The sequence below is a fragment of the Paroedura picta genome, chromosome 3, assembly GCF_049243985.1.
Source record: "Paroedura picta isolate Pp20150507F chromosome 3, Ppicta_v3.0, whole genome shotgun sequence".
Classification (NCBI taxonomy): Eukaryota; Metazoa; Chordata; class Lepidosauria; order Squamata; family Gekkonidae; genus Paroedura; species Paroedura picta.
In genome coordinates this window covers 159176730-159248818 of record NC_135371.1, presented here as the reverse complement: position 1 = coordinate 159248818, position 72089 = coordinate 159176730, and the positions used below count along the sequence as shown (strand labels likewise).

At 45.4% G+C, this 72089-nt stretch overlaps 1 protein-coding gene across 3 annotated transcripts; it reads left to right on the top strand.

Moving 5' to 3' along the window:
- Positions 1–22423: 22423 nt before the first annotated feature.
- On the top strand, positions 22424–68340 carry SP7 (Sp7 transcription factor). Of its 3 annotated transcripts, XM_077328988.1 has the most exons (3): positions 22436–22713; positions 24844–24915; positions 64497–68340. In XM_077328988.1, exons 2-3 carry the CDS (start codon positions 24898–24900, stop codon positions 65772–65774), a joined length of 1296 nt encoding a protein of 431 aa, XP_077185103.1. In that variant the 5' UTR covers positions 22436–22713; positions 24844–24897; the 3' UTR covers positions 65775–68340. The 3 variants fall into 3 exon arrangements, with proteins under 3 accessions (XP_077185102.1, XP_077185103.1, XP_077185104.1); XM_077328987.1 differs by lacking the exon at positions 24844–24915 and having other exon boundaries at positions 22424–22580; XM_077328989.1 differs by lacking the exon at positions 24844–24915 and having other exon boundaries at positions 22441–22713.
- The last annotated feature ends 3749 nt before the right edge of the window (positions 68341–72089 follow it).

The window sequence follows — 72089 nt, the reverse complement described above, 5'->3', positions numbered from 1 at the left end:
AAACCCCAGGGTTTCACGATATCCTGGTTGAGAAAGCCTGCCATAGACCAAATGTGTTTTGACCTTAAAGTGTCTTTATCAGTGGTCAAATAAATTAATATATATGCATGCATAAAATATTATAATAAGACCTGGTTGGTGGCATAAGAATCATAAAAATGTGAAATCCCCAATAACGATTCCAGATGTGGAGTTCACAATAAAGAATCAAAATTGTCAAAATCTACCACTCTGTGCAAGGCCAAAATTCAATCCTGTGCGAACCAAAGTAAAAGTGAACATCTCCTTGACATCTATCTTTACTTCTGAAAAACTTACTGCCCCCATCCATGAATTTCTATTTCACTGCAGGGAATTTCTATTTCACTGCAAATAAATAAATACATTTAAAAAATAAAATTTGATATTTCCCCCCCTGCGTCTCCACCAGCGCCAGACTGGAGCGTCTTTTCTTCCTCATGCACTTTAGGTACTATATGATGCAAGAGCATCACATACACAATCACACAAAGTGGGGAGAAGATTGGGTAAACAGGGACATCATGTATACACCTGAAATGTAACCCCTTCATGTCATATCCAGTATTGGATTGGCCAAGCAACATCAACATTTGCCACACTCAAATGGTGCCTCTGGAAGAAGATGGACATCTCCCTCAGGGCCCAAGTTCATCTATTCCAGACACTAATCCATATGGATCAAAAACACGGACTTTACTAAAACCTGATGTAAACAAACTTGAGACCTTCCAAATGCGATACCTGGGGCAGATTCTATGTGATCATAATCGAAATGAGACAATTTGGACAGAATGTGACAACCAGCCACAAATTAAAGTACAAATCCAAAAGTGCAGAGTGCAACAGTTTGGCCATGTCTGCAGAACGAACACCAGCAGGCTGCCTCATAAACTCCCCTGGCGAGAACGTCCAACTGAATGGAAGATCCAACAACTGGCACCAAAGAAAACTTGGCTTCAACGGATCAAGGAAGTCCTTAGAAATCAGCGATGGACTATCTACATGGCCAAAACTGCTGCCACCAATCGCCAAGAGTGGAAACATATTATAAAGAAGGCAAAAAATCCAGTGGCACCTACAGCAGCGTGTTGGCTGAGAGGACAACCTGCTCCACCAATCGCCAGCTAAAAGATAAAAAGAAGAGGTTTGCCAACTGTGGGTTAGGAAATTCCTGCAGGTCCAGCGGCAAGGCTTCGAAAGGATGGAGTTTGTGGAGAGCAGGGAGCTGAATAGGGACACAGGGCAATAGAATCTGCCCTCCAAAGCAGCCATTTCCCCCAGGGAGACTGATCTCTATGGAGATCAGTGGTATATCCAGGCCCCACCAGGAAGCTGGCAACCCTAGAGTTGGGACATGCAAACTCTATCATGTGAAGGAAATGGTCACTCTACAGCAGGGGTAGTCAACCTGTGGTCCTCCAGATGTTCATAGACTACAATTCCCATGAGCCCCTGCCAGCAAATGCTCGCAGGGGCTCATGGGAATTGTAGTCCATGGACATCTGGAGGACCACAGGTTGACTACCCCTGCTCTACAGTATGTAAAACTGAACATGTAAGACTGATCCCACTGAAAAACATTGTGTGATATGTTGATATTTTTTTAAGCAATAGGGAGTCATTTTGCCGTGATATTTTTTGCTTTTGGTATTTATCTTTGATGGCTGCTTCCCACGTGCAAGTCACCATTTGTTGCTGCAGTTACCAATGAGGAATATGAATGAACCAGCCCACTAACAATGCAGGTAGGGATCCTGACTCCCTCTGAGAGAATGCTTTAATAGGATAAGGATACATACTTTTTCTGCTCCTCTTGAATCAAAGCTATTGTGCCAGGGTAGTCAAACTGTCCCCCTTCAAGGATCGCTGCCTTGTTGTGGCAAGGGGGCTTGCGTAGTTCAGTGAAGCTATGAGCTATGCCGTGCAGGGCCACCCAAGACGGACAGGTCATAGCTGAGAGCTCTGACAAAAGGTGATCCACTGGAGAAGGAAATGGCAAACCACTCCAGTATCTTTGCCATGAAAACTCTATGGACAGCAAATTTCTCTATGCCAGCAAATCTGGAAAACTCAACAATGGCCACAGGATTGGAAAAGGTCAGTTTACATTCCAATCCCAAAGAAGGGCAATGCCAAAGAATGTTCAAACTACCGTACCATTGCACTAATTTCTCATGCTAGCAAAGTTATGCTCAAAATCCTACAAGCTAGGCTCCAGCAATATGTGGACCGAGAACTTCCAGAAGTACAGGCAGGATTTCGAAGAGGCAGAGGAACTAGAGATCAAATTGCCAACATACGCTGGATCATGGAGAAAGCTAGGGAGTACCAGAAGAACGTCTACTTCGGCTTCATTGACTATGCTAAAGCCTTTGATTGTGTGGAACACAACAAATTGTGGCAAGTTCTTAAAGAGATGGGAATACCAGAGCATCTTATTTGTCTCTTGAGAAATTTATATGCAGGTCAAGAAGCAACAGTGAGAACTGAACATGGAATCACTGACTGGTTCAAAATTGAGAAAGGAGTTCGGCAAGGCTGTATACTGTCGCCTTGCCTATTTAACTTGTATGCAGAGCACATCATGAGAAATGCGGGATTAGAGGAGTCACAAATTGGGATCAAGATTGCAGGGAGAAATATCAACAACCTCAGATATGCAGATGATACCACTCTAATGGCAGAAAGTGAAGAGGAACTAAAGAGCCTGTTGATGCGGGTGAAGGAGGAGAGTGCAAAAGTTGGCTTGAAACTCAACATCAAGAAAACAAAGATCATGGCATCCGGCCCTCTCAATTCCTGGCAAATAGAAGGGGAAGAAATGGAGATAGTGACAGATTTTATTTTCCTGGGCTCCAAGATCACTGCAGATGGGGACTGCAGCAAAGAAATTAAAAGACGCTTGCTCCTGGGGAGGAAAGCTATGGCAAATCTAGACAGCATCCTAAAAAGCAGAGACATCACCCTGCCAACAAAAGTGCGTTTAGTCAAGGCTATGGTCTTCCCAGTTGCAATGTATGGCTGTGAAAGTTGGACCATAAGGAAGGCCGAGCGTCAAAGAATTGAGGCTTTTGAACTCTGGTGCTGGAGAAGACGCTTGCGAGTCCCTTGGACTGCAAGGCGAACAAACCGGTCAGTCCTAGAGGAGATCAGCCCTGACTGCTCTTTAGAAGGCCAGATCCTGAAGATGAAACTCAAATATTTTGGCCACCTCATGAGAAGGAAGGACTCCCTGGAGAAGAGCCTAATGCTGGGAGCGATCGAGGGCAAAAGAAGAAGGGGACGACAGAGAATGAGGTGGCTGGATGGAGTCACTGAAGCAGTAGATGCAAACTTAAATGGACTCCAGGGAATGGTAGAGGATAGGAAGGCCTGGAGGATCATTGTCCACGGGGTCGCGATTGGTCGGACACGACTTCGCACATAACAACAACAAGTCAAACTGTGGCCCTCCAGATGTCCATAGACTACAATTCCCACGAGCCCCTGCCAGCGAATGCTGGCAGGGGCTCGTGGGAATTGTAGTCCATGGACATCTGGAGGGCCACAGTTTGACTACCCCTGTGGGTCCATCAGGATAGCTGAAGGGTAATAAGCAGTAACTGACCAAGCTGCCTTGTTTAAAATCTTCAGCACTCTCTGTTTCCTTGTTGAAAATCATTTACCTAAAGGTGGCAATCGTAAACATCCTTCCTTGAACTCAGATCTAGATAAAGGAATGGCTAGATCTCCAATGCCCCCTGCACCTTTCTCAAAAGAAAAGAAAGTGTGGTATAGTGATCAGAGCAGGCTTTCTCAACCAGGGTTTCTTGAAAACCGGGGGTATTTTCACGGCTCTACTAGGATTTCCTGAATGGATGTGAGTTAATTCATTTTTATACATTTAAAAAAAATTGTTAAACCTTTATTGGGTGATATGACCATATATGGTCATGTCGACCTGCCTCCCCTACCAAAATGGCCAGTGATGGGCCTGGAGGGGGTGGGAAAGGGAGGGGCCCCAAGTGGGCATGTTCACAGCTATGCTTCCCAATAATATTCTGCACGATTGTGCCTGTTCAGGGGACGCCCAATGATGAAAAAAAGTTAATAAAGTGTGGATTACAGTGTTGGACAGCCTTTCTCAATATTTTTATCATTGAGAAACCCCGGAAACATTCTTCAGGCTTCGAGAAACCCCAGAAGTGGCGCCATCATGCAGAATATGGTTGGGAAGCAGAGCTGTATACATGCCCACCTGAGGACCCTCCCCTTCGCACCCCTTCCAGGCCCATCACTGGCCATTTCGGGATGGGAGGCGGTTCATATCACCTGATAAATGTTTAAAGAATAAAAATATATATATTACAAATGAACTAACTCCCACCCATTCGGAGAACCCTTCCAGGTCTGTCAAGAAACCTTAAGGTTTCATGAAATCCTGGTGGAGAAAGTCTGGACTAGAATCTGGTAGCTGTAGATACCCACTGTTCCCTGGAGGTTTGCTGGGTGGGTGACCTTGGCCCATCATATACTCTCCTCTTAACCTGCCTCACAACATTGTTGCAAGGATAGGTTGGAGGAGCAGAAAGTGCTGTGGCTCAGTGATAGAACATCTGCTTGGCACAAGGCCACAGGTTCAGTAGAAGAAGAAGAAGAAGAGTGGGTTCTTATATGCTGCTTTTCCCTACCCGAAGGAGGCTCAAAGCGGCTTACAGTCGCCTTCCCATTCCTCATCCCACAACAGACACCCTATGGGGTAGGTGAGGCTGAGAGAGCCCTGATATCACTGCCTGGTCAGAACAGTTTTATCAGTGCCGTGGCGAGCCCAAGGTCACCCAGCTGGTTGCATGTGGGGGAGTGCAGAATCGAACCCGGCATGCCAGATTAGAAGTCCGCATTCCTAATCAATACACCAAACTGGCTCTCAGTGCCCACAATCTTCAGCTAAAAAGATCCAGGAGTAGGTGACGTGAAAGTCCTCTGCAGCTCCATGGCCAGTCTGAGCGGCCAGAATTGACTTTGATGAATCAATGCTCTGATTCAATATAATGAAGAATCAAAAATAGGATGGTCTTATGTTTGCAATAAAGGAGAAAGAAGAGAGAGCTATCCCAATGATGTAAAGTGTCGATAAATAGATGTTCAAAAAACAATGTCCTTTCTTTCCTTGGTTTTTATTTGTTTCACCAGGACTTCTGCCAGAGGGGTTTCCAGATATCACCCGTTTTCAATTGCCAGCATTTCTCCTATCTCCTCATCATTTCTGACTTAGATCCCCATACAAATCGGAGCCAGCTGGCCATGATATATTTTGACTTGGATTAAAGTTTTGAAAGCTTGAAGCTGCAAAAAATTAATGAAAAATAGAGGACTTGCCACTGAAGAAATATTAGCAATTGAAAACGGGTGATATCTGGAAACTGTTCTGACAGAAGTCCTGGTGAAACAAATAAAAACCAAGGAAAGAAAGGTCATTGTTTGTTTGAGCATCTGCTTATCGACATTTTACGCCAGGGGTAGTCAAACTGCGGCCCTCCAGATGTCCATGGACTACAATTCCCAGAAGCATTAGCTGGCAGGGGCTTCTGGGAATTGTAGTCCATGGACATCTGGAGGGCCGCAGTTTGACTACCCCTGTTTTACGCCATTGGGATATGTCTCTCTTCTTTTTCCTGATTCAATGTAAGGCAGCTTCTTATGTTTTTCTGGGTACTCACTGGGGAGTAAGTTGTGGTAGCAGTGCCAGCCTCAAGGTAGGACCTGGCGATCCCTGGAATTACAACTAATCTCCAGACTACAGAGATAAGTTCCCTTAGTCTTCCCCAGGCTCCATTCTCAAATCTCCAAGATTTTCTCAACCTGTATCTGGCAACCCCCCACCTCCCATCCTCTACTGATGGCCAGGGAAAACCTCGCAACCCTAGGTATACATGAATTAATGGATGAATGAATAAAATGCCTTTTGGCAACCCCCCCCCCCTTTTTTTTATTTCTTTGTCAGCCTATGATATGTCCTTTTGTTAAGCAGGAATGTGTGCTTTTCTCTCACCTTCGCTCCTGGCTGATCACACCTCCAGAGCCTTTGTCTCTTACCTTAAACAGCAGTAACCAGGGCCCAGGATTTTGCTTGCCCAGGGCCTTGTTGTCATGGCATTGACACAATGAAATAGCCACAGGGGGATACAAGAAGGGAAGGGCTGGAGCGGATGTCTCAGAACAAACAATCTCACTCTGAAGTAAATGAGGATCATAGCAGGGGATGCAGCCAGAGGTATGGAGCAGCCCACCTGGGCCTCTCTGCCCTCAGGCCATAAGCACCGCAAATGCATTTCATTACTTCAGGTCTTTTGCCTGGATTTGTCATTATTCGTGATCAATCAATCTTAAATAAAGAACACCTCTTTCAAGTACCTTTGGGCTAGTATTCGTTCCTCTCTCTTTTAAGTGTTTAAATTGACAAAATGGCTACAAAATAAAATGAAAAGGCCCTCAGGTCTCAGAGGAGAAAACACATTTGAGGATGTTGAGTCCTACAGGATCAGATGATACATTTAAGAAAGAGGTGGAAATGTTGCATGTTCCTGGTCCTGTCTCCAAAGAAGCCGAGTGGTGGTTGTTAAGATGGCTGCCGGGGTTGTTGCAGTCATTGTTTTTGTCATCTGTACTCTGCTTTTCTCAGAGGGACTAGGCCTAAATTGTATTTGATGTACATTTCTACCGAAATTGCCTTTATAACAGGTGGAAGTTCTGTAAATGAGTGCCAGGCATTTTCCCACCTCGAGGACTATGATGGGAGGGAGGGAGGGTTTCTCCATTGTATAATCTTCCTCACATGCCAGCCTCACAGAACTTCCGGTTGCCCCACTGAGGAAAACATACAGGGGGTTATACAGACCCTAATCAGGACATAGATTAAATCAAATCTGATATAATCTGAACTCTCCCTGGAAGTTAAATTTACTAAAATGAGGGAATTGTGAAAATATGATTTACCGGAAAGGACAATAATGCTAGGAAAAGTCGAAGCCAGCCGGAAAAAAGGAAGGCCCAACATGAGGTGAATTGAAGAACTGTTTTTTATGCTCCATTTTTCACTACTTGAAGGAGTCTCAAAGTTCCTTCCCTTTCCTCTCCCCACAACAGACACCCTGTGAGGTAGGTGGGGCTAAGAGAGCCCTGATATTACTGCTCGGTTAGAAGAGCACTATCAGGGCTGCAATGAGCCCAAGGTCACCCAGCTGGCTGCTTGTGGAGGACCAAACCCAGCTCACCAGATTAGAAGCCATCACTCATAACCACTACACCAGGCTTTCTCAACCAGGGTTTCATGAAGCCTTGGGGTCTCTTGATGGCCCTGGAAAGCTTTCCTGAATGGGTGGGAGTTTATTCATTTAAATATATATTTTTTTAAATGTTAAACATTTATCGGATGATATGATATCATCATGTCTACCCGCCCCTCCCAAAATGGCCAGTGATGGGGCCTGGGAACGGGAGGGACCCCAGGTGGGCATGTAAACAGCCATGCTCCCCAACCATATTCTACATGGGTTTCTTGAAGCCTGGAGAACGTTTCAGGGGTTTCTCAATGGTACAAAAGTTGAGAAAGGCTGTGCTACACCAAGCACCAAGAAGCCACAGCCCTCAGTGGGCAAGATTTGAGCATGGCTGTTAACTCTACGGTGTTATGGAGATCATTAATTCATACAGTTGCCATAAGTTGGAAGCAACTTGATGGTACTTAACACACAAACAATCAGGACCTGTATGGCTGCAGCCATTACAAGCTTGTCAATAGACAGCCATAGATTGAGACTCAGCTGGGCCCTGCCTCCTGCGTTGCAACACAGTGTACCTACTACCCCTTCTGGCATGCAACACAGTGTCCCTACTACCCCTTCTGGCATGCTTGGGGCCTGAATGTGACACACAGTTAATATGCTGCCCCTAGTTTGGCCTTGAATTCAATTCCAATCAAAGTTATGAATGCCCAAGGAAGAATTATAATTACTGATCTTATATGAAGCCTTTTCATATATTATATAATGGGAATTGTCTTGATTTATGCTGGTCTTTATAGATTCTTATAAAAGAAGACCAGGGTTTCTCACAGTCTTGGGTACATTATCCGCCTTATTTGTACATTTCCTGTGAGTCCTGACTCCTGTCATTTCAGAAATAAACCAGCCCTGTGCTTATCTCCCAAGATTTGACAAGATCTACCCTCCCAAGATCCCTCCTACCGTACTGGTGCACTCAATTTGATCTCCTTGATAATCTGCTCCTTTATTTTGCTGCATGTATAGATTCAGATGCTTACATGATGGGTTTTCCACCACAATAGCTCGTCAAAGCCAAGGCCAGAACAAGCCAGAACATGTAAGACACCACTGTGTGAAGCTACTGACCTGTGTGAACATGTGGGTTAGATCTGTGCAGGATGCCTATACCTTTCTTAAATAAACAAATAAAAATTTTAGCCAACTGTCCACCCAGTTTTGTATGAAACTATAGCACACCTCAGCCTGCAGTACAGAAGTCACTGTCTGTAGAAGCCACAACCAAAATTACAAGCCCCATGTTAAAATCATGTTGCAGGATCTAATGAAAATTTGGTTGGTAGCTCACCAATGAAGAGTGTGCATAAAGAAAGCCAGAGAGATGCTACTGATATCTTAGATACTGGGGATAGAAGGGGCACAATGATAGACCAGCTGTGTTCAGCGTTTACCCACCTTTTCCCCTTTGCTCTGACCTCAGGATGATTGGCAGATAAGCCCCTGGTAGAACCTGTTTACTAGTAATCATTCCAGCAACAGATGAGGAAGAAGATGAGAGAGGAGAAAGGAGGTCCCTTTTTTTCTTGCTCTGCAACTCTTCTGTGTTCTGGCCTCCAAAGTAAGCTTTGCCTTCTGAACTGACTCAATCCATTGCCTTCAAATAAAACAGGGGCATTTTAGAAGCCAACAAACTTCATTCCAGCAGAAGGTGTCATGAGTCAGAGCTCGCTTGATCAGATGTAGTGAAGTGTTCATTTATTAGGGCAGAACTTATATTCACAACACAAAACTGCTTGAGTAGGGGAGGGGGAGAGGCTTCTGTTGTGAATATAAAAGCATCAACCCGATGAATGCAAATCCCAATGCATCTGATGAAGTGAATTCTGACTCACAAAAACACATGCAGGAATCAATGTTGTGTTCGTCTCTAAAATGCCACTAGACTAAGGTGACCAGATTGTCCCACTTTTGGAGGGACATCTGAGGGTAGCTGGCAAATTGTAATGTTGCAATTAAAATATATATATTACAATATTATTTTTGCATTCTATGCGTTCTATGAAACTTTTTGTTGCTCCATATAGACCAAATTTTTAATCAAGAACCCCCCCCCCATCAATGGTGTCCCACTTTACCAATGTTAAAATCTGGACCCCTTACACCAGACTCCTGTCTTATTTTCCTGCTAGAGATTAATATTCCATTTAGAATTATCAATTGCCTTGTGTCTTGTCAAGGAGTTTCATTGGTGTGTTTCCCCAGTCAGATTTGGCTCTGTAAATTTAGGCTCCATTCCTGATTTTAACCCGCCCCGCTAACTCATGCTGACAATAAAGCCAATGAGGCAACCACGTTTTCAGTTGCTTTCCTATTATTTGTCATGCCCTCCAACTACATCAATTTCTCTCATCTAGGAAGTATTGTATGTGGAGCTGCTGCCTAGAGCAGGCTTCCTCATCCAGAAGGGTTTTTTGAATGGGTGGGAGTTAATTATTTATATATATTTACATATATTAAATTTGTTAAACATGTATCGGGTGATATGACCATACATGGTCATGTCAACTCGCCTTCCATCCCAAAATGGCCACTGATGGGCCTGGAGAGGGTAGGAAAGGAAGAGGCCCCAGGTGGGCATGTGCACAGCTATGCTTCCCAACTATATTCTGTATGATCACACCACTTCTTGGGATTCTCTTAGCCTGAAGAATGTTTCAGGGGATTCTCAATGGTAAAAATGTTGAGAAAGGCTGGCCTAGAGCCAATGGCTGATGTGGTGCAATGTAGGGCAGCCCTTGAAGACTATCCAGAAATGTAGCTGCCACTCACCCAGGTTGCAGATTACAGCCATACAGGAACGTCATGCTGTAAATAGACACAGTACAGCTTTATGTGGCTTGCAGAATGTGATCTGCCGTTTTCCAGGTCCCCACACTGGCCCTTAACTTAACACCATTTTGCATAAGGGCCATGTGGTTGATGTGAGTGTTGGGTGACTTACAACACTTGTCCTTATTCAAGTGCTGAGGCTGAGCTTTGTTTACCCTGGCCTGTGCCATATGTGCAATCTCCCGGGAGCTTTTCTTGTTTTTTTTCTTTCACTCCTTCGTCATACCACCCAGCCTGCCTTGTTTATCAGGTTAGGACCTGTGAGTTTTTCCATAAGCACTGGACTAGTGGTCTTGATTTTTCTGTTTCGAAGGTACAGCTGTATTAGACATTATGGCACAATCTTGCAGCAAGGCTGTTGATGATGAGGGGAAGAAGGTTGCAGGTAAGGCCCCAAAGTCGGGCTCTAAGGCTGGTGTGGGTGGTAGCTCTGTGGTCGGCTCTCAGGCTCAGGTTGTGGAATTGTGCCAGCATGGCACATGGGGTACCATGCAGCACACTTCAGAGTTGGTATAGTCCCTTGAGGTCTCTCCCTTTTCCCCTGACAGGGCATCTATAGACTCGCACCCCTCTGATGTGGAAGCTCTCCAGGGCTCGGCCCGTGCCATCTTTGTTGTTAGTTCACAGCCCCCCTCCATGGCAGTTTCTTCTCTGCCACCCTCCATGGCTGTTGCTTTGGAGCCCTTTCTCTCAGGATCTCTGGGGTGGCCCATCCTTATATTGGCAGCAATTCCCAATGTATCTGGGGGATTTGCCCTTTCAGCCATTTGGGCTGCAAATGGTGTGTGGGGGGGGGGTAACATAGCAGGGCCTCGTTCTTACCCACACCCAGCCCTCACGGGGCAATCGCTTGTGGGGCAAATCGCTTGTGGGGCAACTCTTCAGGACAAGGCATGAGCCCTAACCCAGGCCAACAGATGCCAGTGCCTCCTGTAACTGGGCTGGTGGCTCCTGCTCCCCATTTTACCCATTATGGCACTGTGGAGGAGGGTCCTATCATGCCTGGGGCCTTGAGTTTCAGCAGGCCTCTCCTTCATATCTTTTTGTTCGTGGAGGCCATCTTGGACTGGCCTTCCCACAGGGTTTTGACCCTACTAGGCAGTGACAAAGTGTTCCTCTGTTTATTGTCCCTAATACAGGTGGGAGCAGTGGGTGAGAGGCAGATCAGGTGGATCACCAGAGCACGCAGCAACAGGTTGCTGGCAACGTTGAGTCTGCAGCTTCATTGCAGGGTACAAGCGATGTTGGTGCACCCTGGGGGACAGGGAAGGAAGTAGCGAAGGAAGCACGGTGGCAAGTGAGCTCTTAAGCGGCAGGTGGAGCTCGATTCTGGTGAATCTTCCTCCTTGGAGGACAACACTGATATGGACCAGAGGGATGGGACTTATTGGCTAAAAGGAACGTTTGTTCCAGGCCTTCTGTCCTGACTCTTTTTGGCATAGGACTGATGCAAAAGTTTATTGTAGGGAGGCAGAGTGAAGCCATCAAAAGGTCATAGTGACAATAATGACCCTCACAGCAAACATTTATTGCGTAAGCTGTGAGAGCATGCGTTAGATGGTTATTGTGTGAATGTTTTTCCCTTTGTCAAACCCGAGGAGGAACTAGCTAGAACAGGCCCGATCTCAGATAGGAAGGGTAAGGGGGCGGTGGCTGGTGACTATTCATTCACTGTGTGGTTGAGGGGTTACAGAGAATACATGTGCTTGGTTTCAGCTGCCTTTCCTGAGAAGGGTTGGCAGTTAGCTTGCCATCTTTCTAATGTTTTGGAAGCCAGAACGGACCGCAGCTATTGCCTATGACCAGTCATTCTGTGGGAGGGCTTCTAGCAGTGTTTTGATGGGATGTTAATAGGGATGTGTGGGATCATACATGCGTCACAAGGGGGAGCAAGAAAAGCACATGGCTGTGTGTTGGGAGTTTAATCAGACAGGCTGTAAGCAGCATAGATGCCATAATAATAATTGTTGCGAGGCCTTCAGTGGCAGCCACATCACGGCTGAGTGTGTTAAGTCAGAGGGGTCCAGCAGCCCTTTTGTGGGGGCTGGCCTGCCACTAAAATGAAGGGCAGATCCAGCTCAGCTAATGCTAGCAGAAGGAGCATGTCTTCATAGGGTAGTCGCTCCAAGGCTTGCTTTTTTTGGGGATCCCACCTCGATTAGGTTGTCCTGTCTGCTCCCTGTTGTGCGATTACCCTGTTAAAATGGTGGCATGTTATTTGTTGGAGGGCTTCTCCTAGGGTTTCTGTATTCCCTTCCATGGACCTAGAGTCCCCATGGTATGCAGCAATCTAAAATCTGCAACTGAACTCCAGGAGGTGGTAGCTAATAAGCTCACCAAGGAGTCTGAATTAGGGAGGATAGCTCAACTGCCTTTTAACCTACTTTTTCCTAATCTGGGGGTCTCACCTCTGGGGGATGTTCTTAATAAGTCCCCAAGCCAGTATCCTTTATCATATCCCAAGGGTTAATCACTAAACGATCCTATTGTTCCAGAACTGTGTTCCATTAAATACGCATCACTAGACCACACAGTGGCCATCATCAGGGCACGTGGGCCTGGGGCTTTGATGGCAAAATGTGACATTAAGTCGACCTTTCATTTGCTGCCAGTTCACCCTGAGGATTTTTACCTATTCAATTTTAAATTTCAAGGCTGCTGGTATGTGGATATAGCAATGCTGATGGGGTATTCCATCGCGTGCCCAGCTTTTGAAGCTTTCGACATGTTTTTTGAATGGGTAGATAAGAATAGGTTTAATTCTCCACACATCACTCATTTCCTTGATGATTGTTCTGTTTCTTGGCCCGTCCAGGTTTTCTGTGTGCACAGAGATGCTTGTGTGCTTTCAGGAACTGGCTAGTGAATTGGGGATACCTTCGGCTCAGGAGAAGACTGAGGGTCTTTCTTCCAGGCTCACTTATTTGGGAATCTTTTTGGATTCAAAGGCGGGGCTCTCTCAGCTGCCACCTGACAAGCTAGCAGTGCTTTGGCGGTTACTTGGCGGTATTTTGGAAAAGAGGAAATGTATCCTTAGGGGGATGCAGGTGCTTTGGGGGCATTTAAACTTTGCCTGCAAAGCAGTCACTCCTCACAGGGCTTTTTGCATTCGGTTAGTCAGGTCTCCATCTGGGGTCTCTGCTCCTCTTCCTCTTGTCTGGTTGACTCTAGTGATTTGGTCAGATTCTTGGGGCAGTTTTAATGGTACAGCCATTTGGCAGACCTCACTCTCACCTGGTTACTCTTAACAGGTATATTCCAATGCCATGAGCAGCTTGGGGCTCAGTGTGTTTTTGACAGTCGTTGGTGTGCACACACATGGCCTAGCATCTGGGAGGGTACTAAGGTTGGTCAGGGACTTAATGTACCTTGAGGTTTTTCCCTATATGTCATGGTCATTATTTGGAAGGATTTGTTCCAGAACCACAGGGTTCTTTTTTGGTGTGAAAGTCCGGCTGTGGTCCACATTGTAAATAGATAGTCGTCATGCTCAGAGTGGGTCATGTGTTTTGTTCACAGATTTGTTCTCACCTGCTTGGAAGATAACATCTCTTTTACCATTAGGTACATTGCAGGTCTGAGTAATGAAATAGTGGACGCACTGTCTCAATTCCAAGAGGAGTGATTTCGGTTTCTGGCCCTGTCAGGAACTATGGAGCCTTGGAGGAAGTTTGTTGAGCAGCATGATGATAAAGTTTTGGCCAATTCTTTGCCAAAGAGCTAAGACTAGTGTTGTGTCTTTATTCCACCCCAGCTTATGTCCCCTTGCCACACAAGCCACAATTGTTACAGAATGCTACCAGAACACATTGACTGAAGTGGGCTGGGTCATAAGGACCATATAACTCCAGTTTTGTTCCATCTGTGCTGGTTCCCAGTATGCTGCTGGGCTCTTCAAGTTGCTGGTATGGATTGCTACAGCCCTGCATGGCTCAGAGCCAGCATATCTTGAAGACCACCTTCTCCCAGATGACCCCACCAGTCATCTTTGGAAGTCCTGTCTGAGGCTAGACTTTTGAGGCTAGACAATGGCAGCCAAGGAAGGGACTTTTCAGCCATGACACCAAAACTTTAGAATTCCTTTCCCATGGAGATTCATCTTCCTCTATTGTTATCTTCCACTAGTGGTGGAAGATTTTTTTCTTTGACATACCCCCTGATAATTTACTGGTCATCCTGCCTGGCTATGTCATTATGAGTTCTTCTGGGGGCATATATTTTTAATTAAATTATTTCACTACTTTAGATATATTCTATTTCTGACACTTTACATGTCATAAATACTATAATGTTGTAATGTTTTGATGTTCATGGGGAGACAGTATTTGAGTGGAAAGGGGGCAGAGAGATATGTTTAAATAAATAAAGTGGCAGTGTTTCTCTGGCGTTCTACTGTTACAACTCCCATGGTCAGCGAGGCAAGCAAGTTCAATGACTGAATGGTAGCTATGGAGTGCCCAATGCACTCATTCCTGCTTCCCTCTTGAGGATGCGGATTTGGAGTCCTCTCTCCCTGGCTTTCCAGAGTTGTCTTCTCCTAGATCCAAAAAGGATCTGTGTCTCTCAATGGCAGAAGCACAAACCCTTCTTTGCTTTTTTTGAGTCAATATCTTGCATAGCAGTCAAACTCCTTCACTCTCCACACACCACAAAGCTTCTTTGGAAAGTGTCGAGTGGGCAAGGGCCTTGAGGTCTGATCCCCAGTGGCAAAAGCAGTGTACGACCAAAATGAATATTTTCCCCTCTGAGTTGGCCCAGTCTGTCAACGTGTTCCCTGCAATGGGAAGTCCCCATCTCTGCCTTCCTGGCTATGTTCTTTCTTCTTTTTTTTAAGGTCTTTAATGTCATGCTGGAAAATCAATTTGAGGTCAGGAGCGCATGCCACTGTGATCTTTGATTTCTTTTTTTCCCCCTTCTTCCACCAATCACTGTTCTCTCTCCCCCCATCCCCCCTCCAACTTCAGATGCACAAAAAACTAAACACTTCCAAATGTTAGTAAAGCGCAGACTCCAAATGACCACAAGAGCTGCCGTATCTTTAATTAGTGGCTTTTTCTTTTCCTAACTAAGGAGAAAATACAAGCAGAGGGAAGGCTCTTTGGCTCCACTGCAAGGTCTCCTGTGTCAAGCAGAAGGGATGGAGGGTGATCAGAAAGAATGAAGGGGGAGTGGTTACCAACTCATTCTGCTGATATGCCATGACTCTTCTAGGCACGTTCAATCGCTTCCAATTTCTATGGGACACAATCCGGCAGGATGTTCACCAACTCCGTCTTGAAATACCCCAGGGATTTCAGTGCTACCTCCATGGATCTATTCCACCTAAGGGGCTCAGAACTCTATAAACTCCATGAAGTAGGCAGTGTGAAGTTAAAAGTTAAAATCCCAAGTCCATTCCTAGTGCAATCCTAAGCATTTCTGATACACACACCAAAAAAGTCAATGGCTTCAGAAATAGTATCTCAACAGCGGTTCACAGTGTAACCTCCAAAAACCATAGACCTAGGCCTCCACGTGTTGGCTGGAAATCTCCTGGGGTTACAATTGATTTCCTTGCAACAAATATCTGTGTACCTGGAGGAAATGACTGCTTGGGAAAGTGTTCCATTGAACTCTGCCCTCCACAGGCTCCACCCCCAAGGCTTCTCAACCTGGAGCTAACAACTGTACTCTGAAAGCTGTCACTCTGTCGAGGATTTGACTACTACTATTGAACTAAGCACCAAACTAGGTGGGATGACATATGTGAGGGCCCTATCCTGATGGGGTATGGTTGCCAACTCTGGGTTAGGAAATACCTGGTGACTTTGAAGGTGGAGTTGGGAGTGGGTAGCATCTGGGGCAGGGAGGGACCTCAGTGGAGTATAATGCTATTGAGTCTATAAGATCCGTGGGCTTGAAGGAAGTCAGAACACGTTGAAGACATGTACACATTTTGATTGTGATAGTAGTAGGCTTCCGTTATATTGGAAAAACAGAACTATCTGTATTTTAATACATGTATGAAAAATGGACTAATCAGATCTCAGGTACATCGATCACATAGAATATCAGTATGAACATAAAGGAATGAACATAAGGTCAGTACCATCTTGAAACTCATTGCATCGGAACAGAATTGATTCTTAGATTACAGATTAAATAAATTAAGTGCCACTGATGAAGATAACGAAAACGTGACGATACCTAGGAGTCTGTTTTGACTTTACTTTTGAAGTATTGAGGACATGATTGTAATATTTCGGAATATATATTATTGATGCCATTGCCACCTTGAGATATTTGTTCTGCTTCTTTATCATACAAGGGTCAAAACTGAACTGACCTAACCACCCCCCGAAAACCTCAACTTATATACATGCACAGACAAAAGTAAGGTGACCAGAGTTGAAGGGAGGTAAGATGGCCTCCCTTGTTCCAACTAGGCTCACTGTTGCCTCCCGAGCACCTCTCCTGCGAGCCCGTCTTGTGCGCCTGAGCGGCCTCCGTCGGCGCAGGTCAAGTGGGGGCCGAGGGTGGGCCTCTGCCTGGCGTGCCTGTGCAGGCCAGCCACAGGGCCCAGGGTAGAGCGCCGCTGATGGCCATCCTGCTGGCCATGTGGCAGGGAGGGAGGGAGGCAGGGAGGGGGCTCCGGCTGAGCCATGGCCCATGGCACCGCAAGAGGAGGCGGAAGTGGGACTTTAAAGGACCCGGACGGGATACGGGACAATGTCCTAGAAGGTGTGAGTGTCCCGTGGAAGTCAGGACAGATGGGCAGCATAGACAAAAGGATCTTCCCACCAGCACCCACTATTGGTCAGTTTTACTTTAAACTGACTGGATCCAGCAGTTGAGATCTTGCAGTGCATTGGCTAAAGAAGTGCAGACTTATGATCCTGTCTCGGACCTCAAGCACAACATTGTCTACCCTCCAAAGCAGCCATTTTCTCCAGGAGAACTGATCTCTTTAAGCTTTAGTGCTATGGGCTGAGGCACTCTTATTCCCCCTTTCTTGTCAAGTGCCAAAATGGCCACACGCACCCAACACACACACCCCTTCGGAGCTAGAAAATGTGTGTGTGTGGGGGGGAGAGAGTGTTGTGTTGCAGGCTCGATCAGAAGTGGGCCTTCATGGTGTTTTTAAATGACTTCAGTGTTTTTGTGGTTGCCCCAGAGATGCTATCAGATCTAGTTTGGTTCTGAGAGGAGGAGGTTCAATTGGGATTTGAACCCAGGCTTCTATGGCCCAACCACAACATATATTCCACGGAAACCTCTACAGCCTCCCTGTGGAGAAAAGTGACGTTTAATCTGAAATTGATCTCCTGCTAGTTCTGAACCTATTTCTTCTTTCAGTTAAATTTTTTCTCATCTGCAATAAAAAATAAGCTGTGTTTCTTTATCATTTTGAGTATGTCTCTAGACCAGGGGTAGTCAACCTGTGGTCCTCCAGATGTTCATGGACTACAATTCCCATGAGCCCCTGCCAGCATTTGCTAGCAGGAGCTCATGGGAATTCTAGTCCATGAACATCTGGAGGGCCACAGGTTGACTACCCCTGCTCTAGACCATTCATCTTCCCGGAAGCTCTCTTTTGAATCGTTGTCAGCATCTTTCTGGAATTTTGCTCAGAGCTCATCCCCCCCCCCCCAGGTGAGCAGGGCTGCCAACTTTTTAATCGGATCTGTTTTCAATAGCAGGCTGATACATACGATCTAAAAGTTTTGCCTCATATTTCCTAGCCCAAGGATCGGGACCAAATGGCAACTCTGCAGATGATGTTTTGTGTGGGGTTTATATAACGGTGCCATTATGTCCCAAATCTTCAAAGCAATGCTCCTCTTAATAAAACTTGAAAGTAGCTATAGTTTTCTGGCATGACACCGTCTGTTTTGCTGTGCAGGTTCTCTTAGTCCTAAAAGCTATGGAACAGAATAACCATTAATAAAGCAGAGGGGTAACCATCCTTTTCCAGGGCTACCATCAGAGCAGAATCCAGAGGTCAAAAACGGGAAACAAAGGGAAGATGGAATTGTGAAATATTCATCTTAAAAATAATTTATTTTCAGATCCAGTGTTGTTAGAAATTTCCCAGGTGAAGTTTTTAAGATGTTGGAGTAGGATCTGGGAGATCCAGGTTCACATTCCCACTCTGCCATGAACTAGTCACTCTTAGCCTCACAGGGTTGTTGTGTGGAGAGAATAATGTACTCTGTCCTGGGCTCCTTGGAAAAAGGATTGCCCTACTGTAAGGATTACTGAATTACTGTCTGAAACAATCTTAAGCATTGTGCAATCTCCCTCCTCCCATATGATGGGGGTGGGAGGAGACTGATGTTTCAGCATTAGTTGTTAATGATGGCTTGAATATTTCTCATTGCTATTTCATGTCATTCAATGCTCATTGGCAATTTTAAAAACCCACCAATATAAAATGAAATTATAAAATTAACATGAATATATCATCCAAAAGAGCTTTGTATTATCCACAAAAGCAAGTTATACTTTCACAGTGTTGCTTACGTCAGAGGAACAATAATAGATATTTGTGAGAACTGCATCCAAGATCTTCTAGATCAGTGGTCCCCAACCTGCGGGCTGCGGCCCGGTGCCGGGCTGCGAAGGCCTTGGTGCCGGGCCGCAGCTCCATCTTCCCTCCCCCCCGAAACGAGAAGCTCGCCAGGCCGCAAGCAAATCAGCTGCCAAAGCGGCCGATTAGCTCGCGGCCCGGCGAGCTTCTCGCTTCGGGAGGGGAGGGAAGAGAAGCTTGCCGAGCCGCAAGCTAATCGGCCGCTTTGGCGACCGATTTGCTCGCGGCCCGGAGGGGCCGGGAGGTAGAGCCACGGCCACCGGCATGGCGGCGGCACAAACGCGCCTGCGCGGACTGCCACACATGCGCGTTTGTGCCCCTGCCAGGCGCAAACGCACATGCGCGGCAATCCGCGCGCGCGCATTTGCGCTGGGGCTGCCGTGCGTGCGCAGGCCCCCGGGCCGCCCTCTCCCCGGACTCCGGAGCAGCGGTCTGCCGCGAGCGTAAGCTTGCGGACCGCTGTTCTAGATGTTGTTTTTTAATCCCCAGGTTGTCCCCCAAGTTTCACTGCCTAGCCAGTGATTCTTCATCCTATTCCTGTGCAGTGCAGAATACCTATCTATAGCCATTGTTAAAATCTCTTATTAATTTCTATCTGTCAGAGTCACTGGCAATTCCAGGATGAAACCACAATAAAACTATTTCAAATAATTCAAATTGCTCAGCTATATATGCGAATGTCAAGATAAAAAAAAGTCCCAAACAAATGAATAAAATTAGTAATCTCTCTTCTGTGATATTCAATTTACAATATTGCCCTACCTTACAGGGCTACTATTACTAAATTATTGTCTGAAACACTGCACAAGTATTAAGCACTGTTTTTATTTATTTATGTATTCTATTTATTATTCAATTTATAGACCGCTGCTCCCCAAATGGCCTTGTGGCAGATTACATCATAAAACATTTTAAAAAACCCTGCCCCCCTTCGATATCCCACCATTATGCTCTGGACCTGTTCGTATTGTTGCACTGTTGTATTGTTTATATTGTTTATACTGTTATATTGTTATATGGTTACAACTATTAGTTATTATTATTGTAAGGTTATTCACATGTTTATAGACTGTTTTATGAATTGTTCTTTGTTCTTATGTAAACCGCCCTGAGCCTCTGGGGAGGGCGGCATATAAATAAATAAACAAACAAACAAACAAACAAATAAATCCCCAGGAGAAGGGAGAGGGAGGCGGGAGCGAGGGTGGGACATTGGAGGTGGGATAGTGCTTCTTCGCCTCCATACATTTCTTTGGTGTGTAGTGTGTTGGTTGTCTGCTGGGGGAAAGTGCTTTTTAGGTTGGTGAATTTTTGGGGATTCACCAACATGCACTTTAACATTGCAGATTTAGCATGAAGTTTGCTGGCCGGACGCGGGAGGTTGGTGGCGTCATGCGGAGCACCCAGAATATAACATCTTTGTAGGGTAAGTATCACACTAACTTTATGGTGTGCGGAATGGCCCTGGGATTTCCCAGCACATGTCAACTGTACAGTAGTTTGCATGTATCACTGGAGATTCCTGGGTGCCTCCTTACTCACTCCATCAGTATGATGTCATTGTACACACATTGGCTGAAATGGGGGAGGGATCATAATGTGATGAAGACTCCCAAGAGGCCCGCTTAATTTTTCAAGACATACTTTAATCTCTCTTATAGGAAACATTTTGTGAGACTTTGCACTAGTGATAAAATGTCATGGGGTTGACAGTTTAGTTTGAATGAAGGCGGAAGGTGAGATCAATGGCAAGAAAACTTCCCAACAGCCAAAAGAATATACAATACATGTGCCCCATGGAATATTGCAGCTGAGTGATAGCCAAAGGCAAAATATGTGTGTGTTTATCTATCACACATGATGGTTAGTAAAGGCAAGAGCTTCATACCTGAATGGACTAAGCAACTAACCAATGGTACATTTACAGTCTGTTTTCACAAAAGCTACATGGATCTTATCTGTCAGGAAGCCACATAATGAAACTTTTTACAGTTGGCTGTCTTAAGCAAAGCAGCTTTCAAGGGCAGTGCAACACAATTTGGTGCTTGAGTCAAAAATCAGAATAAGGGGGAGTGGATGTGGCTCAATGGAAAAACCTCTGCTTTGCATGCAGAAGGTTCCAAGTTCAAAGCCTCACATCTCCAATTAAAACGTACAATTAATAGAGGATGTAAAATACTTCTACCTGAGACCCTGGAGAACTTCTGCGGCTCAGAATAGCCGATATTAACCTGGATGGACCAATTCAGTACAAGGCAGCTTCATGTATATTCATGTGTGTCCTTCTCCTTCTGTGAATAAAGAACCAGCATGGAATAGTTATTTATTACAGTTATAAACCACTCTCCATAGTGCGCTAGAGAGACCCATGTTCAAATCCCCACTGTCATTGAAAACCTGCGGGGGTTACCTTGGGCTAGTCACTCGCTCTCAGGCTAACCTACCCCACAGGATTGTTGTGAGGAGAAAATGGAGGGAGGGATCATTATGGACATTCTCTGAGCGCCTTGGAGGAAGTGAAGGTAAAAAAATGCAGATAGTCAGGATCATATGGTATATTGGGGGGGGGAATTCTCCAGCTGAATGGATATTCATTTCAGTCAGGCTTGCACAGAACAACTTCTCCATAGATTGTATCTGTCTCCTATTTTGTCTACCTTGCTAGGTCCCCCTGGCATTGGTTGGCTTTGCAAGCAGCAAAAAAGAAGGGGAAACAAAACCCAACCTGAAATACAGCTGAGTTTTTAAAAATGGTTATTACCCACCAGGGGGGTAAAAATGTCCTGTAGAGATGATAAAAAATATTTCAGGGCTACTAATACCGAAATCACCAGACTTGTGCTGTAAAAATATCCAAATAATTCAATAATAATGGCTCCTTACTCTATTCAAATGGCGGTCCCTTGTACGCCCACTAGATGTTATAAATTCTGGAGGTGGGTGTTGACCATTTTACATGCAATATCTTCAGTGTCGCTGCGTGTCTTAAAATATTTGTGTACTGACCTCTGAGGAAAACCTGTAAAAGGTCGAAACGTGTTAGGCCTCTGGATGCCTGAGCATCAGTAACTAATATACATATGTGACCTATAGGAATAAATGTCACTCCCTGCTGTTGTTTTTTTATTTTAAAGAATTTGTACTATTTTTACATAAAATCATAGAGTTGGAAGGGGCCATACAGGCCATCTAGTCCAACCCCCTGCTCGACGCAGGATTAGCCCTACATATGTGAGCCCCTTAACCAAAACACAAACAACTTGTTTACATTCAACTTGTCTTCAGCTTTCTCAGCCTCTGGAGGTTCTCCTCAGTTGGCTCGGCTCCGGGTTGCCAACTTCCCTCCTCAGCCTTTCCCAGGATATCCCTGGGATGGATGAATGGATAGATGCTTCCCTCTCACCTCCTTTTCTCCCTTCTGGATTTCCTCCCCTCGCCTTCTTCGGAGCCTGTCCTGGGCTTTGTCTCTCCTTTCTCAAAACGCCTCTTCTCCTTTCTTTTCCTTCAAGTCTTGAGGCAAAGGGGGGGGGGGCGTCTGGAGAAAGACCCTACCCAGAAGAAGTTGACTTTTTCTCTCCACCACCACCAACCACCACAGTCCCTCCTCCTTTATTGGAGCCTAGCGGGTCCTCAAAGGCTCCCCGGCGGTAATTAGAGGGTGGATCCTGTAAAGCAGAGGCGCTCCTCTCCCCTCCCCTCCCCTCCCCTCCCGCCCGCCGCGGTCCCTTCCAACTGCAGACCAGCCCGTTCTCTTTCCCTTGATTCTCGCCCGCCTCTGCAGAAATCTGCTGCGAAGCCCTCGGGCTGGGACAGAGATGGCATCGTCGTCGCTGCTCGAGGTAATCTCCCCGCTGCGCCCGAGCAGGGGCCCTAGAGAGTCCTGACTTCGGAGCCAGCTGGAGGTTTTTTCTTTGGGAGGGGGTCAGACCCAGGTGGAAAGTAGAAGCCCAAAGCGCAAGGAGCTGAGGAAAAGTAAGAAGCAATTTTACTTTATTTCCCTTCTCAGTCTCTTCTCTTCTCTCTTTCTCTCTCACCCCCCCCCCCCCCCCAGTCCTTGTCTTAACGTTACGCCTTCTAAATAACGCAACTGCAAAACTAGAATTTAAGGCATCGGGGGAAGGTGGGCAACTTGACACAAAAAACCCGCTTAGAGGTGGGGAAGAGGACATCGAAGGTTAGTAAAATAGGTCAGGGATGGTTTTTTTTCTGAAGTTTTAAAAAGAGTCCATTTGAGGGACCAGAGTAGCGCTCCTGGTTTGCCTTGAGTATTACTGTCATCTGTATTTAGTTTGCGCTTGAAGGGAGACCTTTTCGTCTTTTTTTTTTTTTTTACAAAAATAACCATTCCATTTCCTGCTCCCCCCTTTCTTTCTTTTTCTTTTTTATTTTTTGCTATCCTCTCTTCAATTGGAACTCTTTTTTACAAAAAAACTTGATTATATTAACTGGAAATGTTTCCCCAGTCCAAATTTTGGGGAAAGAGAGGAGTTGGGTTCCCAAGAAATTGACTTTGGTCAGAGATATCTCTCCACCCGTGAGGACTGAGAAGCCTCAAAGAAAACTACATTTCACAGACAGTGTATTCACAAATATTTAGGCTTCAGCTGAGGACAAAATCCCAGTTCAGGGCTATTTTCAGATTTTATTAGGTAGAGATATTTTCTTTTCCCCATCTGGCTTTAAAAAAAATTTTTTTTTTGGTTAGCAACTGTATTTTTAAGTGTTTGTTTTTTTTTTAATCCAGCCATAAAGGTGATAGGTTTGATGGTTTGAAAGGGTTAAATTGATAACAAAGCATTTTAATTAAAAAGGGGGCTAATGATTGACTGGAAAATGCAACAAGCAGAGAGTTGAAGGTTTGGGGTTTTTTTTTTAATGGAATGGCATGTTGTTTGAAGTCGGCTGTGTGTTTTTATTAAGCAGTTGTGAGAAAGCCTAAAAGACTGATGCTCCTAGGTTAACAAACAGGCAACTTTGGAAAATAAAAATTGGTGGTAATGGGCAGTACTGAAGCTTGGCTGAAAAGAGGCAAAATGTAACAGGTTTCTTTTTACCAGTACTGCTTCTCTAAGGGGACTTGAAGCAAAAGACGGGAGGTACCATTTTCATGGACTCCGCGGAATGGTAGAGGACAGGAAGGCCTGGAGGATCATTGTCCATGGGGTCGCGATGGGTCGGACACGGCTTCGCAACTAACAACAACAACAACAACAACAACCATTTTCATACTGCTGCTTTGTACTGGCTTATTTCCACCCATGTTGGTTCTTGGTACCATGCTCTTCGGTGAGCTAAGCAAAATTACGTCTGTTTATCTCATGGAATAATGTTTTGCTCTTTGATTGCTAAAGACATTTATTTTATTTATAGTCTGCCACCTGACAGAAAAGATGGTACTTTGAGGAGTTTCTGTGCTTCCCCCCCCCTTTTTTTTTTTTGCCCTCAAGTCACAGCTGATTGAGGAATTCAGTTTTAGCCAATAGGCTTACATAGAAACAGCCTAATCCTTTAGGATGAAGCATCTTCCCTTCTTTTCAGAGGCTATTCTGTGCATTCCTTATAGTAACTCCCCCCCAAGTCATAGTTGACTTACGGTGACCCTGTAGCATTTGTATATTGCTTTGAAATGTTCGTACATGTTAACTCAGTAATACAAGAAAACGTGGAGGTGCATCAGGATAAGAATATTGCATTCCCAAGCAGTATGCTATTCATCGAAATCAAGAAGCATAGTTGCTTTTTATATCCCACTTTGCACTACCCAAAGGATTCTCAAAGTGGCTTACTATCGCCTTCCCTTCCTCTCCCCACAATGGGCATCCTGTGAGGTTGGTGGGGCTGAGAGAGCTAGAGTAACTGCTCTGCGAGAACAGCCCTAGGAGAACTGTGACTAGCCTAAGCTGGCTGCATGTGGAGGAGTGGGGAATCAAAGAGTGTCATTCTGGACGACTGGGAAATCAAAGTGTGTAATTCTGTTTAGGACTGCACTATTGTTCTTGTACTGCAGGTAGGGGAAGGGGCTAAACCTAAAAGATGGCGGCTTGCCACCTGTTAAGTTCACAGCAGAGGCCCGATTTGTACTGTTCACTTCCTGGCTCGCAGGTCATCCTCTCAACCATTACACCACATGAACTTTCAAGCAAAGTAGCTTGCAACATGGTGAACTGGTCAACTGTGAGTATACCCCAGTACTGTTCAACAGAAGAACCCTATCAGATTCTCACTCTATCTGCAGTCTGCAAGATGGGCATTAAATATTGCTCATGGAAATTAATCCTGCCTCATTATGATCCAGGTGGCTTATTTATGAAAATTGCCTTTGCTGTCCTGAGAATGGACTAGATCAATCTGTACTGTATATATTACCTCACTCCAGTGTGAGGTAAACTGTCCCAGTATAATTGGTTACGCCGGAGTCAAGTCCTTAGATGCCATAAATGATCCTTTTTGCAAATGACATCAACAGGGCTACGCTCCAGATGATGCAAACTGGCCTCTTTTCATTAGCATCTCTAGGGTTAAACTGGACACTGTATTAAATCTTCCAAATAAACTAAGTAGGCCTTGAATTAACAGGATGAATTGGATTGGTAAGATGTGATCCTTTCTGTAGTCAAACAGGTGGCCTTTTCAGCAGTTATTAAGTGAGCTCACCCTAATGCAGTCAAGTAAGGTGTATGTTTTTATCTTGTTTTCAGAGACGATCATCCTTTCCTAATGAAAGGGACACAGGAACCTTTCAGGTTAATATGACTCAAGAAAGAAAGTCAGGTCCCGACAGGCCCTATGATGTTGCCATTATTGTGCCACTTAAGATAAAGAAAAACTTTGCAAAGCCCCTGCATCTTTGGGGCTCTGACAGGAATCATATGAATTGGATGAATCTTCTCAGATTTCTAAAGACACATTAGTTGTGGCTGGCTTTCTCTTTAACCACTAGGCTCACCTATCTAGGAGAATACTTCAGTGCTGATTCTATTGAGATCTTTGCACCCTTTTGGTAACTGGTCTGTAGTCATTTGAGAAAAGACAATGTACAATTTGCTCATCTTCCCAAGGTGTTGGATACCTTTTTAGAAAGCCAAAAATAGTCTTAAGGGGGGACTGGATGTTTAAGTGTCCTTCACTCTTTTTATAACTGTTATTTTCTTAAGAGGAAAAATCTTGAGGAGGGAGAAGAGGAAGAATGTAGACATTAGAGCTGCATTTAATCTGGACTGATCATTCCCCCAATTTTAGTTAGCTGAAATGTTTTGTGTGCCTGGCAAAAGGAATGCTATGTCTGTGAGAACCACATCTTATGAGATGCTTTTGCACATGGGTATTTTATATAGTTATTTAGTTTATACGCCACTCCATCTCAAAAGCGGGCTCAGGGTGGGTTATAATAATAAAAATACTGTTAAAGCCTCCCTGCACCTTCTTAAATGCCCTCTCCCTGGCTACCTGGACTGAGGATGGTCTAAAATGGGGGTGGGGAGTTAAAGAGAAGCTGGAAGTTCCATATAATTTAAGGCAACCATGGCCTCAACCATAAGCCTGGTGGAAGTGCCGTTTTGCAGGCCCTGTAGAAATTAGACAGCTCTGTCAGGGCCCAGATTTCAACAGGATGGAGCCAAGACTAAAAAGACTTTAGGGCCAGGCATTGCCAACAAATTGGTGTTGATTAATAATTTATATAGTACAGCTTAAAACAACTGAAGCCTTTATTTCACTAACAGATCTACCCAATTACAGAATATACCCATTTCACATCAATGATGAAGGGCATAGTTGTAGGAATCCTGTTTCTTCTTGTAAAAATACACATGAGTAGGGCCCAAAGCTTCCCGAAGTTACTGCTTGCCTCTAAAGCAGTTGTTTCTAAAGGGGGGGGGAAGTGAGATTTATACATTCACACAACTTTCTTTTATAATGGATGTGATGTGATATATGCCCACATTATGTCACTGAATATCTTGTCCAAAATGCTCATATGCTACATGCATAGGAAGACTGGAATGGTATACTGAGAGGGCCAGGGAGGGAAATAACTTCCGTGTTGGAATGACTGTAGAGATTTTGGCTGTTACCACCTTTGGATAGAACAGAAGAAGAAGAAGAAGAGTTGGTTCTTATATGCTGCTTTTCTCTATCCGAAGGAGGCTCAAAACGGCTTACAGTCGCCTTCCCTTTCCTCTCCCCACAACAGACACCCTGTGAGGGAGGGGAGGCTGAGAGAGCCCTGATATTCCTGCCTTCCCTTTCCTCTCCCCACAACAGACAGCCTGTGAGGGGGTGAGGCTGAGAGAGCCCTGATATTCCTGCCTTCCCTTTCCTCTCCCCACAACAGACACCCTGTGAGGGGGGTGAGGCTGAGAGAGCCCTGATATTCCTGCCTTCCCTTTCCTCTCCCCACAACAGACACCCTGTGAGGGAGGGAAGGCTGAGAGAGCCCTGATATTCCTGCCTTCCCTTTCCTCTCCCCACAACAGACAGCCTATGAGGGAGGGGCGGCTGAGAGAGCCCTGATATTCCTGCCTTCCCTTTCCTCTCCCCACAACAGACACCCTGTGAGGGGGGTGAGGCTGAGAGAGCCCTGATATTCCTGCCTTCCCTTTCCTCTCCCCACAACAGACACCCTGTGAGGGAGCTGAGGCTGAGAGAGCCCTGATATTCCTGCCTTCCCTTTCCTCTCCCCACAACAGACACCCTGTGAGGGAGGGAAGGCTGAGAGAGCCCTGATATTCCTGCCTTCCCTTTCCTCTCCCCACAACAGACAGCCTATGAGGGAGGGGCGGCTGAGAGAGCCCTGATATTCCTGCCTTCCCTTTCCTCTCCCCACAACAGACACCCTGTGAGGGAGGTGAGGCTGAGAGAGCCCTGATATTACTGCCTTCCCTTTCCTCTTCCCACAACAGACACCCTATGAGAGAGGGGAGGCTGAGAGAGCCCTGAGATTACTGCCTTCCCTTTCCTGTCCCCACAACAGACACCCTGTGAGGGAGGGGAGGCTGAGAGAGCCCTGATATCACTGCCTTCCCTTTCCTCTCCCCACAACTGACACCCTGTGAGATGGGTGAGGCTGAGAGAGCCATGATATCACTGCCTTCCCTTTCCTCTCCCCACAACAGACAGCCTGTGAGGGGGTGAGGCTGAGAGAGCCCTGATATTCCTGCCTTCCCTTTCTCTCCCCACAACAGACACCCTGTGAGATGGGTGAGGCTGAGAGAGCCCTGATATTACTGCTCTGTCAGAACAGCTTTATCAGTGCCATAGTGAGCCCAAGGTCACCCAGCTGGCTGCATGTGGGGGAGTGCAGAATCGAACCCGGCATGCCAGATTAGAAGTCCGTGCTCCTAACCACTACACCAAACTGGCTCTCACAGGGAAAACTAGGTGCTGGAAGTCATTGAGTCTGCACCTCAGGCCGGGAGGGGAATTGGATTTAGTGGTCTGAAGAGGCTGACGCTTAAGGGTTCTTCTGGTTCTTGGACTAAAAGATCTTGAACCAGCTCAGCAGTTCCCAAGCTGCCAGCCAGCATACACTATTATGTCACAAGAGATAACCGCCAATATGTCATGCAAAATAAATTTAAATAACAAAACACTGGCTGTTTGAGCCTTAAGTTCCCATCCATAAAAGAGGCCACTTGCATCTTTAGATGATTAATTGCTGTAACCTTTTTATCTTCTTGCTGGAGTACCCCCTCTCTGCATCAGCTGTTATCAAAGAAATCAGTCCCTCCTGAAACAGCAGAATGACCCACCCTCATAAGAGATTGCCTGTTGCATCTCTATCTGAATTGTTGCTCTGAGGCTGCCTCCAACTATTCCAGCCTTTCTATGGATGTAAGAATGGTGCGCCTCCGATGCATATCCAGAAGACAAACCCTTATGCTTCAGTGGCCAGAGGTTTGCCTTTCTGATTTACTCCTGAGAAAAAAAACACTGCCTTCTTGAGAAGAGATCAAGAAAATTGCCTCAAGAATGCCCGAATATGTGGCTATACCCGCCATTCTCAATTATCAGTTTGCAAACTACTTTACAACATTGTCCCCAGAGTCGAAAAGAACTGGGATGCCAGTCTGCTGGCTGCTAGAACTGGATTAGAGCCTCCGGAAATGTATTTGGCTATTCACTCATTGAAAGAACTCATTCAGTTGCCTGTATTGTACCTATCACTATGTGACCCCAGATTTTAGCAGGTCCCTGCCCATCAGTGGCACACATTCTTAGGGCCTTACCCATCTTTATGGGTTGCCTGGAATATGGGCTGCAGAGCAGTCACTGAATTTCCCAGAAGATGTCGCCCCAGCTTCTGTTACTGAGTTTATCTTACTGGTATACTGTACTTCTTGCACAAGTCAGCATAACTATTATGGCTATTTTTCTGTGGTGGTGCCCTTTGTAATGTGCATATCTTCTGGAGGTTGCATTCAACTTCCTTACCAAGTGCTGGAGTCTGTCTCCTGCCTGCCCATAATGTTTTTAATTCCCTGCCAATTTCTGGTCACCTTGTTCCTGTTTTCGTCTCTTTTCTTCTCTACTTTTTCTTTGAAGAGCTGAAGGCTCACCCAGTGCAACCCTTCCCAACAGGTCCATTAAAAACATTGATGCTATTAAAAATCTTGTACCTGCAATAAGATCAAACTATTCCTGACCATTTTCCCTGTCTTTAGGGTTCAAATGAACCGCAATCACAGCAAAATGTGTGCCAGCCACTCTTACATGTTCACAAGTAAATTCAAATGAGTAGCCCTGTTGGGCTGAAGTAGCACAATAAAATCAGAGTCCAGTAGCACCTTTCAGACCAACAAAGATTTGGTCTCTGATTTTAAGGGTCACGAGTGACTGTGTAACTGTATTGTCAAACACACAATCCAGGGTTGTTCTTTCTTTTTTCTTTATAATGATTTTATACTGCTTTTTGATCAAAATAGTTTCCAAAGTGGTTTACAGGATAAAAATCAAACATTAAAGCTTATTGTAAACTGTCCTGAGACGCAGGGGAGGGCGGTATATATATATAATAAAGAAATTGTCAAATGGTCCAAAGCCACCTTAATATTAAACCTATCAACAGTATAAGAGACTGTTTCCATAAACTCCACCATTAAAAGCCTGGCAGAATACAAAAGTCACAATAAAATGAAAAACAAATGCTGTGTGGGCTATAGAATGCCGGTGATCTCTTATTTTTCCTTTCCCCCCCCTATAGGATAGTAAAATCTGCAGTTGCCTCTGAAATTAGCCAGTGAAGTTAAAAAAAAAATTAACCTCTAGAGAATTCCACAAAGTTGGGGCTGCTACTAAACAGGCCCTGTTTCTTGTGGATGCCAATTTAACTCATTGTTGATTCTATAAAACGTGAGTGTTTTGTGTATCTGCACTTGTGGAACATACTTGGTTGGCTATGATACACGGAACCCAGCTAATGTTTTATATGTAAAGTCTGGCAGTTTGGTGTAGTGGTTCAAGTATTTTATTGGGACTGGGGAGATCGAGGTTCATATCCTTACTTAGCCACAAAACTCCCCCATTTCCTCTCAACCAACCCTTGGAGCCTCCTGTGGCGCAGAGTGGTAAGGCAGCACACATGCAGTCTGAAGCTCTGCCCATGAGGCTGGGAGTTCAATCCCAGCAGCTGGCTCAAGGTTGACTCAGCCTTCCATCCTTCCGAGGTCGGTAAAATGAGTACCCAGCTTGCTGGGGGGTAAACGGTAATGACTGGGGAAGGCAATGGCAAAACCACCCTGTATTGAGTCTGCCATGAAAACGCTAGAGGGCGTCACCCCAAGGGTCAGACATGACTCAGTGCTTGCGCAGGGGGTACCTTTACCCTTGGAAGGAAGGTGGAGAAAAAAAGTGTGATGAAACAAATATTGTCACGTGATTTCATAGTGCATGGAAAGTTTGGTAGTGTCAAAGAAAAGCAGTGCTCATGTTGCAGATGGGCACTTCAGCATGAGTGAATGTGGTTGTGTACCCTTTGCTTGCTGAAGCCTTAAAATACAGTAGCAATATCCTGATGGGATATTAATGTGGCAATCTTCAAGCAGCAGCTGCACAGATCCTTATACTGCATTGAGTAGGGCAGGGGTAGTCAACCTGTGGTCCTCCAGATGTTCATGGACTACAATTCCCATGAGCCCCTGCCAGCAACTGGCAGGGGCTCATGGGAATTGTAGTCCATTAACATCTGGAGGACTACAGGTTGACTACCCCTGGAGTAGGGGGGTTGTACTAGATGGCCTGGATGGCCCCTTCCAGCTCTAGGATTCTAAGCAGAGGCTGGGCAGATACTTATCCTGGATGCTTTTAGGCTGATCCTGCATTGACAGGGGGTTGGCCTGGATGGCCCCTTCCAAATCTAGGATTCTATGATGTGGAGTGACCCTAAATACAGGAATGAATGAACAAAGGAAATAGTGGTTGAACAGAGATATGGACAGTTCTTAAGAAATAAAATTGGCTACCTTCAATATTTTAGTGTCCACTGAAACTGAAATTAATGTGCATCTCACTCAGAAGTATAGGAGCAGGCAAAGTTTATCGGCAAAGATAGGACCCAAACATACTCTGCCTAGGGCCAAAGTTAACTCTCTGTCCACTGGATTAAATTTATCTGCAGAACAGGATTGACAACTGCAAACTGGCTTGAAACTACAGGAGGCTCGATAGAGGCAGTAGCATGGATAATACAAGAACACAAGCTGTAATCTGGAGGGACCTGGGGGTGCAGTACTAAGCAGAGTTAAACCATTATCAGATGTCTGGAGAGACCTACCAGTTGTTATATATGACTGCTTATCAACTACTGGAGTTGTTTAGGGCTAGAGACATTTTTTTCATTCATAAGAGCAGTTCAGCTGTGGAATGAGATGCTTCAGATGCCATCTTCCTGGAAGGCTTCCAGGAAAAGGCTGGGCTGACATCTCTCAAGGATGGATGCCTAGGTTCAGGATTTCCCATCTTATTAAGGGGAGGGATGGTTGAGCTAGAAGTGGCTCTGTGTCACACTGATGGGGCAGAGATTGCAGGCGCCATGCTGGGCCAAAACGAAATGTTAAAACAAAAGCTACCTAACACCTTGTACTGGAACCCACCAAAATATCACACATTAGTTGCAAGCTTTCAAATCCCCTGGAACCGTTCATCAAGCTGGATGGCCCCCTTTAAAAAAAATTAGGACCAACTAAAATATCCCAGAATAGTTTGCAAGCTCTTTTTATTTCCCAGAACTCTTCCTTAATCTGGATGTCAAGGAATCGAGTGTGGAGAGCGGCATGGTGGGGAAGATGTTTCAGACTGTGATGGAAAAGCTTTTTAGCTTGCAATCTATAGAATAGCATATAGGATGCTGTAATTAGATTAGGTGAACTGGGTGTAACTAGTTTCAGGTTGCACCCAAGCTTTCTGGTATGAAGAAACGAGGGGGGGCAGCCCGCGTATGAAAATATAAAACTGGTAGTTGGTGACATGTCTCTAGCAGCATAAGAGCATACAAGTTCCTCTAAGAGAGCCACTGGTGTAGAGTTAGAGCAAAGTCCTCGACCTAGTACCCACTGATGTTTTTCCAGGTGCCCACCCAGTAGGTGGGGACACATAGGGCTTTTGCCCAGCAGAGTTTCTGACTCATCAATGGAGATTTGATAGGCCATGCAGATTTTTAAAAGCTGTGCAGCATCTGCCACCAGAGACATGGATTTTAATTTTGTGTTGGACTCTACCTCCTGTGGCAGGCATATTGTGACAGCCAGTTTGCAGCTGTCACCACTGTGCATCAGAATTCCAAAGGTGTCCATAGGCTCGAAAAACTTGGGGACTTCTGGAGTGTTAGACTCAGTTATCTGGGAGAACTAGGACTGAATCCTGTAGAAGCTGGGTGACCTTGGGCCAGTCTTTGGGCTCTCAGTCTGTTCTAAGGATAAAATGGAAAAGAAGAGAACAATGTAAACTGCTTTGGCCTCCCCACTGCTCAGTAGAAATGAAGTGAGTAAATAATAGGCCAAGAACAGAGGAAGTGTGGCTCTAGTGATTCAGATCCACTTCCCATTTCCCCAGCCGAAGAAAGCTCCTCCAGCCTAACTTTGCTTAGTTAAGTAGTAGGATATGTGCTAATACCTGGAAAGGCTATGGACCACCGTCAGGCGAAGTAGTGGTGGCAGAACAATTTAAATCAGATCCTGAACCTGTGCAAAGTCACAAAGGGAGTTTTTTTACCTCTCCTGAAAGGGCCAAACCACCCAAGATGTTTGGTCACAAGTCAGGTTCTTCTGACCCGCATTCCTCGCAGCCAGCTGCAGGGAAACCTATTTTCCAAGTGCCACAGTTCCTGATTCAGACTGGGACTGTGCTGTGATTCTGCACATCTGCTTTCTGGCTATGGCGAATGTGAGTTGGGTTAGGAGAGCCCTATATTTCAGAGCCCCAACAAATGCCCATGAGAGCAACATGGCGAGACCGTGAATGCAGATTGGCCCTATTTCTTTATGAAGGATATGTTGCAATTTTGGTTTTGAAATTTCAATAATGAGTCATGGAGAGGTAAGGTTTTGCTCTCCTTCCTCTGGGCATAGAGCCAGTACACTGGATCTTGTGGACTAGTGGCTTGGGTTGCCAACAGGTCTGGAGATAGACATCCTGCTCATTTAGTAGAAGTTTAATGTGCAGCAATGGATAGCTTAAGCTTTTGATGAATGGAGGTAAATCATGCCACCTCTGGTAGAAAAACTTCTTGTAAAGGGATGGGAGAGTCTTCTCCAGCCTTCCAAATTTCTGTTTAAAAGGCTGATGTTGTTTAAAAAACAAACAAACAGCTTCACAGAATCACAGAATCATAGAGTTGGAAGGGGCCATACAGGCCATCTAGTCTAACCCACTGCTCAACGCAGGATCAGCCCAAAGCATCCTAAAGCTTCCCCACCACTAGAGCCATTTCCGTGTGAGGCTTAACAGGAAACATGCAAACATCTTGTATGTGTAGATTTGGCTGCACAGTACATGTGCTGGAACACAACCACTATTTCAGAGCCAGCCCCAATAAATGCCTGCAGCAGCAACAACAAACACCACATGTGATGATCTATGTGCAGCTTCCATGTTAACAAGGGAAAGGGGAATTGTGTGTGCCAGAATTCCATGGAGAAACCATAGAATAAAAATATAATGAACAGATTGTGCATTAACCTTCCAAACGCTTTCTGCGTAGGAATTGTGTGGCTGGGGCAGCAGACCTTAGTATCTGACCTGTGCATCATAACGGAGTGGCTATATTAAATTGTTCAATAACATTTGATGATTAGCCCGGATTGTTAGAAGGGGGGTTGTAATAGGCTGGCTGCTTGTCTGACTTCCCATGCAGAGTGTGGCGTGATTCGTTCCCTCAAACCACCTGATTTCCTGCAGTCGTCTTTCCTATGGTACGTTTGTTCTCTGCTTGTATGCTTTGGATTGCTGTGGAGTGATCAGTTTAAGGGATCCTGGGCAGCAGATGCTGTATTTTTGGCAGGGGTTTTGACTAGAAAGTCATGATTTTGTTCTTCCTGTCTGTGACAGAAGGCTGTTAATGCCAAGGATACTTGCCAGAAAACAATCTGGATTGAAATGTGGACTTATGTTCAGTGGGGCTGGAAGTCTCACGAGGACTATGCAAACCAACCAAGGGTGAAACTGGCATACAATATGTCCTAAGGAGAGTTACGCCTAGGAATGTCATCCTCCAGGTGGGACCTGGGGATCTCCTGGTTTTATAGCTCGTCTCCAGGTGACAGAGATCAGTTCCCCTGGAGAAAATGGATGTTTTGGAAGGTGGATTCCATAGCATTATACTCCACTGAGGACCCTCCCTCCCCCAGTCCTGCCCGCTCCCAACTGCACCCCTGAATTCTCCATATTTCCCAACCCAGAGCTGGCAACCCTAGCTACATGTTTAGAATTGTATTGATAGTTTGCAAAATTGTGGAGATTTGAGCTGCTCCATCTATGCTATAAAGAGTATGGGAAGGCCTATTTGCAAAATGGTGATTAATTCTTCCCCCTGCAACTTCCCTCGATCAGGGTTCCTACTCATGCTTGCTGCATCAGAGGGGGGAAGGGGAGTAGGCAGAGCGGTGAAGCTGCAGGAGGGAAGTACCGTACAAGGGAAAGATTCTTTCCCCCTTGTAGCTTCTCATTTGCACATCCTGCGCTCCCTTGCAACCCCCTGTGGTTCTCTGATGCGGGGGAAGTCAACCTGTGGTCCTCCAGATGTTCATGGACTACAATTCCCATGAGCTCCTGCCAGCAAACGCTGGCATGAACATCTGGAGGACCACAGGTTGACTATGCATAAAGTTCTCACGCCCTGAATAAATCTTTGTTGGTCTTAAAGGTGCTACTGGACTCTGATTTTATTGTGCTACTTCAGACCCACACGGCTACTCATTTAAATCTGTTCCTAGGTCTGTGTTTCCTGAGAAGTTATGTTTAAAAGGAGAAGAATAGCTGTCCAGCATTATTGTAGCCAACTTATGCAGTTTGACTCATGAGTGATTAAAAAACAGGATATTGATTTACAAAGATGTAAAGGCTCGAGGCACCTCAGGGGAGAGTATCTGGTCTCTCACCCCATGCTAAGAAAGGGTTGCATCCATGTTAAACCTTCTCCCGCCCCCTAGATTGTTATCTAGGCTGTTTTTAAAAGCCCTACAAGCACAGACTTGGAAACAGCAACTGTTGCATAATTCTTCTGTGCTGAAAGGTTAGAGTCAAACCATTGGTGGGGGGAAAGTCCACGTGGCATTGTCAATTTGGGATTGAACCCCTTTAAAACCCCTGAGCCTTCGGGGAGGGCGGTATATAAATCTAAATAAATAAATAAATAATAAATAAATAAATGTAGATAGAGGGAATTTGCATATTTGATAACCCCCAGACAAAACAGATTTATTTATATGGAAAGCTAGAGCATCAGGGAGAAGGCTAAGCCAGGACCTTTTGCCCTGACCTTCTAACTTTCCACATGCTAGGACTTGTTGCTTGCAGAATTCAAACACTCAAGTCTTTTACCTGCATTGTGAAATGGTTTGTTCCCATGCAGTTTTTCTGAATGTGAATTTCTTGTTTGCATATTTCAGTCATTGTTGCTTAACTTGCTTCATGACTTGTTTCTTGCAGTGCCGCTAATGACTCGGGCTCTGTCTCTGTCCTACTGTAATCATTTCAGCACCGTAACTCAAATCTGGCTTTACTTATCTGGGCTAATCATGCCCACTTCCTTCCCTCTTTCATCCACATCTCATTGATTGTCACCAAGTTTCTGCACAATGCTTTAGTTTCCTTTTCTCTCCCTAAAGAGTTTTTCTATTTTGTCTGTGGGACCTGTAACTATCTGTGCCTATTCAGTTGAGTTACCAACCTTCAGGTGGTGGCCAGAGATCTCTCAGGATTACAACTGATCTTGAGATGACAGAGCTCAGTTTCCCTTGGAGAAAATGGCAGCCTTGGAGGGGCTCCCCCATCCCTAAATCTCCATGAATTTCCCCAGTAGGTGTTGGTAGTTCTAGGGTACTGTAGTATCCAGGCCTAATTGTTCCAGAGCAGGGGTAGTCAAACTGCAGCCCTCCAGATGTCCATGGACTACAATTCCCAGGAGCCCCTGCCAGCGAATGCTGGCAGGGGCTCCTGGGAATTGTAGTCCATGGACATCTGGCGGGCCGCAGTTTGACTACCCCTGTTCCAGAGCAATTTGTGTCTGAGTTCTAGTACTAAATTTGGTTTCTTTCCATGGGGATTTATACTTCATTTATGGGGAATTAATAAAACCATCCATAAATGTTTACAGAAACTTCTTGATTGCTTTCCCATGCCCTGCAGAAGAAGAAGAAAAAATATGAAAACAGCCCTGCTTGTTTGCTCTTTCTTAGGATGCAAGGATCTAAGGGAGTAACAGAGCAAGGGTTTAAAAATCAAAGCAAAGAAGCAATTTTCCAGTAGAACTCACTGCTATAGGATTTCGTGTTCAGCAATATAAAAGAGCTTACCAAAGCAGCCGACAAATGCATGGAAGATAGGAAGATGAGGCTATTGACCCTCTAGGTAGGATACTGGTTTTTGAAACATCTCATCTGATTTTTAGAAAAGGCAATGAGCAAAGGGATGGGCTGATCTCTAACAACTGCTAACTGCTTACAGTCCCTATCAGTGGATGGACAGCATTAACTGCATAATTATCTTGGCCAAGTTCCAGTGAAGGCTGGTTGTTCTTATGCAGCTGCAGACCCCATCTCCCCAAAGTATTTTCAGTTGGACATGAAAATCAGCTGTCTAAAGGGGTTTAGAGATTTCCCTGGGTAGCAAAATGACCTTAAGCAAGACTGAGCAACTTTTGCGAACTCAGAGATACAGCCTTGCAAGTCCAATGATGTCTTTTCTCAGGACAACAAAATTTGAGACCAATAGCACCTTTAAGACCAACAAAGATTTATTCAAGACGTGAGCTTTCGTGTGCATGCACAAAATCTCGAATAAATTTTGTTGCGCTACTTCAGACCAATGTGGCCAGCTCGTCTGGGAGTGGCGGGATAAAAGTCAAATAAATAAATCTATCTTTTTCTCAGGATGGCACTGTTGATCCTCTCGACCAGTTTCCAGAGAGAAAATCCCACTGAACGTCTGAGCATCCATGTTCAGGATTGTTGTGTAAAGTTCATACATGTTAAACAGTTGACCACTGAACATGCAGGCCCACAAAAAACATTCCCTTTGACGAAAAATGAAAGCTTCCCATGTTGTGTTAGATGTGTGATGGCCCATTCATACATGCAACTTACCAGCTAGTGCTGTGGTCATCAACTGAACAAAACACATATGAACTAGCCCTGTGTTTAGCCGCAATATAGTTCTTCAGTGCCAGCTTTCTACTGCTTTAACAGGCAGCGACTGGCAATCTCCCCCTTTTTTTGCTGTGCATCTTCTTGTTCACCTTTCTTTTGATTTTCTTGAGGTGGAAAGCTCCAGGCTGTTTAGGAGGTCAGAGGTCAAAATGCAGGTGTGACTCTGTTCTCCCCCATCCCTAGCCTGTCCTAGACACACCTCCCTTTTGATCTTTTTAGTGAATTTCCCAAGCACAAAGATTCCAAGGAATTCCTCAAAGAACAGCGATAGCACCCATTCATGGTGAGAGTTTACAAGCAGTAGGTAAGCAGGTTTCTCAACTCACGGGTCACAGACCAGAAAAAATGAGAACAGGATGTGAAAAAGGATGGCAGCTGCTTTATTTTGCCCCAACCACTTTGGCTGTGAGAATTTAGCAAGGTCTTCCATCCGGTACCTGAATCTAGGAGAAGATCAACAGGAAATTGATCTTGATTCTAGAGCAATTAATGTTGGCAGAATTGAAAGAACATATGAGTATACAGAGATAGATTGCTTAGTATGAATGAAACAAGTGTTTGTTCTTGAACGTTTATAGTCTTGGGTGACTCATGAAAAATCATTAGGCAGTGATTTGTGTCCGTCCCCTCTCCATGTTGGACTTCTAGGGGCTGCTTCTGGTCTGGAAGGTGCCCTTAGAAGCTGCTTTAGAACTCTACTGCAGTGGTCCCCAACCTTTTTCAGGCTGGGGACCCGGGGGGTGGAGGAGAGGGAGGTGTGGCAGGTCTGCGCCTGTGTGTTTGTGGGCGCCAGTGCCCGGGCCTTCCCCCCCTGCAGCACGGCACTCACTGCGCTGGGAGGCAGCAATCGCTCCCAGCACAGCAAGCCCGTGCCGTGGGGGGGGGGGGTAAGGCGTGCCTACTGGCACGCCGGCACCCACGCCTCTTAAACCCCCCCCCCCAATGTTGGGGAACACCGCTCTACTGGTTCACTCCCTGTTTTAGTTCCACTTAGGTTGGCTGTGCCGAAATGATTGTAAGAAAGTCACTCTCTCAATTTTTCTGCTGCTGCCCAATGCCTTCTCTCTCCCTGGGGAATGGGAGCCTTCAGCCCTTGGGCAGCTTCCTTGTAGAACATTTGCCTCTTCAGGCTAAAGGCTGTTTCTGGCTTGCCTCCCACACAACACGTTTTCTGTATTCCAATTTCAGTGTTAAAAAAAAAGTCATGTGGGAAGTTCACTCAAATGTGTGCTTGACAAAAGCATAAATGTTGGGATCTCAATGACCGCTACTTCTAAACCATTAAAAAAATCACACATCATATTTTTAAAATTATAAAACCAGTAACACAATGGAAGATACATTACATGGCTCATTGTCATCCATGTCAGGTGACAGATTTTAACGGACGGCAAACTGTTTATAGTTACATTTGTACTCTAGTCAGGGGCAGCATGTGGATTGTCTTCGTCGGGAAACAAAATGTCTTGGGCTCTTTACATTCACTGCTTTCTGTCTTAAAAAACACAGTGAGCCACTTGGGCACAGCATCTGACAAATTGCATTTCAAACAGGTGCCACCAACATTTCTGTCCACAGCAAGGAAAAACGGAAGCCTTTTAAATAGGATATTGTTTTCTAGCATCAGGTATGGTTAGTGACCTCATGAATCAGGTCTTTTGAACAATTTCCAAAGCATTTTGGCTACATCTCAGACTGGACATGCATTTAATTTCAGTAGACCTGATCCATGCTGGGAACAAGCTGAAGAGAAGCAGGCAGAAATTCTTTGGTTCCTGTGATACCATGTCTGGCAAGAAAACATTTAGCATAATTTACCAGAGTTGTCTACATTGCCTAGAGAAAAATGTTCTGTCCCTTCAGCAGAGGGTTAAGAGGATGTTACTGACGAAGTGTGGTTAATTACCTCCATACTACAAAAGCCTTCAGCTGCCCATCACCACACTTTAAAGTGACAGGACATTTTTCTCCAGGTCTGTTAGCCACACTTTGAGGTTGTCCCCATGCGCTGAAGAATAACAGTGGTGTGAAAGCTTAATCTTTGTCATTCATTCATTCATTCATTCATTCATTCATTCATTCATTCATTCATTCATTCATTCATTCTCCCACCCTTCCCCATTTTTGTAGAAATCTTACTTACCATACCATTTATTTTGGGCAAGACGAATGAGACCTGACATGGTATGGGGGCTAGAGCACTGAAATAGTTACTGGGAGCAGGGATGGGCATGAACTAGAAAATTCCAGTTTGGTGCAGAGTATTCCCAAACTGAACCCCAATGATAAAATAATGCTGATTAGCCCAGGCAAGCCCGATCCCATCAGACCTCAGAAGCTAAGCAGGGTCAGCCTTGGCTAACATTTGGACCTCCAAGAAATACCAGGGTTGTGACACAGGGGCAGGCAATGGCAATCCACCTTTGAATGGCTCTTGCCTGGCAGCCAGACAATCTTAGGATCTCCTGGCTATATTACACACATGACATACGATAAATAATATGAGAAATGTGCTCTTGAGCTGAAACCATGACAGATCCATTCTGCAGACATACAGCAACCACATCTATGGTTCTTTTGAATCCTATGGAACATTGACTCACAACAATTTTGTTTCGGGGAAAACAAGATGGCACAAAATACATGCCCCACATTGGGCAGATCTAAATGAGTCTTATTTGGTTGGTTGGGAAAGGAAGGAGACTGGCTCACGTCATAATAATTCTCTGCTGGATCATATGGTTGACAAAGAAATCCTATATCTCCTCACTTTTTGGTGGGTGTGAGGGTTTCTTGTTTCCATGTCCGTAAACTTCCATTAGATAGTAGGATACTTTTGTTATGTTTTAAAAAAAACTCTTCAGGCCATTTCCAGTCCTTTTTTTGTTTTTGGTGGGTTTTTTTGCAACACTGCGGTGGTTTTCATATTTGTTGGGCTGCCCAGAATAAAATTAATTTCTTCACTAATTCATATATGGAATCTTGCCTCAAAGGGGCCCTTTGATCCGCTATGTTTTAGATATTGTGTTGTCCAGAACAAAATGGTTACGTTTCCTTTGTAACTGAGATGTACAGCCTTGCCCCAAAGCAAGTATCCCACTTCACACATATTCATGCGCTTCTTTCTTTGAAGTGCTGGCAGATTCTGTTACTCACCTGCTCAAAGTTGCTTGTAGATAATATCATTGGAGTTAGGGTAATGAGATTTTGTCTTCTGGCAGGAACTTCCCTACTAAGCCAAGCAGTATGATTTCTTTTCCAGTTTCTCCACATAGATCAGCCTTTCTCAATTTTTTTTACTGTTGAGAACCCCCCTGAAACATTCTTCAGGCTTCAAGAAACCCCAGAAATTGCAGTATATGGTCGGGAAGCACAGCTGTGTACCCACCCACTCAGGGCCCCTCCCTTTCCTACGCCTTCCAGGCCCATCATTGGCCATTAAATTACCAAATTTTAATATGTAACTCCCACCCATTCAGGAAACCTTTCAAGGGCCATGGATGAAACCCTGGATGAGAAAGCCTGACACAGATTGACAAGAGTGGTGGGAATTCTCCATTAGAGAACCTTAACCCCATTGCCATAGAAACACAGTTAGCAGAGTTCCTTGTGAGCTCCAATATAACCACCTTTGGAATTTCCATAGTTTCTTGCAAGACCTTTTTCAGATGTTTCTTTCTGGTGTTCCAATGACATGTAAAGGGATGTAGGATGGGCTGTCCCCTACCCCCATTATGCATGGTCACCATTTTGTATGAATAGGGCAGGAGACATATTTTTCCTGTACATACAATTTTGGATTTGTGTGTCCAGAACACCGATATGTGATTCCTCAGGCTTTGGGAGCAACAGAACCAGACGAGGACTCTTGCTATCTTAGCATGTTGAAATCCCTTACTGTTTTGTGTTAGTGGCTAAGGGTCTTGGGACTTCTTTGTTGATTTTTTTTACCTTCCTTCAGACTGAAAGGGAGACGTTTGCTCCCTGGCTTGTCACCTTGCCCAGCCCAATAGACAGTAAGATGTGGTGGCCAACCGCTTTCCCAAAAGTCAGATTTGCTCCCCTTCTGGCACCACTGGCTCGCCCTGTGATCTGAAGCGGCCTGTGTTTGTGCTGCAGAGCCGAAAGAATCTCCAGTCTGTTTAGACAGGCCACATTTGGCTTAACAAAAATTAAATTCCGGGAGTGTAGGAGAAGAATGTTTGTACAGAATCCCAAGACAACAACAACAACACCGGCAAACTAAAACTGCCCTGCCAAAATTGAGGCACTGGGCTTGTGTGAGTAAGCCTGGCACTAGAAAATTGACAAGGTCACGTCCCGGGAGGGCTTGTAGCCGGCACAACTTTATTGATCTTGTCTGTGGCAAAGACAACTGGACGCTCATTCCCCCCCCCCCCTCAAAGTCCTGTCTCCTCTTGCTGGGGACCTCGAGTCTGGGATGGCCTTGTTGTCTCTTTTATTGGTTGTTTTGGAGTCCAGGAATGTCTTCAGGACACTACAGAAAAACCCTCACAGGCTGAAACCAGCTGAAATGAAAGCCATTCTATTTGAAGCGTTGCTTGTTCAATTGCGGTGGTTTCCAAGGAAGGGGTATGATAGTTTTGCCAGCTGAGGCAACACCCTGCTTTAGGCATCTCTGGGCCAGTTATTATACGATGCTTCCTTTACTGAATTGGGTATTAGTCCATCTGGCTTAGCACTGTCTATCCTGACTGGCAGCTGGACTGAAAAGTCTTCCTCTGTACCATACGCCTGAGATATATTAATGGGAGGCTGGGATGTAGAATCTTGGCTGTGTGTCAAGCTGTAATTGTGCTGCTTTACATTTATATACTACTTTCTCTGCCACCATGATTGCATCCAAAGCAGCGTATGAGTATTGTATTATGTTATTTTTAGTCCACCTTTCTCACACAGGATCAAGGCACGTAACACATAGTGAGTCAGTACAATCAGCAAAATGGCACAGTCAGTAATCAGCGCATAATGTTTTCTGAAGTCTGGAACCACCAGAAATAACTGAAGCATAGTATTAAATAAATATTCACGCGAATCATTAAGCCAGCTTTTCTCAACCTTTTGACCATGGAGGAGCAACTGAAATAATTTTTCAGACTTTCAGGAGCCTTTGGGCCAGATCAAATTGAATCACACATGCCTAATTGCTACCTCTGAGGAATCTCTCAGCAATGCAAGGTTCACCAGAACTCATGAGAGAATTCTTTCCTTTAGTGGGACTGTGACCCACATCCAGGACAGGTAAGTCTGACATCTCTCCACCCCTGGGTTAACTCCCCACCCCTTCATAATCTCTGTTTTGCCTCGTTTAAACTTTAGCTTGCTAGTCTGTAATCACATATAGGTTGAATCATACTTCCTAGACTTGACAAAAAATAAACATGGACTGGGTGTCATCAAGATACTGAAACTATCAGATAGGAATGGTACCACATGCTAATGGCGCACCTAGCTCATCAGTTTCTGTTTTGAGTCTTGGCAAGAAAGGCAAACTATAAATGAGGTGTTAACTTTTCTTGACCCGGGATTTGTTGAACCACAGACATTTAATAGGAAGTCATGTGACACCAGAGACCTGGTGGGAGCAAGGGAGCCACATTTATAGTTTCATTGATATCAAGGTTGGGTTTAAGAGCTCAAGACAACGAGATTCAGAAAACACAAGCTGCACGCTTGGAAGTCTACCACAGTGGGGAAATATTTAGTTCAGAAGTGCCTAAAGTCATGGAGGAATTCTGTTCACCACTGAGTAACTTCATTTTGTAGTCTTCCTGCTCCCCTCAGGTAGGAAGTGCTCTCTCTACACATGCTCATTCTCTATCCTTTCAAAACATAAAGGGAACATGCAGAAACTCGCACCTCCAGCCACTGACTCTCTGCTACTCACCTGAAGGTTCCTACCTGTGGCTTGAAGACTGCGGCACTACAGGAAATATGGACGCTGCTGAGAGATTCAGAAGATGCAGAATAGGGCTTCTAGACAAAGATCCTTTTGTAGGATGATCAATATGGTATGAGCTTAAGATTCTGCTCTAAACCCGGGTTTGCCTGTTGCCAGTGTAATGATAGTAGCCGATTGTGAGAAAATTTTGGGGGAGTGGGGCTTTTCTTAGTGGCCCTGGCTTGTTGTACCATCCCATAGGAAGGTTGGATCTTCCCTGGTTTTCAGTCCTAGCCCTGACCATGTGAGGAATCCACTACTGGAAGGGAACAACATCTCACATTAGATATCTGGAGAAAAGGAGGTTGAGAGGGGACAAGATAACCCTCTTTAAGTATTTGAAAGGTTGTCACTTGGAGGAGGGCAGGATGCTGTTTCTGTTGGCTGCAGAGGAGAGGACACGCAGTAATGGGTTTAAACTACAAGTACAATAATATAGGCTAGATATCAGGAAAAAAATTTTCACAGTTAGAGTAGTTCAGCAGTGGAATAGGCTGCCTAAGGAGGTGGTGAGCTCCCCCTCACTGGCAGTCTTCAAGCAAAGGCTGGATACACACTTTTCTTGGATGCTTTAGGATGCTTTGGGCTGATCCTGCGTTGAGCAGGGGGTTGGACTAGATGGCCTTCCAACTCTATGATTCTATAATTCTATCTTTAAAAGAGGATCAGACAAGTCCATGTCTTTTAGTTATGACAACTAAAAGGTAGTAAACTTCTGGATGCCATTGTGGGAGGCAATATAAGCCATGTTGCTCTTGAGGATGCTGGAACAGGATGCTGGAACTAGATGGACCACTGTTTTGATCCAGCAGGGCTTTTCTTACATCCTGTGGTGACAGGGGAGAGGGTTGTTTTCTCTCTAGGCTTTTATAATAAGGTATTATAAAACAGTTATACACGTGGGCTTTTTTGCCAAATTGTGTGACTGGCCTATTGATATTTTCTGACTTAACTCAATTGGCAAGCAGTTGTTGGGTATTTTCCTTTTTTACATGTGTGGTTTCTGTGCTTTTTGTATGTGGTACATATATGTATGTAAGCTGCCTTGAGACCCTTTTCAGGGATAGAAAAAATGGGCAGTAATTGTGTGTGAAGGACAACAGTTCTGGAAAACTTTGAAGAAGGAAGAGAAGCTGCCTTGGGCTCTCCCTTCCAAGTAGGGATGCAAGTCCCAAGGTGGGACTTGGGGTCATCCCCATGGATAAAGTGGCTGCTTTGGAGGTGGACTCTATGGCAGTGCATCTTCCTGCCACAAATCCTGTTCACTTCCAGCTCTATCCCTAAAGTATTTTCCAATCCAGAGCTGGCAACGCTGCTCCTGAGAGCAATGACAATTTTACTTCAGCTTAATTTTTTTTCTTCCCTTTTTTTTGCCATCAGTTCACATTGACTTATGGTGACCCAGTAGCGTTTTTAAGGCAAGAGATGTTCAGTGGTGGTTTGCCATTGCCTGCCTCTGTATAGTGACTCTTGTATTCCTTGGTGGTCTTCCCCTGAAATACTGAATGAGGCTTAACTTCCTAAAGCTGACAAAAAGGGGCAAGCCTGTGCTATCCAGGTCATGGCACACAGCATAGCAGAGTGGCAGAATTCAAATAAAATCAGTTTACCTCTCTTACCATCTTTTCTGCATGATAAATGCTGATTGTTCATTAGGCTGATTGTACGTATTTTGCATTTCTAAAACCTCTCCCAAAGGCATTTTGACCTGGAATCTGCTGTTTTGCAATTCTGTGGCAGGAATGTATCATTTTTGAGCACTCTAGCTGCAAGATCTTACCCCTAAGAAAAGGCAGCATAAAGTGCAGCATGGGCTTTTGCAGTATGCTCAAGTACTTACTGGATATTGCCTGTGAGTGGTGACAGACAACACATACTATGAAGGCCTGCGGTGTTTTGCAGAGTATGGATGAAGACAAGTGTAACATTCTTTACAATGGTCACAGCAGAGTCTTCGCCCACAGTATAGCTTGCCTTATGAACGTACCTTATTACAAATCAGACTCTGGATCAGCTCTTAGTTTTGCCTTCCTTTTAACACATTTTAACCATTGCAAACTTTATTGGCTATCAGAAAAGAAAAATTATGCCAGTGAGGGAACAGATGCTGTCCAATCAGTGCCCATGGCTTTCTTCTAATATGTCGGTCACCTCTTGAGCAGGAACATGCAAAAGAAGACGGTCCTTCAGATTAGCGATCCCCAACCTGTGGGCTGCGGACCACATGTTGTCCTTTGACTAATTGGAGGTGGGCCCCGAAGGACGCCTTCTCCCCCCCCCCCCGGCCCTTTACTTCATCCCCCCAAGTTCTTTACAACACACTTCATTGTTGTGGCGTGTCTGTATCTTATTTTGAAGGGGTGTTTAAACATTACCATAGCGATCAGAGAGCGTTTGGGCAGTGGTTGAGAGTAGAGGAGTAAACTACCCCCCCTACCCCCCCACCGGGCCTCAGTAAAAGGCGTTGAATGGTCCCAGGTGAGTGGTCCCCAGCGTTGAGTGGTCCCCAGTGATAAAAAGGTTGGGACCACTGCTTCAGAAAACCTAATCCCAAACCATGTAGGGCTTCAAAAATAACACCACGAATTTGTTAGCCAGTGTACTTGGTGTACTATCAGGGTTACATGACATTTCAGACTGCAGACAGAGGCTCTCATATCTGAGTGCTGTTCTTACAGAAAGAAAAACTATTTGCATGTAGAAGAAAGGAAGAAAGCTGGTAACTTAGTGTGTTTTCCTTGATATGCTAACTGCCTATATGATGTATGGAGAAGAATTCAGTCATGTGATTCACTTGTTGTGGTGAAATAGTATAGCCCCAAGCATACATTTACTGTCTCAGTGAGAACCATTAACTGTTTCTGAAAGCAGATTGGTTGAACGACATGTTGTTTGTCTACATCTTTCTTCAGTTCTATTGCTCCTTATGCTTTCATTTCTGTGGGCATATGAGTGTGCGTGTTTGTTTTTTAAATGTATCTCTAATAAATTTATTTGTGTCTTCAAGAATTGATTGCCTATTTAAATGTCTCCCTTTGAAATCAGTGGGAAATAATTGAAAAGTGCATAATATGCCTGGATTGTGCCTGTAATTTTTTCATTGTTGTTTTGTCGTTATGGAAAGTATTGATTTATGAAGCGTAATCCATGTTTACCTAGACCTGGATGGCCCAAGCTAACCTGAGAGCCAATTTGGTGCAGTGATTAGGAGGGCAGACTTCTAATCTGGCGAGCCAGGTTTGATTCCACACTCCCCCACATGTAGCCAGCTGGGTGGCCTTGGCCTCGCCACAACACTGATAAAGCTATTCTGACCGAGCAGTAATATCAGGGCTCTCTCAGCCTCACCTCCCTCACAAGGTATCTGTAGTGGGGAGAGGAAAGGGAAGGTGATTGTAAGCCTCCTTGAGACTCCTTCGGGTAGAGAAAAGCGGCATATAAGAACCAACTCTTCTTCATCTGATCTGATCTCAGAAGCTAGCCAGGGTCTTTCCAGGTCAAGTAATTGAATATTAGACCACCAAGAAAGTCCAAGATTACTACACAGAGGCAGGCCATGGCACACCACCTCTAAATGTCTCTTGCCTTGAAAACTCTACTGAGTTGCCACGTTGGCTGTGATTTTATGATACTTTACATACCTGACCTATATTTTTCATGATGGCAGGATTCCGAGATAAGTCTCATGTTCATTTGAGTTAGCCCAACATCCAAAATAGCTAGTGGCAACTAAAAACCTGGCTTAGCCAGAAAAGGGAGAAAGAAAGAAAAAGCACATTTTCAGGCTTCCTGTAGGCCGTGTTGATTTGTTATGCTTGGAAAGGTTACTGTCGACATGACCCAAAACCTCGTAAAAACAGCCCCAGTACAGAGAAATTAAGAGAGAAAAAGCGAGGCAGTAGAAGGCCCATATAGTGAAATATGAAACATATAAACACACCATGTCACTTCAGGAGCAAACATATTTAGATCCAGATACACAATACGCAGATATAGAAAACACCAACTGGCTGGTTCTGCATGGGGGGCATAACAGCAAACCCCCACTGTGACGGCAGCAAGGAACAATGTCATGGGCCCAACTACATTCGCTGTTGCTCCCCAAACTGCTCTCCTGAAATCTCCCAAGAATTTCCCAACCCAGAGTTGGCAACCCTAGCAAACTCGGTATCTGGTCACTCCTTCACGGATTGGGTAGATGGCTCCTGGTTGGACAATTTAGGGGATGGAGCATGAGGAGAGAGGAGTTTGGGGAGGGGTGGGACTTCAATGAGATATAATTCCGTAGAGTTCACTTCCCAGAATGGCCATTTTCTCCAGGAGAATTGCCTGGAAATGAACTGTATAAGCACAGATAGGGTTGCCAGCGTCTAGGTGGGGCCTTAAGATCTTCCAAAATTATGGCTAAACTCTAGACTATAGGGAGAAAAGTGGGACAAAGTGGCCTGGAATATCTAGAAGAAGAAGAGTTGGGTTTTATACTGCCCAAAGGAGTCTCACAGTGGCTTGCGATTGCCTTGCCCTTCCTCTCCCCACAACAGACACCCCATGAGGTAGGTGAGGCTGAGAGAGCCCTGACAGAACTGTTCTGAGAACAACTCTGCCAGGACTGTGACTAGCCCAAGGTCACCCAGCTGGCTGCAAGTTGAAGTGCGGGTAATCAAACCCTGCTCACCTGTTTAAAAGCTGATGCTCTAAACACCATACTGGTAGGTTATCAAACCCAAACCCTACTGCACATATCTCCATCTATGACACCCCCCCCCCATATCCATCTTTAAATAGATGAAGATGATCAGATGGATTTTATGCACAAGGGAACTATGGCAGATATGGCTTCCTGCATGGCAGGCCCCAGTAGAAGCAAGCTTCTTAATAAAGCAACACCCCCATATGCCATTTAGCCCTGAGGCATGTCAGAAGACACCACCCAACTGTAGCTCTTCTTTTTCTTCTTCTGGAGGCAATTTCCTGGAAGGCTCTGAGGTTAGATCGCCAGATTGCAACAAGGCTGAGGAGAAAGAGAGCCTTCCTCCTGGAGGAAGGTCTTGAAGGTTGAATACTGGAATGGGCATCCAGATGACTATGGTGCAGCCTATCCATAGGGGCTGAGAAAGACCTGAGGATTTGGAGGTGGAGCCTGGGGTTTGGGGAGGGATCTCGGCAGAGTACAATCCCAGAATCCACCCTCCAACGCCACTGTTCTATCAGGGGGAACTGATCTCCGTTGCCTGGAGAAAAGCAGTAATAGCAGAAGATCTCCAACTATCACCTGTAGGCTAACAAGTCTACCTATCCATTTTTTTTCTCAGACCTCCCACTTGCCCTTCTGCCTCATCTGCCACACCTGTGCTAAGCAGGTAAGGGAGGAAAGTGAGCCAAAAAAAGTAAAGCATAACAGTCTTACAAACCTTTTACTCTACTATATTAAAATCTGGCTCTACGGCTTATTAGATGTGGCACCCCAGTGACAGACAGCTCAAGTTTGAATGAGTAGAAATCTGTCTCCCTGTTTTAGTGCCATTGGTTGTCTTAACATCCAGCTAGTATACAGTGGTTCTCAACCTGGGAGTCGAACGACCCTTTCACAGGGATCACAACAGGGCAAGCAGCTTGGCCGGGAGGGGGGGTGCCATCCACACAACAGCCTTGCAGGGTAGATAGAGCGTTCCTCTGTCTGGAGCAGTGAGAAAGAGCAAGATTGGCATGGTGGGACAAGAGGCAGAACTGAACTAAGAAATCCCAGAAAAAAAACAATATAATCATGAACAATGGATCTCCATGCCATTGGTCAATTTTGGTTTACTTTCTGTGAAAGAACCCTTGCATAATTTTATGGTTGGGGGTCACCACAACATGAGGAACTGTATTAAAGGGTCATGGCATTAGGAAGGTGAAGAACCCCTGTACTAGTAAAAAGCGGAACAGAAAAATAATGCAGAATGGCTGCGGGAGGAATTTGGATTGATGGTCCCTAGTTCAGGCTCCTTCCAGTGTCAGAACTCCTTTTCCTAACTCCCTGATGCAGGGATCTCTTGTGTTTCATCAGCTAAAGTTTTCAACACCAAGCGCTGATGACAAGATAAATGGACCCCAAACTGGCAGGCTCAAAGACTTTGAGCGATTAGCTGGGAACAGGATACATTTTTAAAAATGTGGCGCTGAATGTCTGAATCGGCAAACCTGGAGTTCCTGGAGTGCCAGATTAAAAACATGAAGGGAGCGAACGAAGAGGAAGTTGTTCAGGGATGGGAAAGAGCGGGGTTTTAAAATGCCACAGCATAATTCAATTAAGAAAAAGCCATTTAGAAAAAGGAAGAAAAAAAACCTGGGGAGATTGGAAACAGGAGTTGCCGAGAAGCCACAACCAGCTTCTGCTTACAGAGTTCCAGCCATTATGAGATGCACAAAAATGAGATGTTCAAAAGCGATGTTTGGATGTTGACAAGGGGTTAAGGCTGTAAAGCTGCATTCTCCCCCCCCCCTTCTGTGCTAGGAACCCGGAAGATCTCGCTCTTGTTTGTGAAACAGAAAGAAAGCATTTCTTAGTGCAAAATAAATCATTATCTTTCAAGGAATCGACTTCGGTTGCCGTTTGGAAATCGTGCAAAACATCTAATCAGAATCAGGTGACTATGAGAAGCAAGTAAAGCTCCATTTTAGTTCTGTATCTGGAGCTTCCCAATTCGATTCTGGAGGATTCCTCCCCATCCTATTAAAATTGCCAGTTAGGCAAGAGATCCATGACTTGCAGGCAGGGCTGCCAACTTCCATTTGGTGGCTGGATATCACCTGGGATGACAACTGATCTCCAGGTGATGGAGATATTGTCACCTGGAGAAAATGACTGCTTTAAAAGATGGACTCTATAGCAGCGGCCCCCAACCTTTTTGCGGTTGAGGACAGCCTCCGGGGGTGGGGGAGACCCGGCGGCCCGGGCGCCGTGCACACGGGGCAGCTGCATGCAAAAACGCATGGGCAGTTGCCACGCATATGCGTTTGTGCCAGCAGGGGGCACAAACACACATGTGTGGCAGCCGCTTTGCTCGTGGCCTGGTGAGCTTCTTGCTGCGCGGGGGGGGGGGAACAGGCACAGCCGGGGGTGGCCCGGTACCGAGGCCTTTGCGGCCCGGTATCAGGCTGCCGACCAGGGGTTGACGACCCCCGCTCTATAGTATTAAACCCCATTGAAGTCCCTCTGCAAACTCCACCCTCCTCAGACTCCGCCCCCAAAATGTCCAGGTATTTCCCAACCTGGAGGTAGCAACCCTACTTCTTGTTCTCCATCCTCCTCTTCCTCCACCTGCTGACATCAGCTGCCAGCCTTACCTATTTTCTGGGTTTCTTTCATCTCTTGTATCCAACATGGGCCACTAGTCTGCCGTGTGGATTGTTTGGCTGTCTCCGTCTGTTCTCTGTCATTATCCTGGTCTCATCTTGCAACAGCTAAGTCCCCCTGAAACCTTTTAATTGAGAATTTTCTTAGCTTTAAGTAAATGCATATGTTTCCCCTGTTGTAAATTAAGGCCTGATGCCCAAAGGCTAATGTGAAGCAGTTAAGTAGGAATTGCAGGAACTTTGCAGATAGGTCACCAAGCTGCTATAGCTGTAGATTAAAAGATGCCAGGGACTGCTGCGTGTGGGTAGATGTCTGGATATGGGGCTGGACCAACACAGTTGCTAAAAATATTACATTCCTGGCTCCATTTGTAAAAACACTGAAGAATATAATTCGAGCCTGCCAGTCCTTGAGATTGGCCCTATACACTCCTTACATCAAAAATTGGCCTGTTGGCACTTGTAGAGAGGGCCCTTTCCATGGTGGCCCCCTCTGAAATATCTTCCCCAGAAGAATTCATTACATGCCCACATAGCATCAGTTTTGGAGACAAATTTTAATTAAACATATTCTTTAGTGTTTTTAAAAGTTCATTTGTGCTGCTTCTTTTTCGATCTAGTTCCTGTGAACTCTTCTTGTTGGAATGCCTGAGGACCTCTGCTGCTTATTTCTTTTTTATGAATTTATTATGATATTTATTATTTTGATGTGATTTGGTTATGTGCAGCTCTGGGAGCTATACTTTTTAAAAATAAGGTGACCAGATTTTAAGATTGGTAAAGAGGGATGCCATTGATGGGGGATTGCCAACCTCCAGACATAGCCTGGAGTTCTGGAATCACCATTCAAGCCTGCACAGCTTGGAGACACCAGGGGGTTGCCAACCTCCAGGCATGGCCTGGAGTTCTGGAATCACCACTCAAGCCTGCACAGCTTGGAGACACCAGGGGGTTGCCAACCTCCAGGCATGGCCTGGAGTTCTGGAATCACCACTCAAGCCTGCACAGCTTGGAGACACCAGGGGGTTGCCAACCTCCAGGCACGGCCTGGAGTTCCGGAATCACCACTCACGCCTGCACAGCTTGGTACGGAACAAGCACCAAATGTTCATACAATATCAGTCTTTGATTTTTGTTTTCTGTGAAATGCAGTGTTCTAATCTAAATTTAATAATGTAAAGCCAGTTTTCCATTCTGAAATGAAGATAACATATATTTCTTTATCACATAGCACTAAGAGCCATGTGAATGTTTAGCTTATCTCCCTTTATAGATAAAACTGGCAAGCTAAACACTCATAAAGTTCTTAATGCTATATGATAAAGAAATATATGCTATTTTCATTTCAGAATGGAAAACTGGCTTTACATGATTAAATTCAGATTAGAAAATTGATTCAGGAATGCAAAAATAGTATTGTAATACAGTGTTCCCCAACCCCCGGTTCGAGGACCGGTACCGGGCCATAGAGCCCTTGGTATCAGGCCATGGCGGGGGAGAGGGAGGCATGGGCGCTGGCACACCAGCGGGCAAGCCTTCCTCCTCGCTGCGCCGGGAGCGATCGGCCACTTCGGTGGCCAATCACTCCCAGCGCAGCAAGCACTGCACTGTGTGTGTGTGTGGGGGGGGAGGCAGGTACCGCTGGGCGCAAAGGCCCAGCTACGTCCCAGGCCCGGGCAGGCGCATCGCTGCTTGGAGAGCTGCAGGCAGGCACCCCACGCGCCGCTGCCTCCTGCTCCTGCTCCTCCTCCACCTGGCTGCACTTTATTCTTCTCCTGGAGAAAATGGCTGCTTTGGAAGATAGACGGCATGACGTTACACCCTACTGAGGTCTTTTTCCTCCATAAACCTCATTCTCCCGGACTCTATCTTGAAGCCTCCAGGTTTTTCCAAGCCTGGCATTAGCAATTCTTTTGAGCCCGCAATATGCTCAGTTCCCCAGATGAAGAAACTTAACCAAAGATCTGATTTCTGCTCAGATTTTCAGTTTGCACTCCTGGTAAGCTAGCTTTGTTCACATTCACCACCTCCACCCTCACCCTTCTCCTCATCCTTCAAACTACTAACTTCTCATTGAATTGTCACATTTATGTCCTACCTTCCCCCCATGGGAATGCAAAGTGGCATACATTGTTCTCTCCTTCCTTTTATCTTCACAACAACCCTGTGTGGTAGTATGACTGGGCCAAGTTCACCTGGTCTCCTACATCTTACTCCAATCCTCTAATTCAATACTCTAACCCAGGATTTCATAAAACCCTGGGGGGTTTTGATGACCCTGGAAGGGGTTCCCAAATGAGTGGGAGTTAAGTGATTTAAATTTTTTTTAATTTTGTTAAACATGTATTGGGTGATATGACCATATATGGTCATGTTGACCTGCCACCCCACTCCCTAAATGGCCTGGAGAGCGTGGGAAGCGGAGAAGCCCCAGGTAGGTGTGTACACAGCTATGCTTCCCAACCATACTCTGATGATCATGCCACATCTGGGTTTCTCAAAGCCTGAAGAATGTTTCAGCGGTTTCTCAGTGGTAAAAAAGTTGAGAAAGGATGCTATAACCACTGCACCGGCTCTAAACCTCCCCTTGTTGGATCTTTACCTTTGATGATACACAACTCCGAATGGTTGGCTCAGAACACCACAAAATGTCCAGTGGAGGGTATATTTCTGAATTTTACCTGTCACAAAAATGGTTATTTTTTCCATGCTTGCTGCATTCTAAATTTCTCCCACTCTGGGCATCTGGCCTTTTCTTGTTTGTAGCCAAATGGCCCTGATCCAGCAAACGTTCAACAAGCTCGAGTAATTTAAGTGCCATAGACTCGAGAAGGCTAACATATTCAGATTTACTGAGCATTTTGGAGAAACCCCAACACTCTGAGGACTAACTACACGTTAGGCTGTTTACCTTGTACCAACCCAATGTTTTGGTGAACCAGAAATACATGATCAAACTTAACTTCCAGATGTTCAGGGTCTGACTTGGATTGAGATTGTGGTGTGGGGGATAGAGGACCCAAATATTTCCACCCAAGCCATTTTGTTAACCCAAAACAGACTCAATGGGATCCCTCATTTACCTTGTTGGAGAAATGTAAATATGGTGATAGGCTACATGTATAATTTCCAGAATATTTCCCCCCCTTGAATTGTGCCAGGATTCCGCCCCACCCCACCCCCACCGCCGCAGGCTTTCTTATCTTTAGCTAACTAAGGATGATGCCATCCTTCAGGTAGGACCAGGGGACCCCCCAGAATTACAGCTTATTCCAGATCAATTCCCCTTTGAGAAAATTGCTGCTTTGGAGGTGGACTCAATGGCACTGTACCTGTCTTCCCCTGTCTCCATCTCCAAATCTCCAGGGCTTTCCCAACCTGGATCTGTCCACCCAGCCTACCCAGCCCCAGCAGAGGCCAGGGGGGATCTGGCAACCCTAGAGCTAACTCAGGTCAGCTCTGGTCGTGACACACCATTCATTTCAATTCTCTAAAGTTTTCATCTGTGGGAATCTGCTACAGATCAGAAGAAGTCAATATTCTTGCTCATGGAATGAATTGTGCAAATTAAGTAAATCTTCATATATATTTCAGTTTGTATAATGCTTTTGCTCATTAGGGTAGGAGAACAAAGGAGCTGGGCATAATGGACCCTCAATCCCAGAAGCAAAGGTCTACCCAAGATTTTGCTTGCTTAGGTGACTAAAAAAAATTGTGACCTATCCCTTATGGGAATTGTAGTCCATGGACATCTGGAGAGCCACTGTTTGGCCACCCCGATCTAGACTAAATATGACCTCTGATTTCTGGACCTAATCAATATTAGGTATTAATACCCCCACCATGCCCCAGTTACCCACGTCTTCATTGGGAAGACCCTGAGCACTCAAAATATGCCCACGGTAGGAGCAGATGTGGCACCCTGCACATGAGAAAGGGGCATTTGTCGAATTCACTGCCAAAGGATGTAGCGATGGCCATTAGCACCGAGGGCTTTAAAAGAAGGTTAGACAAAACCATGGTAGAGGAGTCCACCAGTGGCTAATAGCCCCGGTGGTGAAAGGGACCCAGCACATTCAGAGGCAGAAAGCCCCTGAATACCAGCGCTTGAAGGCAGTATCAGGGGAAGGCCCCAGCCTCCCTAACCTTTTGTTGGCCCTCCATAGTAGCTCCTTTGCCACTGTGTGAGACAGGATGCTCAATTAGATGGACTCCTGATACGTTCCAGCCGGGCTCTTATGTTTTTACAACCTTTGAAGAATATTGCAAATTGTGGTGTGTTCTCTCTCTCTGTGCCATGAATCAGTTTTGAAAGCCAAAAACAGGGTCGAAACCATATGGCTGTACATGGGCAGCTGAAAGGTTGAGGGCTGTGCATAGACACTGGGAGAGGGAAGGGGAGAATGACAATGAGCGGGATTTTGCTTTGCTAACATTCCATTCAGCCTCAGCTTTATTTTGGGGGGGGGGTGTTGAATGAAACGTTACTGAAGACTTACTGTATGTCAGTGTGGGAAGATTCTACTTAGCCAGCCCCAGGAATTACAGCCCATGTGAGTCATGGTGTTAATTAAAAACATTTCCTAAACAATTTGGTTTTTACAAAAAAAAAAAGAGAGGGAGCATCGTAAGAAAATCAGGACTGCATATGTCTGAGTTTCTGAACACACAGAGAAGAATAAGTAAAGCTGACAGCATGGGGAAGACAGAAGGGAAATGTGAGGACACGTACAGAAAGCAAAATGTGACTGCTGAGAAGTTTGGGCAAAGATCTAATCAAGTCAGTGTCTTCGTAATAGAATGACATGGGGAGACAACTTAGCCCTGCCAATTTTGCTACAAATCTGAATGCTGGGACAGTAAGTTTTAAACACAGAGAAGGGAGGTATAATGGGACTAGGAGGGAAATAGTGAAGAGGGCCGTTTTAAGTATGCAAGAAACACAGTTTAAAAGAGCAGTTCCACAAATGAACATGGGTATACAAGAAACATCCTGCGGCACAATCTAACTGTATACAGATTGAAAATAGGAGTTCTAAGAAACAAGAAATCATGGAAATAGTAAAGGGGAAGCTGAAAGTAGCTGTTACAGCCTGGTAATGTATTTATTTTAATTTATAATATTTATTATATTTACAGTATTTGCTGGCGTATAAGACTACTTTTCCCCCCTGAGAATCATGCCTCCAAGTGGGGGGGGGGGTCATCCTATACGCCGGGTGCACTTCAGTTGGGATAGACATAGCTGCCCATAGTACTGTAATATAATGTAACAAACTCTATATTTTGATTGGAAATGTTGGGGGGGTCGTCTTATACGCCCAGTTGTCTTATACGCCGGCAAATACGGTATATATCACCCTCCCCTGAGGATCAGGGCGGTTTACATGAAACTGGAATAAAAACAGTACAGGTAACATGATAAATTGCACAATAGTGAAAGAGTCATAACAGGAGAACAGTAACACAATGGAACAAACATGGTAAGAACATCCAATTTTAACTGTATCACACTGACGGCCCTGTAGGATGGACATGTCGGTGGTGGTTCTCATGAGAGGGAGGGGCTCAGAAGTGCCAGTGAGTTCATTGGTGCTTACTCTGCGTTTTCCAAAAGTGAAAAAGGGAAAGAAAAGGATTCAGACGTGCAATACTTGCAATATGTGCAATACGTGCAATACTTGATATAGTAGGAAGTATCTGAAGAATAGTGTAGGCAAACTGTGGCCCTCCAGATGTCCATGGACTACAATTCCCATGAGCCCCTGCCAGCATTTGCTGGCAGGGGCTCATGGGAATTGTAGTCCATGGACATCTGGAGGGCCGCAGTTCGTTTACCCCCGGTGTACACAAACAGAAGCACATACCCAGAATTAAACTTTGTTGGTCTTAAAGGTGCCACTGTGTTCACTTTGTTCTGTGGCTTCAGTCCAACATGACCACCCACCTAATATATAATAATAATGTTAGTAATAATAGTAACGGCAGCAATAATGATATCCAGTATTTAACATGGCTTAACCTGAAGGAGAATTTTTTTTAAGTTTTCCTAAACAACTTTTCTCAAAGAAAATGAATTATTGTGATGTTGGAAAGAGAAAATATAATTGTGAAGAATCATTAAAATAAAGCCCAAGGCCACATGCACTGATGGTGCTGTTTTCAATAAAAGGGAACTAAATCAATGCCATGAAAGCCTCATTTTAGAGAGGTTGGATGAAGGAAAGTTCTCTAGAGAGGATGAAGGGAAGGCATAAAAATGAAGATGAATGCTGTAAAAATAATCACACCCTACCATATTGTGTTTGAGAGTCCTCTGTTTGAAACAGTAAATTTAATTGATTGATTACATGCAGATGATCAGTCAGCTAACATTTTTTGAATCAACTGAACCTACAGACTAAACTTTTGCAATAGTTGGCCAACTTCTCATGCTTTCTGAGATGGGGAGAACTGCTTTTGATCAGCAGTACCATGACAGCCCCTCTGGAAAGGACACCATGCGTCACCATAACTCTCTAGCAATCCCCCCAAACTCTGTGGGAAAACCTGGCCTGGCCCTATTCCCCAGCACTCCCAGGTGACCCCGTCAGACTATATGGTGCGACAGATATGTAGAGATGCTGGATGCACAATTACTTACAGTGGCTCCCCCTTTGTATAACCTCTGCAATGTGTCCTCTGCAATTCCTGACCATGGCAGATGCCTCAGTCACACACACATACATTCTAGGTATGGTTTGGCATGTCTCTTCACATTTGGGCTTGCAGCATTTGAAAAACAATTAGAAAAAGATGGATGGGACACCTCTAAGTCTCCTTGACAATTATTGTGAAATCCGTGGGTTCAGAGGTGGACACAGACACCGGTATAGATGTGAGCTCTTTATTAAGACTCCAGCATGGTACAAGCAGAACTGAGAACTGAACCAAATAACTCCCTAAACACCCCAACATGTATACACAAGCCAGTGTGCACGACAGATCTTTATGCCAGTGTGCGCTATTAGTCAGATTCACTTTAAACTGCAGCAGAAGGGATCTAGTTGCACCTTGGTCAGTCCCTCCTGGTTAGGATCCTGCCTCGGAACTCAAGCTCAGGACCTCGGCAGGGCCACAAACACAATTACTATGCATGTTATGAGTCAAATTGCTCTATTCCACTTACTGAGTCAGAAGCAGAAGAGTTGGTTTTTATACTCTGCTGTTCACTACCTGAAGGACATTCAAAGCACCTTACAATCGTCTTGCCTTCCTCTGCCCATAACAGACACCCTGTGAGGTAGGCAGGGCTGAGAGAGCTCTGAGAGAAACTGCTCTGTGAGAACAGCCTTAAGGTATCACTTATAAAGATAGGTTGAGGGACTTGGGAATGTTCAGCCTGGCGAAAAGGAGGTTGAGAGGGGACATGATAGCCCTCTTTAAGTATTTGAAAGGTTGTCATTTGGAGGAGGGCAGGATGCTGTTTCCATTGGCTGCAGAGGAGAGGACACGCAGTAATGGGTTTAAACTACAAGTACAACGATATATGCTAGATTTCAGGAAAAGATTTTTCACAGTCCGAGTAGTTCAGCAGTGGAATAGGCTGCCTAAGGAGGTGGTGAGCTCCCCCTCACTGGCAGTCTTCAAACAAAGGTTGGATAAACACTTTTCTTGGATGCTTTGGGCTGATCTTGCGTTGAGCAGGGGGTTGGACTAGATGGCCTGTGTGGCCCCTTCCAACTCTATGATTCTGTAATTCTGTAAAAAAAAGAGAGAGAGAGAGAAGTGTGACTAGTTCTTAACCACTATACCAAGCTGGTGGCAGTTCTGTTCAGAAAACAGTTGGTGACACAACATTCTCTGCCATGTGCCAAATGCCATGCTCACTCACAATTATGAATGCACATAGGGCACATTCCATGCAGTGCTTTGTAGGAAAACAACTCTGCTATATTGCTATGTGCAAAACCAATTCCCTCCAGGAAATAAAAAGTTGAAATCATTTCAATCTGATAAAAAAGGTCCTTGGCAAAGGCCAGTGGCCTCAATCTTATGCTAATAAAGGAGAAGGTAGAGACACATACCTGCGGCTGCATAAGCCACCCAAGAGAAACCATCTGAACAGTAAACACAGCTGCCCAGTGTGAGGATGTGCCAAGTGTTCGTTCATTTGATACTCTTGTCTAAGCACAGCTTTTGAAATCAAGAGATTTCCTATCGGCTCATGCTCCCTATCTTTGTGCCATTTTTAAGACCATGCTTTGAGCCACTGCAATGACTGGTAACAGGAACCTGATGAAGGTCCCAGAAAGTGCAAGGCGAATCAAAGATCTCCCACATACATTATTTATTTAAGCATCATGTTTTGATATTTTTTTACATCGTAGTTTTATGATATTTATACAATTACTCTCTGTCCCGTAAACACAACCGCCAAATGTCCTCTAACTCACCAGTCTGTTTCCAAGGACAGAGATGCTCAAATACCCATGGGTTTGGCTCATGTCCTGCTCACCAGTTGCAAATAGGGCGGTAGTTTTTCAATGGACTATTCATTGACATGTCTGTTGCTGTCCAGCAGGTCGCTTCACTGTGTTCTTCCCTAACAGTGCAATACAGTACAATTGCTTTTCGCAAATGTACCCGCTCACACAGCCCAACCGAGTTCTGCTCCCCTGTCTTTGCTGCACTTCTGCTTCCCTGGCAAATGCTTAAATCGGCAGTGAAATCAGTCCCAATTGTATGAATTAGTCATAAATAAATGCTGTGGGTTGATTTTTTTTCCTAATCCCACTATTTGGTATCTATTTTTTTAAAATAAATCCTCAGTGACCTTAATACTGACCACTTCTTGAATCAGTGGCATTATGTACATGCCAAATCCAGGGCATACTTTATTTTATATTTATTTTGTAATTTGATTTGTATACCGCCATTCCCAGGGTTCCAGGCTCATGGCGGTTTACAACATATATATCCTTACACCGCTCCGTGGGAGCAGTATAAATAAAGCAGTAAGAGGTTTTGGGGAGGGCTCGGTCCTGGATGTGGGGGGCCAATGATTGGTCCCTTCCCCCCGCACTGACAAGCGGGGGCCCAATCGGCTTAATTTCTAGCGGGCGCCGCGGACTGAATAAAGCTGTAAGGGCTTAAGGGGAGGAGTTAGGGCGGGCTCTGTCCGGGATGAGGAAGGGTGCCGATTGGCCCCTTCCTCCGGACAGACCATTGGCCCGGCCGATTCCCGCCCTGCCAACAAGGGAAAGGCTAGCGCCCATTGTATTTCCGGATACAATGGGCTTTGCCTCTAGTATACAATAAAACATCCTAACATAACACATAAATCCCATACTACTCAAAACAAGATGGCAGCTAAAAATACTAACTTTCCCCAACCTCTAATGCAGTTGAATCAAAGGCTGGAACAACTGTAGAGAAAACCAAGGTGTAACTTGGTCAATGGTTCCACGCGGGTCTAATACCTGACCTTGGAAACCAGGGGAAACTGGGGGGGGGGGAGGGATTTAAATTCACCCCTGGTATTCATTGTGCTCAGCCTCAACCAAATGCCTGGCAGAAGAGCTCCATCTTGCAGGCCCTGTGGAACCCAGAGAGTAGCTTGTTGGCAGGTACTGAAGACACATGGCACTGAACCAAACAGTGCCATCCCCCATACCTCTAACAATATGGTAGACTTGTTCTAAACCTTTCAAAAATAGCAGCTTTCATAGAATCATAGAATCATAGAGTTGGAAGGGGACATACAGGCCATCTAGTCCAACCCCCTGCTCAACGCAGGATCAGCTCAAAGCATCCTAAAGCTTTATGCCTATGTCCATCATTTTGGTGCTGTGAACTCAATAGATTTGCTATGAATTTCCAAAAAGACATCTCTTCATTCTAAACCTCTTGCCACGGTGTTGTTGGGCAGTTCATGATTTCTGCTGTTTTCTGAGGGATTCTGTGATTCCTTCATGATTTCCTCTTTTATATTTTCCCTCAGACTTCTTTTCCCTCCCTCTAAATCATAAAACTACAAATGTTTTTATTTATATACTTGGGTTGGATGCTGTGACAGGACAACAGGTTGAAGCTAGAAGAGATTGTTAGTCCGAACATGTGTTAGGGGTGATTGAGGTTCCATCATAGTGAGATAGGATGGTCTAGAACAGGGAAGGTCAAACCGGCTCTGCAGATATCCACGGACTACAGTTGCCATGAGCCCCTGCTGGCAAGGGCTCATGGTTATTGTAGTCTGTGGATACCTGGGGAGTCACAGTTTCGCCACCCTGTTCTAGAAGAACTGTGAGGCACCTTCCAAACCTACAATTCCATAATCTTAAATATCTGAGTGAAGTACTTGGCCATACAATCCCCTACTTTTGAAGGTCAAAGAGGTTGGCAGGTACGTTCATAACACAAACCCTTGGTTTATTTTAACTATGGTTAGTTTGTGAAACTGGGATTTGGCTCATGAATAATCACTCAAAATCTGGTTTCCCTCAGCAAATGCTGGTTTTGTTGGTGTTTGCTCTGGCCAAGTGTCTTGGTAGGATAAAGAAAAATGGGCTGCACCCGAAGATGTATTAAAGAAACTAAAAGAAAAAATGCCAGGTGATGGATGATTGATTTCTTACAGATTAAGTAATTGTTGAGGACAATTCCAGCACTAGGTGAATATTCTGATTTCCCCAGGTAAAGCCTACACGGTGAAATGCATAGGGACTTTATATAATAAATCAGTTTTATTTATTGTATATTTTTCCTTTTTGTTTCATTCAAGTGTCCCTATAGCCAGGAGGCACGTGAGAGCAGTACCAGGGAAAGCCAGGATTAATCCAGGATGTCCACATTTGTTTTATGTCATGCATGACCCTAGTTAAGACTGTGGATGATCAACTTAAAATCATATTTTCAGTTCCTAATCTTGGCAGATCCTGAGTAACCGTAGTTAGCAGAATAACCCATGTTTGAACAATCAAACAAACCATAGTTTAAACCAAAGCTTCATGTTCTGTCTGTAATGAACCATTGCCATAAGTCAGTGTAATCGTAATTTTCCTTCCTTTCAGAGCAAAGTTTCAGATTTCACCTCTGGCTTTGATGCCACAAGCTGAGGTCTGTGAAACAACCAGAAGAAAATGTAAAGCTACTTGAATTTCAAGTCTTTTCACATTTCACGTCTAGAAATTGGGGACCTTTCCACTTAGTATAGGGCACATCCCCCACCCCCAGTAAACATAAACAGCCCATATTTCTCTGTTATAGTTATCCAATGCCTGGTCAATATACAGAGGAATATTGGTATCCCATGGCATGTGGTTGGTCATGTTGCAGGTAAAACGGATAGAAGTACAAAGTAAATTATCTCTTAGCATGGACAGTGGCCATAAACGATTTTATGTGTCAACTGAAACCCAATAACTAATGTTACAGTGATTCTTTGAACCCTGCCCCTTCTGCAGTCACTCTCTCCCCCTTTCCACCCTGTCCCTCACAAAGGCCTGCTGCATATGTTCTCAAGTCACCACTGTCATAGTTTATACTGCAAATCCACCCCCCCCCCCACACAGGACAAAAATTAATCATGGCTATCGGCCACCAAAGATGTGGAACAGATGGTTATTTCCCCCGCAGGGCTCTTCGCTCTGCAGGCACGAATTTGCTGGTTGTCCTGGGCCACCTGACCTCAACCAGTGCCAGGGCCTTCTTGGCCTTGGCCCCAGCCTGGTGGAATGAGCTCCCAGAATTGCTGAGGGCCCTGACAGAGCTCTCAGAGTTCCACAGGGCCTGTAAGATGGAGCTCTTCCGCCAGGTGTTTGGTTGAGGCTAGGGCAGCAACCGGAGTTGTGAATGGCAGATCCCCCCTAACCCTAATTCTAATTTAATTTAAATTTAACAGCTATACCCTCTGGTTCATCCCGCTTCATGGTCATCAGCCTATTGGCTGCACAGTGGGACTGGAAGTATCCGGGTCAGTTTTTTAAGTGACCTGCCATCGGCTGTTTCTGTTGTTGAAGTTTTTGGGGATTTTATGGGGATTTTATTGTATTTTATTTATATTTTGCAAACTGCCACGAGACAACCTGTCATGAGTGGCGGTATGGGAAACTCACCAGAGAGATTCTGACCCTCCATACATAACCTAACACCTGATTAGCAGTGGAGGAGAGGACAATAGGTTATCAGCAAGTATAAAACAAAACATGGAAACTAGTTTAGTCCAAGAGACAGAAGTATTAAGGAATCCGGTTTCACTTGAAATTTTAAGGAAGTGGATGGCTGGTTGGTTGGATGGAAAGTGGTTCCAGAGGTCAGCAGCAGGATGGCTGAAACAGCATCTTGGAGAGTGCCTTCTGTCATTCATGCCTCCTCATACGAAAGACCTTATGGTAGAGTACTGCTTAGGATACATGCTATGGAAGTTAAGTTGATGATGGCCTCAAGGGCCAATGCAGTAGTCAAAGCAGTAAAGTTTCTTGGCGACAGTACAAGTGCTAGCCAATCACTTCTGTGCGCAACTAGCTTCTCTTGCAAAAATGGCAGAATTGTTATTAGCCACACATCCATCCTGGAGAGAAACTGTATGCTTGGGCTGAAAGCATTAAGGATATTTTTAAACAGGGCCCATTGCTCTAAATAGGTTACATTCGTTTTCCTGTTGAGGATTGCCAGATTGCAGTTGAGAGATTTACCTTTAAAATCACTCATCAGACAGAAGACTCAGCTTCTCCTGTTTATATTCTTCCATGGGACATGTGGAATCATGCTTGCTACAACAGATTGGGGCGGGGGGGGGGGGACACATACACACACAGAAGCATGAGAGGGGGCAGGGTTCAGAAAAGCCAAAGAGGTTGCATCTCCCTCTTAATCATTACTTTAAAGCTACAACACAAATCTCCACCTTGCCATCTGGCAGTCGTGTCATTATTCTTGTTTGTATTCTTGTATGGGTTAGGAAGTGAGGCACGTTGACACTGCCAGGGTAGCCCAGTATACCTGTGCTTAAATTAGGAATGAAATCTACCTCTAAGGCCACCGTTCTGGCCACAAATACTTTGCCTTTTAAGGACTTATACTGACGTTTTGTTTCTGTACTCTCACCATTGTAATGTCTGGTCAGTCCATTTATATGTGGCGTATAGGGTTGCCAGATCTGGGTTGGAAATATCTGGAGACTTTGGGGATGGAGCCAAGAGTGGCCAGGATTTGGGGTGGGGAGGGACATCAGTGGTGTATAATGCTGTGGAGTGCTCCCTCCAAAGCAGCAATTTTTCCCAGGGGAACTGATATCTTTAGTCTGGGAATGAGCTTGTAAAACCAGGGGATCACCTTTTTTCACCTGGAGGCTGGCATCCCTGGTGGTGTGAATGTGCCCTGCACCTCTTTATCATTGAGGTGAGATGCCTTAGCTCGTCCAGCTATGACTGAGGTACATAATTTGACTAGGATTCCCAGGCTGCAGCCCAGAAAACATTCGCTGGTTCAGATGGACCCGTGTTTCTTACTCTGTGTAGCTTGACCTCACTCACTTCGGAGCATCCCAAACTGTCCATCCAGTTGCCTTCTGCTAATATTTTGATCTCTACCTTTCTCTATTCTTCTCCTCCATCCAGGAAGAAGCCAGCTATGGCTCCAGCCCCCTTGCCATGCTGACGGATACCTGCAACAAATTCGGAAGAACTAGCCCCTCACAGGATTCACCTCCCCCAGGAAAAGCAGAGAACAGTTTGGGGAAGAAACCTTATTTTTTGGGACTGGAGCCTTTTGCTCCAAAGGTCTGGGGCGCTGAAGGTATGGGAGATTCCTACACAGCCACTTTCCCTAATGGGAATGGACTGATGTCCCCATCAGCAAGCCCGCAAGCTTCCACCGCTTACAACAACGACTATGGCCCCTTCTCCCACTCCTTTCCAGCCTCTCCCACATCTCAGGACCCATCATCTCTGTTGGTGTCCAAGGGCCACCCATCTCCTGACTGTCTCCCCAGTGTCTACACCTCTTTGGACATGGCACATCCCTATGGCTCCTGGTACAAAGCCGGTATCCACCCAGGCATCTCCACCAGCTCCAGCAACCCCACCGCTTCCTGGTGGGACATGCACTCCAACAGCAACTGGCTGAGCTCCCAGCCCCAATCAGACGGACTCCAGAGCTCCCTGCAGTCTGTGCCCAGCCAAGCTCCCATCAGCCCTCAACTGCCCAGTTACACTTCAGAATTCACCACTTTGAACCCTGCCCCTTACCCTGCAGTGGGCATCACTTCCTCATCGCACCTTCTCCCGTCCGGCCAGCACGTGCTGCCCCAAGAGATGTACAAGCCCAAGCCGGTGGCCAACAACTCCCTGATGGAAGGCGGGATTGGACTCAAATCTGGAAGAGGGAGCTCGTTTGGAAGCACGGCAGGCAGGTCTACTTGCGACTGCCCCAACTGCCAAGAGCTGGAGCGGCTCGGGGCCTCGGCGGCCAGCTTACGGAAGAAGCCCATCCACAGCTGCCACATCCCGGGCTGCGGCAAGGTCTACGGCAAGGCCTCGCATCTCAAGGCCCATCTGCGGTGGCACACGGGGGAACGGCCCTTCGTCTGCAACTGGCTCTTCTGCGGCAAGCGGTTCACCCGCTCCGACGAGCTGGAACGCCACGTCCGCACTCACACCCGGGAGAAGAAATTCACCTGCCTGCTTTGCAACAAGCGCTTCACCCGCAGCGACCACCTCAGCAAACACCAGAAAACCCACAATGAGATGGGGGTGGGCAAGCCCCCCGACGGTGAAGGGGAACGGGAGGAGGCCGCCGCAAGGGCCGGTTCCCCCACGACTGCCCTGCAGGACGGCCTGCCAGGAGAGGAGAAAGATGCTACCAGCCCAGAGCAGAGCAACCTGCTAGAAATCTAGGCTGGGCATTGAACTTCTGCTCCACCTCTTCCTCCAACACCACCACTGCCGCCCGTTCAAAATGTCTCTCGTCTAAATAATTTATTTCTTGGGGACCACGCCGACACAAAGGCTGTTGGTCTTTCTGTCCAGACAAGTCACGTTGCCAAATATCCCTGTCCCATAAACCCTGAAGCCAACTTGGCTGGGATGCCAGAAGGTCTGTGACTTTGTGGCTGAAGTCACAAATGCCAGAATCTGAAGCTAAATCTCCGGTCGTTCTTGGCATCCTTATAGCCAAAGCCCCTGCCCTGGTTTCTGTCAGAGGTGATATTTCAAAATAATGCATAGGACATTTGAGGAGATGCCAGTCTGCAGTAAGCCTGTTTGGGGAGTTAGCTGCCTGGCAGACAAGGCAAGGTAGAAGTAGAGTTTTCTCAGGGTATGTTTAGGAATCACTTTCCATCTAAGGTAACCTGCGGAACATCCCATCTGTAGCAGGTCTCCTTTAAAACCTTGCAGCGAGCAGGATTTCGGGTCGGCTGAGCAGCAAGTAGAAAGAGGAAGGCCCAAGAGAGTTGGGCTGCTTCAGGACTAGGATGGGAGTGCCTGCATCCACAGAGCATGGCTCTGCTTTAGAAAGGTTAAATAAGCACACACAGACATAAACAAACTTGGCAGGCCCCGATCTTGAAGGAGCTCCTGTAGCTTTCAGAGCTGCATAGAAGAGCAGATTCCTCCAGGGGATGCACAATGGCGGGAGGATGAGAAAAGCCACCTCTAGCAAAACTCTGCCCTCCATGGTGCTCTTAAAGGTACACTGGCCCTCCCAAGAGAAAAGTAACAGGAAGCAGGACAGGTAGGTTGTCCACCAAGCCAAACAAAGTCCTATAGAAGCTCTAGACATTTATTAAAAATTGGGGCCCACTGGTCTGTGCCATTCCACTTACACATTTTGCATTAGGCAGTAGCAACTTTAGGGGTTAGTTCAGAAAATAGTTTTGAAAGGGGAGGCAGGGGTATCCAGTTTTACTTCTGTTCTCAGCTGTCTACACACAATATGGGCTCTATTCTGCTCCGGTCCCTCTTCCGTCCTTGCCAGTCAATGTGAGATCATTTAAAAACTTGTGCAGCCTGGACCAAAGAGATGTCAGCATTTTGTATTTGGCAGCTGTATCTGGGTCGAGCATATGTTCATCAAGCTGACAAGCATGGGAAGAGAAGCTGCGTATAAATATGCCATGACTGGGGTGGTGGCAGGGGTGGAGTGAACTGGGGACATGATCCTGTATGGCTAAGCAGGACCGTTCTTCCATTGAAGCAAATAAAAAAGCTAACGTACTTTGTGCAACAAAGAAGTAAAACCAAGGCCCAACCACTCTGCCGGAGTAAAGAAGGGGCTGAAAGCTGTCCCACAAAGGTGCTACAGGGCCCTTGGATTCTCCTCTCCCCACATATTTAATCTAGAAGTATATTTATGCCTTAAATTATGGTGACAAATTAACAGAAAGAAGGAGGTCCCTGGGTTCTCCAAGAGGCCTCTTTGGCATGAGGTGTCTATTACGGAATCAGGGGTTGTCCCTCTGTTAATCAGAGGACTTGTGCAAAAAAGCATCTTTGCCCTGTGTCCGTCCTCTCTCTCTCTCTCTCTCTCTCTCTCTCTCTCTTCATGTGATGAACGAAATGACAATCTTGAAGCGTTTTTCATTTCTGTTTTATGTGTGTTTTGGAAAAAAAAAAGATCCATCATGATTTGAAAACCCTTGTTCATTTCAGGTTGTCAGTAACTCAGCCCACTCCTTTGGAGGGGGAGGGATTGATTTTTGTTCAAGATGCTGACAAGTAGACCAGGGTTTCTGCAGGGATGGGTGCTAATTGACACAGGCCCCTATTGTTTTGGGGCATTATTTGCTTCCTAAAGATCCATTCTCTGTGGATTTATGCAGCTACTGCTTTCATCTTCCTTTGATCTGCTTACTTCTATATCCAGGTCAAGGCTACCAGATTTCTGGGGAAACTACATATTACGCTGAACAAGGGGCTGCTGCCAAAAATGGTATCCCTGAGTTGACTTCTTCCCTTCTCTCTTGCAGAATTTAGGCACTCTTGCTTATGTTGTGATATCATCATATTATGCATTCCAAGGGCTGCCAACTTACAGGTGACAGGCAATTCTGTGCATTTTCCCAGCCTGGTATCCTGGACTGGAAGAGGTGAGGGATCATGACATGATGACATCACATAAATAAAGGTGCTTAACCGTCTCAGCAAGAGTAGGGAATTATTAAGCAATAAAAACCTGCTATAATTCTGCATTTGCATAAAAGGGCACACAGTGGGTGCAAATCGCCCTAAACATTGCCAGCACCATGCCACATTCTAATGGAAATACTTTTCTTTTTTTAAAAAAATAAACAGTTTGGATTTTGCTTGTTCTTAATTTAATGAAAAAATAAAATGTAAGCTATGTTGTGTGGGAAGGGGGGCCTTAAAAACTGTTCAGAGAAAAAAAATGTTCAGAGAAAAGTACAGTCTGGTGCTGTGTTGTACCATGATTTCAATAAAATTGCACTCATACTGTCTGAAACATTTCTGGAATATGGGTTTATAGTTGCCAAACATGGGTGGACATTTTTAATGACGCTCAGAACAGTTTGATGTACTATTCAGAATTGTATAGTGCTTTTTAGATAATCAGAGGAATTCCTACTACTAGAGAACTTTCTTTGCAACAAAATCTGCAAGTCTCTGAAGAGCTATCATAGCCCCTCAAAGACAGCCTTCTCCCCCCCCCCTCCAGTTACAAACACTATGAAAAACAAACTACATGGCCCACCACGACTTATGGCCAGGTCACCATGAATTTTGCACCCCCACCCACCCAGCAGCAGCCCTCTGTATCCATGGGGGAATGTGAGGGTGTTTCTCAGGATGGCCACTGGCAAGATATCGATAGTTGTCCACTGGTGTGCAGCTGATGTCTTCTCAGCCTGGGAATCCTTACTGGCCCAGCTTGGTCCAATCCTTGTTTGTTTAGTGCAGGCTTTCTTGACCAGGTTTCGCGGTGGTCCCAGAAAGGTTTCATCGATTGGATGGGAGTTCATCTTTAAAATATTTTTTGATTTTAAAATTATGTGGTGACAGAGTGATATATACCTACCTCAGCCCTGTTTCTGCAGGCTTCCACTGCAGGCTCCCTTTGGTGAAGAATAGCAAACTGGAAGCCAGCCCAAAGTGCAGATATGGTTCTGCTAACAAGTCATCTGAAAATATTTATGTATGGTCACTTCCTGTGCTGTGGGAGTGGCCTGGTGATGTCACATCCGGTGGGTGCGTCTGTGTGATGTCACTTCTGGTGATGTGACTTGGGGGGGGGTGGTATGAGGGTGTGGCCTGCTGAGAACACTTCTTGGGTTTCTTGAAGCCTGACGAGTGTTTCAGGGGTTTTTCAACAGTAAAGAGGTTGCAAAAGGCTAAGAGAGTTGCTTTGCATCCCATCCTTCTTTCAAATGTACATCATTTCCCCCTGCTGCGTTTTAGCCCTGTGGCTACCCTGAGGCTACTGAGCAAACTTCAGGGCAAAGTGAGGATTTGAATCTAGGTCTTTAGAGTCCAACACCCTAACCAGGGGTAGTCAAACTGTGGCCCTCCAGATGTCCATGGACTACAATTCCCAGAAGCCCCTGCCAGCATTCGCTGGCAGGGGCTTCTGGGAATTGTAGCCCATGGACATCTGGAGGGCCGCAGTTTGACTACCCCTGCCCGAACCAGTACATCATGCTGGATTTTAAGCAAACTCAAGAATGATGTTTCAGCAGGCCCTACCCCCTCCATTCCCTGCTGGTGCGCAGAGGGGAACCTGGTAACCCTAGGTCACTGAGGGTTTTTCTACAGATATAGAAGAGCATTCTATCGTACCGGTCATCCCTAGATGCCTGAAGCAGCATGATCCTGCGTCTGCAGTTTAATGAACCCGTCTTAATGGGGACCTAGCGAACTTTCTTTGACAGATAACATTGTTTCTGCAGCATATCCCTATTAACAACCAGGCAAGCACATTATGAACTAGGTGAAATTTCCAAATGGCTTTCGAAATCAGCCTCACATTAACACAATCCAGTAATCCCAAATTGAGATGAACCTAGGCCAGGAATAATTGTTAGTGGGGATCCAAAATGGCTTGCATTGTTTGCCTTTTCTCCATTTTACCCTCATGATCACCCCGTGAGGTAAATTAGAGGCTGTCCCTGACTAAAGGTCACCCAACAAGCTCCCTCAGCAGAGGGGGGAGGTTCAAAAATGGGTCTATGAGATTCTAGTCCCACCGTGCTGAAGGTGCCCCCCCCAACAGAAACACCCCAGAATCAGTTATCTTACATGTAGGTACCCTTGGATAAGGGGCAAGCATACCTCTAGAGGTCAGTGAGGGGGCATGTAGGATTCTCCTGATTTTAGTTCCCACGGCAGGGAGAGATTCACACTCCCGCTGGGTAATCACCATAAAACCCCTGAGATGTTATTCGGGAAATTGTGTCTACAGGAGCTCCCAGCCCCCCATGAGTCCCCTTGGAACAAAGGCCTTCTGTCAGCGGGGCTTTCGCAAGGGCACAATGGACCTTTGTGAAGAGACAAACTCCCCTCAGAAGAAGCGGCAATTACAGCTAACACCAGGCGGCCAGGGACTTTTAACTCCTCGGGATTTACAATATTGTCCGAGCTCGGCCAAAGGGAATGAGGTGACCTCCCTCCCAGGTAATCTTCCTTATAATCGTAGCTTTTTACTGTACACAATTGGCCTCTGAGAAGGCAGGGCCCTTCCAGGCCACAACTGAACCGAAAGGTTGTGTGGTCGTGTTCAAAAGGGAACGTGGTTTTCTGTGGGAAGGGAATAGACTTCTCTCCAGAAATGCCACTGCAGTTTGCCTAGGGGCCTAATACTGGAGAGTCAGTGTGGTGTAGTGGTTAGAGCAGTCTTTTTCAACTTTGAAACATCCTTTAGGCTTTGAGAAACCCCAGAAGTGGTGCAATCATGCAGAATGTGGTTGGGAAGCATAGCTGTGTACACACCCATCTGGGGCCCCTCCCCTTCCCACCTCCTCCAGGCCCATCATTGGCCAGTTTGAGAGGGGGAGGGCAGGTCAACATGACCATCTGTGGTCATATCACCCCATAAAAGTTTAAAATATTAAAAAAATATATTTAAAAATTAATTAACTCCCACCCATTCAGGAAACCCTTCCAGGACCCTCAAGAAACCCCAGGGTTTCACAAAAGCCTGGGTTAGAAAGCCTGGGATAGAGCCAGAGCATGACATGGGAGAACCAGTATACAATCCCCACTCTGCTGGGTGACCTTGGGCCCGTCATGCAAGCTCAATCTAACTTCATAGGTAAGATTGCCAACTGGAGATCTCCTGGGGGTGTTCCCTGGAGAAAATGGCTGCTTTGCAAGGTGGGCTTTATGCTATTATGCAGATCTGATCCTGCCATAAAGTTGTCATTTGCGTGAATGTAAAACATAGCTCTGTCTCTTTACTAGAAAGCTTAATGGGATGTTCTTTAGGAGGTGATTTTATTTCCTTCCATGCCATGAAAAGCTTCCACTGGGAAAAGATGTGGCTCAGTGGTAGATAGGGATGCAACCCTATGCCCCAGAATTCCTGTTGGATGCTTTGGAAGGTGGTCTCTATGGCAGGGGTAGTCAACCTGTGGTCCTCCAGATGTTCATGGACTACAATTCCCATGAGCCCCTGCCAGCAAATGCTGGCAGGGGCTCATGGGAATTGTAGTCCATGAACATCTGGAGGGCCAAAGGTTGACTACCCCTGCTCTACGGTATTATAGAAGAAGAAGAGTTGGTTTTTATACCCTACTTCTCACTACTCAAAGGAGTTTCAAAGTGGCTTACAATTGCCTTCCCTGCCTACCCCTATGGGTTGAAAGATCTCTGACAGAACTGCTCTGCAAGAAAAGCTCTAAGAAGACTGTGACTAGCCCAAGGTCACCCATCTGGCTGCATGTGAAGGAGCAGGGAATCAACTCTGGCTAGCTGGATTTAGAGGCCACCGCTCCTAACCACTACACCACACTTGTACTAGGGATGCCAGTCCCTAGGTGAGACCTGGGGAATTCCCCTGGAATTATAGCTCCTCTCTGGGTTACAAAGACCAGTTCTCCTGGAGAAAATGGCTACTTTGGAGGGTGACTTCATAGCATTATACTCCACTGAGGTCCCTTCCCAACCCAAATCTCTCCCACTCCCAGCTCCACTCCCACAGTCTCCAGGTATTTCTCAACCCAGAGTTGGCAACCCTTCACTGTACCCTACTGGGGACTT

What these genes read in the sequence shown, in the direction of transcription:
- SP7 (XM_077328987.1), top strand. Translation starts at nt 22,557, where the DNA reads ATGGCATCGTCGTCGCTGCTCGAG. An exon ending in CATCGTCGTCGCTGCTCGAG is followed by an intron (nt 22,581 to 64,496) that starts GTAATCTCCCCG and finishes TCCTCCATCCAG; the next exon opens with GAAGAAGCCAGCTATGGCTC.